Source organism: Triturus cristatus, chromosome 2_1 (genome assembly GCF_964204655.1).
Source record: "Triturus cristatus chromosome 2_1, aTriCri1.1, whole genome shotgun sequence".
Classification (NCBI taxonomy): Eukaryota; Metazoa; Chordata; class Amphibia; order Caudata; family Salamandridae; genus Triturus; species Triturus cristatus.
In genome coordinates this window covers 104,988,828-105,060,916 of record NC_140581.1, presented here as the reverse complement: position 1 = coordinate 105,060,916, position 72,089 = coordinate 104,988,828, and positions in this window count along the sequence as shown.

Sequence of the window (72,089 nt, the reverse complement as noted above, 5' to 3'; positions counted from 1 at the left end):
GATCGATGCAGGCAAATCCTCGTTTTAATTGCTGTTCAGGATTCCAAATTCTAATTTCTCCAGCCTCTTCCTAAAACTCAATCCACTGAAGTTGCACCTATTGGTACTGACTTTACTGAGGTCTGTATTGAAGTCACCAGAGATGAGTATTATAGCATGCTTGTTTTAACATCTATCACTGCTTCCGGATAAAGACTCTTTTGCAAAAAGGAAGCAGGCATGGGCATTAATGAATGGATATAAAAAGGTGAAAGCCCAATCCTATCTTGAATCTCCATGGTCGCTGAAGCATAAACATATTTTTATAAAGGCTCGTTTTGGTGCTTTCCCCGGATTCTGTCTTGTAATGCCTTGGCTTCGAACAGTGGAATTACCGCTGTGTCGCTTATGTAAATTGGAGAAGAGAATAATATTCATTTGCTGTGCCTATGTCCGAAACTTAAAACTGGAAGAAAATCTATACTTAAGCAGCATTTTAACTTACGAGGAATATGGACTTGTAGACAGGCACTGGTATGATGTCTGTGCTCAGACGATATAATACTGAACTCAGCTTTTGTAAAGTTTTTATTAATTTTAAGATCAGAGTTAGACCAGCAAAATCAAATTGAGATGTAATATAGGATGTATATAAAATGTAATCTGTATTATGAAATCGGTATTATGAAGTTTAACATATTTGACAATATGACTGATTGGTTTATCTATTCATGTTTTTAATATTGTTTTGCTGCCGTATGAGTTTTGTTGTTTTAATCAATGCTGCCCTATAAGCCTCTTTCTTTGCTTTATTTTGATGTTTATAAACATTTAGCAGCATCAGTACTGTGCAAGTCAGGCTTGCATCCCTGGGTTCCAATCTGATAGCTCGAAGCCAATTTACTCCCAGAGCTAATTGTTCTTTGGACAAATTGAATTTGGCTTCACGGTATGTCGCTAGTCCCCCTTTGGGGTGTCCATATTTCAAGGATTTTATCTCTAGACAGTAGAGCCCTACGTCACCTACTATATGCAGTGCTTCCAGGCTCCACACTTCCTACATCAAAATACCTTCATAATTCTGCATAAGTTATCTTGCGTCTTCAACCCATGAGTATTCCAGGAGCAGATGTTTAGACAGGATGGCTCTTTAGTTCAAGGCTTTTTTAACCGTTTGCCATTAATGCAATTTTCTTACACGTTCATTCTTATACTATGCACTTCTAGCTTAGGCATGTGTGCACTGAAATTATATTTACAAAGGGGTCAGGTGTGATGATGTCAATGTGCTAGGTCTCTTCAGAGGGATGGAATGTAATGACATCTGGAACTGGGTAAGGGGTGAGCGTTCTATACCTTTCACTGTGTCTCCATATTAAATACATTTGCACAGCCTACAGAAGCTCGTGACGTGCATCTGTACATAGGGCTGTCGTGCCTTTGAGTGGTATGGACAGAATTTCAGCAGAGACTCCTTCCTCTGACACATTAGGTCACACCTCAGCCTGAAGGTGTATTTTCAGTCCAGAAAAGTCAGCAGCTGTAAAAATGTGATTAGCAGCGAGTCTTAGAGCACAAACACCATTTAATATTCGGCCCTAATTAACACTTCTGGTCGAGGAGATGCCTGCAAGGAGATGAGAGCAATGAGGGAATATATCAACAAAGGCACATATTCAAAGGAAAGGCAATGCAGAAAAGCCATAAAGGAACACACTTTAAGCAAGGAAATGTATCCTTTGAGCGTGACTGCTTTTGTCAGCACGGCAGGCCTTTCCAACAGAGGGCGTCTCTCTGAGGATAATCAAAGGGCCCCCCGTGGAGGTACCGGGACACCTCCTCGGCTCTGCCAAGTCCTTAAATACAACATCTCCCGGAGCCATGCGGGCAATTTGAAGAGGCAGACGCCATGTCGCTGTGATTCCGAGTCTCTGAAGACAGGCGCAGTGCACGGTGATCACAGGTGTCTATTCTGCAGAGAGGCGTCGCAGCGGTCTGCAAAGGCCTACTACAAGCCGCGGGAATGTGAGCGCTCTAACTAGATGCGGGTCCTTTTAATGAGTCTGAGAGAGGGACATGGGAAGGAAGGAAGGAAGGAAGGAAGGGAAAGGAAGGGAAGGAAAGGAAGGGCAGGAAGGAAGGGAAAGGAAGGGAAGGAAAGGAAGGGCAGGAAGGAAGGGCAGGAAGGAAGGAAGGAAGGGAAGGAAGGGAAGGAAGGGAAGGGAAGGAAGGGAGGGAGGAAGGAAGGAAGGAAGGAAGGAAGGAAGGGAAAGGAAGGGAAGGAAAGGAAGGGCAGGAAGGAAGGGAAAGGAAGGGAAGGAAAGGAAGGGCAGGAAGGAAGGGCAGGAAGGAAGGAAGGAAGGGAAGGAAGGGAAGGAAGGGAAGGGAAGGAAGGGAGGGAGGAAGGAAGGAAGGAAGGAAGGAAGGAAGGAAGGAAGGAAGGAAGGAAGGAAGGAAGGAAGGAAGGAAGGAAGGAAGGAAGGAAGGAAGGAAGGAAGGAAGGAAGGAAGGAAGGAAGGAAGGAAGGAAGTAAGTAAGTTAGTTAGTTAGTTAGTTAGTTAGTTAGTTAGTTGGGTGGCTGGTGGGTAGGACAGAGGGACTATGTATGACTGGCCTGAGGCCAATGTGGAATCGTGCTGTCCCTGAGGTCATTGAATGTGATCGCTCAGGGCAGCGTTGCTATACTGATCCTGAAGAATCCAGAGGGACAGCCTTCTTCACAGCATCTGTGGAGCAGCCCTACAGGGTGTTAGCTTTGCTGCTATCAAATGGGGGCAGAACAGGGAGATGAGACCTCCCTTCGAGAGGACACTGAAAAGGAATGGTACCACTATTGAAGGGTGGACTTCGTCACCAGGGGACCCAAGCGCTGGGCAGTCTGCTGCTAGGCTAGCATCAAAATAAAGGCAGGCAGATTCACGGACCCAGACTCTAGAACACCTATCGAGTCAGCTAAGGTCCGTGCACAAAACAAGTTTACATTAGAAAGCGCTCCGCATCTATGCTGTGCGCTACCATAAACACAACACATCTTCCTCCCTTAAACAATATAACAAACAAAACAAAAAACACAAACAAAAAAAACTTTAAAAAAACTAAATAAATAATAAATAGACTATGGATGCAACTTCCTTTGGATAAAAGTTACAAAATCTGACAACCATACAGGTTTTTTACGCAAACGTTTGGTTTCATGACAATTAACATCTTTTTGACATACATCAAAATTGATTGGACTACTAGATAATGTGGCTTCATTGTCATCATTCTGACATACATCATAACTACGATCCATATTACTATTGTTGCAATTATTTGTTCCAGAGATCTCCTCAGAAATGTCCTCTAAAACTTGACTACTTGTAGGAGAAGAATGGACCTCTTTATATAATTTCTTGTCACCTCTAAGCACCGCAATTTTGTTCAAATTCCACACTTTACCATTAGAAAGTCTAACGGCATTCCTCAAGACCTCACTAACCTCAAAAGGACCCATAAATTGGCTTTCACCCTTGGAAGCTCTCCACGGTTTTTTAACCTTAACCAACATACCTACTTTTACATTAGATAGTGGATTAGTTCTTTCTTTGAAGTTAAAACTGTGTTTATTAACAATATGTGATTTTTCCAACCTCCTAGTTACTTTATCAAGGTCCACATGGCGTTTAGTGCATGAAATAAGCCACGCAGGATTGACCTTAGTCCTAGGTAGTCTACCTCTCATGATCTCGAATGGAGTACTCTGAGTCATGTCATTGGGAGTTATCCTGTATTTCCACATTGTTTTCATTACTTGATATTCCCACTTGCCATCATTAGCACCAACCATTTGAATGGCCGCTTTAAGTACTCTATTAAATCTTTCTATTATACCATTTCCGGAAGGATTATAAAGTGAAGTGGTACAATGAGTGACTCCAGTTTTACTGAAGTATTCCTTAGCCTTATTAGATAAAAATTGTACACCATTATCGGTGATTACCCGTATAGGTAATCCCTCTTCCTCTAGAAATAGTAAAACCGTGTCAGTATTAATTTTTTCAACAACTTTTACAACAGGCCATTTTGAAAATAAATCAATAGTAGCCACAATGTATTTGTTCAAAGGACCAATGGGACCCATAATATCCATTGCAATAGATTCCCAAGGACCATCAGGAATGTTGTGTCCTTGCATAATCGGTTTCAACGTCTTCAACGATTTGTCAGCATTTGCACAGTGAATGCAATCCCTAACCACACGTTCTACAAAAATGTCTAATCCTGGCTGTTGTGGGGCCGCTAGCGCTGATGGAGGCCCTCGTTACATGCCCCGCAGTTGCAATGATTGACGCCACACTTCGTGTCGGGGTCTCGGCACGTGACTGCCTCCGCAGGCCGCGCCCCTTTATTTTATACAGTGGCGTACGCCACGAACGTGGCGTACGCGTTGCGTAGTGTCCTCATGCGCTCTAGCGTCTAACGCTAGAGCGCTAACTGTAACATCCCTCCCCAACTTGGATAACAAAATAAACAGAAGTCCATAACAGTCACTCACTTGCTTGACAGGCAAAGTCTTTAAGGCGGCTGCTTGGCGTGGGGTTCTCTCTCAGACCATACCTGGCAGTGGCACGAGTGCCGGAGCTGGTTGGGTGGCTATTCGGGGCTTCACCTTCCGTCGGGGCCTGAGGGCTCTGCTCTGGGGCGCTGCTGGCTCCGCTGGACGTCAGTCCTGGTCCCAGCTCTGGGGTTGAGATCTCTTCCTCCCCTCCGTCCAGCCCCCTCTGCCCGCGGTCAGTGGCCTCCGGAATGCGTTTGAACCACGAGATGTTCCTGGTGGTCGACTCCACCCCTCTTTCTGCTGTGACCATTGTACCCCGCCTCTGTGCCACAGTCCAACTACCTGGTTCATACCGGGGTCTGAATTTTCCTCCCGGCCTTCTGTCCTTCACGAGGACGCTGTCCCCTGGTCTGATGTCGCGGTCTCGACTGCCTCTGGCCCGGCTCACTTGTCGGTTGCGGTGTGCTCGTCGTTGAAAGACCTGCTCCGCTTCGAACGGTGGGGGCGCCCACCCAGGGACTGTGGGTAGCCCATCGCGGCGGGGGCCATTGAGCATGAGAGACCACGGGGCTTGTTTGGTGGAACAGTGGGGCGTGCTCCGATATTCTCCCAGGAATCGCTGGATTTCCCTTTCGGGGTCTAGTTGCTCCACGCCGGCTATTCGAATCACTTCATTCAGGGTCCTCATGAATCGTTCTACTTCTCCGTTGGCCTGTGGCCACTGAGGAGTGATTCGCCGATGTCGTACTCCCTGATGCTGAAGGAACTCCCGGAACTCATGACCGTGGAAGGGTGGCCCATTGTCGCTCTTCATCTCCGAGGGGCGCCCGAACATGGCAAATATTTTCTCCAGCGCTGGTCCCACGAACATGAAGGCTGTGGACGGTAGCACTTCCACTATGGGATATTTCGAGAAGTTGTCAATGACCACCAGCGACACTTTTCCGTTTGGGAGGCTTCCGAAGTCTATACTAATCTTGTCCCATGGGTACCTTCCTGGTTCTTCTGTCACGATGGGGGCCGGAGGCTCTGGGCCGCTCGTCACCTGGCACGCAGCGCAGCTTCTTACCACCTCGTCCACCATGCCATCCAGCCCCGGGAACCATATCTTCGCCCTCATCCTGGTCTTCATCTTCTCCGTCCCTTGATGGCCGTCGTGAGCAATGGTCGTGGCTTGATGGCGTAGTGCGGTGGGCATGACGATCCTAGACCCTCGCAGGACGACACCATCGCGGGTCATACTTAGTTCATTCCGCACTCGCCACATCTGCTGCAAGTCCTTCTTGTCCTCGTCTGCCCACGAGTTGGCGGTGTGTAGGAAATCAGCCCATGACCCTTTTTGAAGAGCTCCCCGTGTCCTTGCCAGCATGGCGTCGTGCTCCCCGGCACGTATGATCTCCTGGATTGTCAGTATCCGAGGGCAAGTCAGCGCAGCTAGGAGGTCGATGTGTGCTTCGGTTTCATCTTCCTCTTCTTTCCCGATCGGGGACGTCACCCCACTTTCCGGGTGTCGTGACAGAAAGTCTGCCGGGTTTTTCGCACCTGGCCGGTATGTCACCTCCATCTGGTATTGTTGTAGTCCAATGGCCCACCTCTCGATCCTCGGGGGGGGGTGGGGCGCTGTCCCTTTGAACAGGGGCACCAATGGTTGGTGGTCTGTCACCACAGTAAAAGGGTGCCCGCAGACATAGAGGTGGAAATGCCGGCAACCCCATCGGATGGCTAGTGCTTCGCGTTCAATCTGAGAATACCTCTGTTCAGTTGGGGTGAGTGCCTTGCTGGCGTAGGCCAGGGTGGCCCATGTCCCTGGTTCTTGCTCTTGCGTAAGGACTGCGCCCAGTCCCACCGGACTGGCGTCGACAAGTAGTTCTGTCTTCCTGGTCGGATCAAAGTAGACCAGAGTGGCCTGGTCCAGCAGCGTGGTCTTGATAGCATGGAAGGCATCTTCTTCCTCTTGCCCCCAGCGCCACAGGGTGTCTGTCTTCGTGAGGCGTCTGAGAGGTTCCGCCGTGGTAGCCAAGTTTGGGATGAACCGCCCACAGTACGTGGCCATCCCGAGAAAACTGCGGACTTCCGACGCAGAAGTCGGTGCTGGGGCGTTCTTGATAGCCTGGGATTTTCTTGGGTCCACTTGAATGCCATGGTTGGTAAACGTGTATCCGAAGAACTCGATGCTTTGCTGAAAGAACTGGCACTTCTCCTTGTGCAACGTGACCCCAAACTCTCTCAGCCTCATCAGTGTGGACCGGACCCGTCGGTAGTGTTCATCCACTGTTGTGGCGTGTATCAGTATGTCATCACTGACGTTTAGTACTCCTGGTAGCCCCTGCAAGATGTCTCTGATAGTGTTCTGAAATATTTCGGCCGCCGAAGAGATGCCAAAGTTAAGGCGTCGGTACCTGCGTAGCCCTAGGTGCGTGCTGAAGGTAGTGATATACCTGCTCTCTTCGGCCAGCGTTAGTTGGTGGTACCCCGCGTTGAGGTCCAGTTTGGAGAACCACCGGGCTCCGTTAAGGTCTGCGATTATGTCATCCATTGTGGGCGTGATGTGCCTCTCCCTTTTGATGGCCTTGTTGGGCAGCCTCATGTCGATGCACACTCGAATCTTGCCTGGTTGCCGGGGCTTTTCCGCTATCACCATGGGTGATACCCAGGGGGTGGGTCCGGTTACTGTCTCTATGACACCTTGCTCCTCCAGCCTCCTCAGCTCCTCCTCTACCAGCGGGCGTAGGTGGAAAGGAATCCTCCTGTGTTTTAACGCTGTGGGTGTGACTGAACGGTCAATGTGGAGCTTGACTGGTGGTCGTCGGATGTTCCCCAGACCAGTGAACAGCTCCGGAAACTGGTCCAGCAGGGTAGTCGTCTGGGACTCTTGTACCTTCCGGAGGAATGCGATCAGCCCTAGGTCTTCGGCTGAGTGCCCGCTGAGGAGGGTGTCTGCCTCTTGATTGATCACATGTATGTCAATCGTTATCTCTGCGTCATCCGACTTCACCGGCACCGTCATCTTTCCTGCCAGGGGCAGCGGTGTGTCACTTCCGTAGGCATAAATCTGGGCTTTTGACCGTCGGAGTTCGGGCTTGGGTCGGAGGCGATTGTATTGCTGCACTCCCATCACGGTGACTGACGCCCCTGTGTCGATCACTGCGTTTATCCGGGACCCAGCGACTAGGACGTCGCACCTCGGTTGTGGTCTTCTCGAGCTCTTGAGGGCTCTGGTGAATGAAATCAGGTATGTTTCCCCTTCGTCATCATCGGACTCCATTGCATCTTCCCGCAGGGCCTGCGCTTGCTTGCGCCCTGGGTTGGTGGGGGAGGACAACGACAGCTGGGATAGCTGTCTCACCATGGCCTTCTCTGGCCTCTTTCCCCTCCGGTCCCGTTGCGTGGATCGTTTTCGGCAAACAGACGCAAAGTGGTTCATCACGCCGCAGTTGTCACACGCCTTTCCTTTCGCAGGGCACGTCCTGCCTCCGTGCTCGTCATACCCGCAGTACCCGCACGGGGCTGCAGGCTTCTTTGCCGCCGGTCGGCGGGAAGCTTCACGCGTCTGTACTGCGTCGGCCCGCTCCGTTTTGACTGTTACTCCTGACCCGGCGCCTCGTGTGAGCGCCATCTCCATCTCCTCTGCGCGGGCGTCGGATAGATCATGGGACCGTGCCAGCACTAGAATGTCCGCCATCGGGATGTTCGGTTGGCGGAGAATGAGTGTTCGTAACTTTTTGCTGCGTATGCCGCATATTATCTGTGCTCTGATCTCTTCCTTGGCTCTATCACCGACGAGGTGCGTGTCTGCCAGCACCCTCAGTCGAGCGTGGAATGCATCCACCGACTCCCCTTACTTTTGCCTCGCTTGGCGCAATTTGAAATGTTCAAAATCCGGGTTCAACTGGGGGTCGAAATGCGCATTGAGGGCTCTCACGGCCGCGTCATAGTCGTCCGCGTTCCCTGTGTTGGGGAGATGCTTGAATAGGAGATAAACTTCTTCCCCTGCATAGTGGAGTAGTAGGGACCTTTTCACGGTGCCATCCGTCTCCCTGGTGCCCGCGAAATAGTTGTCGAGTCGGCCAATCCACGTTTGCCAGCGTGGGGCGGCAGTGGCAGGGTCAGCAGCTTCACTGAAGGGCGGCAGAACGCCGGACGCGGGGTGCAGTGGCACTGCCTGGGCGGGGCGCTCATCATCACCCATGGCTCCCTGGGGCACAGCACAGCAGGAGAGACGGGAGCAGGCAGAGGAGGCCGCAGTGGCAAGAGATGCCCACACCCGGGATTGACAGAGGGCGTCAGGGCTCAGCCAGGGCACAGCAGGCAACTGGGGCAGAGGGCTTCAGGGCCCAGCCAGGGCACAGCAGGGAAATAGAGTCACTCAGTTCAGTGGCAGGAATGTTCATCTGCCGAAATGGGCCGTGTTCGGTGCACACGTGCACTCACCGTAGGTCGTGGCAGACTCAGAGGGGCCCAGCTGCACTGCCTGCGTGAGACGGAGCCGGTTTCAGTCGGGCCCGTCAGGATCACGTGCGCGCACGCGGGACTGCCGCGGAGCGCGTCTACCAGCTGGGGCACACGGGGTCGATCTTCGTACTCGTCGCCAGTGTTGTGGGGCCGCTAGCGCTGATGGAGGCCCTCGTTACGTGCCCCGCAGTTGCAATGATTGACGCCACACTTCGTGTCGGGGTCTCGGCGCGTGACTGCCTCCGCAGGCCGTGCCCCTTTATTTTATACAGTGGCGTACGCCACGAACGTGGCGTACGCGTTGCGTAGTGTCCTCATGCGCTCTAGCGTCTAACGCTAGAGCGCTAACTGTAACACTGGCCACCAGAATGTAGTTTTGACGGAATGTTTAGTTCTGATGATGCCGTTGTGGGCCTCATGGCCATGTTTAACGATAATTTCTCTCAACCCTACCGGAGGAACAGCTTTATCACCTCTCCAAATAATAGAATCAGAAAAGGATAATTCTTCTTTCACTTCCCAAAAATGTCTTAACTCGGGAGAAAGGTTCTTCTTAGCTGGCCATCCCTCAATTAAGTATCTTTGGACCTCTTGTAAAACTTTATCTCTGTGATATTCCATTTCCCAGACCTCCACTTTAATGGGAGGAACTCCCTCATCGTAGATTAAAGCGATATGAAAATCATCCCAAGTATTATGAATACACTCGTTCAAGGGTAGAGGGAGTCTGGATAAAAAATCTATTGTGACATTGTCACGACCTGGAACATAAATCATCTTGTATATGAAATCTTGTAACCTCATGGACATGCGAGCAATCCTAGCGGATGCTTTGATCAACCCATCAGTAGTGAGTAAACGTACCAGAGGTTTGTGATCAGATCTAACTTCACATTCTTTTCCCCAGACAAACACTCTAAAATGTTCTAAAGCCCAGACTACGGCTAGCGTTTCTCTTTCTATAGTTGAATATTTCTCTTCTGACGGGGTCAAAGCTCTAGAAGCATATGCTATGGTAGATTCACTGCTGTCCTTTCTCTTCTGGGAAAGAACAGCGCCCAAACCCTTTGAGCTAGCGTCAGTCGTGACAATGCAACGGAGTAAAGGATGAAACTTATTTAATGCGGCAGCATTGCTAAAAGTGGACTTGACATCCATAAACTCTTTCTCGCACTCAGCATCCCATGCAAATTTACACTTGTTCTTTAAAAGCTGTCTAATATTGAACACTCTTCCAGAAAAATTCCTTACATATTTGGAGTAAAATTCTGTCAACCCAAGAAAAGATCGGATGTCGTCTTTAGATTTAGGAGAAGGAGCTAATTGAATGCCTTCTACGAGATCAGGCTTGGGTTTGACACCATCGGCACATAAGGTATGCCCCAAATACGTAACCGAGTTGACCCCAAATTTACATTTGCTGTGTTTCACTGTAAGACCATTCACAGATAACTTGCCCAGAACACCCTCAAGGACTTGGTCATGGGAGGTTTTGTTGTCGCTAAACACAAGTATATCGTCTTGGAAACACATAACATTTTTACAGTCACTAAACATATCGTGCATAATTCGTTGAAACACAGCCGCGGCTGAAGCAAGACCGAAGGGCATTCTCTTAAATTGGAAACAACCAAAAGGCGTGACAAAAGCTGTGTACTTTTTGCTATTTACATCTAAGACAATTTGGTGGTAAGCCGACGATAAATCAATACAAGAGAAAAATTTTGCTCCAGCTACTAAAGACAACATTTCAGAGATTCGGGGAAGTGGGAATTGGTCTACAACAATATTGTTGTTCAGATGACAAAGATCAATACATAACCTGATATTGCCATTGGAACGTCTAGCCACCACAATGGGAGGAATCCATTCAGAGGATTCTATCCTCTCAATAATATTACTGTCAACTAACTTATCAAGTTCTTTTTTGACTTCATCCCTAATTGTGATTGGAATGTTCCTGGCCCTGTAAATCTTTGGACTCGCATTGTCTTTTAAAATAATTTTATGCCTAACATTGATTAATTCTCCTATATTATCGTTGAAAACATTTGGAAATCTGTTCAGCATGGAACTACTACATTGATCAGACTCTCCAATCACCATTACAGGGTTGGGACTATTGGGATTGAGAATGATATCAAGTTTCCCTTGTTCAAACCACCCGAGGACAGACGGCCCTTGTTTGGATATGTATAATTTTGCGGTACATTCGCGATCTTTAAATTTGAATACTAGTACCCTGAAACCAAGAATATCAATTCTTTCACCTGAGTATCCTTGCGAATTAATGTCTCCAGGGTACAACACGGGGCCTAGTTTATCTATAAATTTAGATTTCCATACGTTTTCATTGATTATAGAATAAGGAGAACCTGAGTCCGCATAGATTTCTAGTTGTACTCCACCAATTGTCATATCACAAATAGGTTTTTTCTTTATCACGTTGTTATCGATATTCAAGATAATGGGAGGACCTTCCGTGATATTTAACATATAGGATTTTTCAAATTCTTCTTTGGTTTCAAAGTCATTATCACTAGGTTCTCCATCCTCCACGCATCGTACTATTTTGCTTTTATTTTTCCTGCAAGCTTTGGCAATGTGGCCAACTACACCACAGACAGAACATCTCTGTTTGATTGCTGGGCATCCCTTAAAGTTTGCCAAACGTGAGTTGCTATTGCAACTGTAGCATCTAAATTTGTTGGAGTCTGTAGCATTCTCTTTAATCATATTGTTTTTCTTGTATAGTGGTTTAGTTTTTGTGTTATCAATTTTTGTTACCGTATTGCTCAATTTGCTATTTTCTTCAACCTTAATGTTCACTTGTTTTGCGCTTCTGCAAGACATTTCAGCCTTTCTAACAATAGCAAGAATGTCGTCCAGTTTTGAATCGCCATTGACCCATAACCTATCTTGGATAGAGGTGTCTTTGATATGCATGACGACTTGGTCTCTTATGAAATCTTCCTGTAGGTTCCCAAATTGACAATCCAAGGAAAGAGTTCTTAAAGCGGAAACGTAATTGTCAACAGGTTCATCAGCATTTTGTTTCCTCTAAAAGAATGTGTACCTCAATATGCCAATGCATGCTTTAGGTGAAAAATAACGATCAAAGTCGTTGACCGCAGCTGAAAAAACATTTTGATCAGTACCGCCCGTAGGTCTGGACATTTGGTTGTAAGCCTTAAGACCTTCTGGGCCCACTGAATGTAGGAAAATGCCTTTTTTTCTGCAGGAGACATTTTACCTTTAACATCCAGTGTCTCAATGTAGTTAATGAAATAGGTTTTCCACTCCATGCAAGGATTACCCCCGGCCGGCCAAAAGCACTTGGGTGGCGCTAAATTGTAGTTTTGGGCGTTAGCCATTATTGTCTTTTAAATAGTAAAATTACGTGTGTACTGAATATATATATAAAAAAAACTGTAAAAATGCCTACATAAATAACTTAAATGTCCTCAAAATTTAAACAGGTAACAAATGCGAGGCAAAACAAGTGGAAAATGAGTTGTAAGACTGTAAAAATGAGATATTCAATGTCCCATGCGTTATAATATATTTAAACGGTGAATCTGCCTCTGTAAATAAGAAATACCTTGAAAGAAATCGTGAATCTTGAAGCTTGGTTCCGATTTCCTGTTGCTAGGTGACAGTATGCTTGGTCCGATGCTGAAAAAAAAACAAGATGGTGGCACGTTGCCTTTGTGTGTGCTCACCATAGAGTTTATTGTATAGAGCGTTGCAGGTGCATCCTGTAAGCGTCGTGCGTGCGTGCGTCACTGTGGAGAAACACCGTCCGTAGCAACAGTGGAACTCCGTGCACACGGTGAGTTTCAACTTTGTAAATTCGTCTTAAAATCCATAAAGATGTACCTGAATGAGGTAGACGCTTCTGGAAAAGGAGTCCTGGACAGTATTCTTTCGCCGATGTATGAAATCCGGTTTAAGATCTGAAACCTTCATGCGCGAGTTCGTTTTCCTCAAATTATTATTTCTATTTTTTAAAGCTGATGGTGCTGTCGAAATCCCGCTCGTCGTCAAGTTTGTTAAGTTGAATAACCACAACCGATGAGTCTGTAACATAGATTTATTATGCAAACAGCACCATCTGGATACACGTCTGCCAACAGTTACGACCAAGATAGTAACAGTCTCCCTCGAACCCCACCGGCACGGACCCAGACTCTAGAACACCTATCGAGTCAGCTAAGGTCCGTGCACAAAACAAGTGTACATTTGAAAGCGCTCCGCATCTATGCTGCGCGCTACCATAAACACAACACAGGGTCCCAGCATGAGGTGGATCAATGTTAGAATAATCCATACCTGATGTCCTTTGGTTAGGCAGTAACAGCACTAGGCACTATAGGTCACCATTGATAGGTTTACTCACTCTTGTGTGAGATAAGGAACCATGATGTAGACACAGGCTACTATCCAGTGGTGGTTCCAGCTTCCTCTGCTAAGTTTGAAAGTCCAGGTTAGCAACTCTCGGCTCGCTGGGATCTGGTGGTCCTATCCAGGTCTTCTGCCCCAGACCAGGTGGTGAACATGTCAGGATTGTCCTCAAGAAAGCAGGCTACCCTACTCTTGGAGAACAAGGCCACCCTTCTCTTGGAGAATGAGGCACCCTACTCTTTGAGAACGAGGCACCCTACTCTTTGAGAACGAGGCTACCCTACTCTTGGAGAACGAGGCCACTCTACTCTTTGAGAACGAGGCCACCCTACTCTTTGAGAACGAGGCCACCCTACTCTTATAGAACAAGGCCACCCTACTCTTGTTGAACTAGGAGGAGAACATTAACATCAATAGTGCTCTATACTGCAAACCACAAGAGAAGGTGAGTCACACTGGTGAGGCATGTTCCCTCAAAGAATAAGTGGGTGCTTTGATTACCCAACAGTCACTAAAAGATACAGCCTTGGTTAGAGTTGAAATGAGTGTGCCCTGTTGTATCAGGTGCATGAATCATAGGTAACACATACTTCTGAGTTTTGCTCCCAGTCTGAGTCATTAATACAACTCACTTGTGAGGCAAATATAAAAAAATTGTTCAACCCTGATAACAAAGAAGAGACACCAAGTGGTATTTATTATGGTAATTACAGAGGCAACACATTCAATGCATGCACTTCAGTAAGACTGAGAATGGATCAGCGTGCTAAACGTATGTGTGTATGCGGCTATGCCATAGTACCAGAAAGTTGGCATTGGTTGGCCATTGCTGACGCCCACAGTCAGTCGAAGACACCGACAGCTTAAGAAAGTATCCAGAGTAAAGCGGGTATGTGGTCACATGTTAGAAGGCCAGCTCTGGGAGTAGGTTCTCTGTGTTATGCAAAGTGATTACCCACTGCTTCTACAACCTGGCTTTTTACTGTGTGCCCATGCCATCTACATAATGAGCCACAAGTCAGGTAAATAATGCGTGCCTAAAGTGCTGCACATGCTGTAGAGCTCCATTAGTACCACCTCCATTGATGACGTTTGTTGTCAGAACCTTCATTCAAACTGGTACTAGCCAGCAATGTGTTGAATCAGGGGACATGACCAGCCTACTCACCTGCACCCAGTCATGCCAATATTTTGTATGGCTAAATGTGGGCAAGAACACATATATCAAAACATTCAATGGGCACAAGGTCTCTCGATTTGCACAAACTCTTTCCCAAAATATTTGAGGACTGAAGTTAGACTACAAAACAATCCTCTCCTCAACAATACAGATCAACACGTAGTTTCTCAATTGTTTAAGAAAGCAGATCCCATCTGTGGAGACCTCAGACAGGACACTCCTCCGGCAATGTTGAAGCTGGCAGGGATACCCTGCTGCCCTCTCCTCCTAGATGTGACTCAAGTGATATCTCTGAGGACAGGTGAGGTGTCAGAGGGAGAGCCTAGTGGGATCCTAGGGCTTGCTTGGGCTGTCGCTGACACAAGCCGCATGGCAGGCACAGAGACCTGCCAGGGCAGAAGTTCCTGAATGCGGCATCGGAGGAGCCCTAGGTGAGAGCGATTCTTTCCGCAACACAGCGCCCCAATTTAGCTCGGCTATGGCCTTGCCCTGCTCCTGGACCCTATGGGGGCAGCCTGGCCCATATTAGTACCATGCTGGGGCTGCATGATGTGGTGAATAGATACTGTCAGGTGCGTCCACAGATGGAGAAGCCCCGTAACTGCCCCCTCCTGAGGGCTCAAGTCCCTGGGGCGGCCTGACTCATCAATCCCCTGCACAACCATCAGATGTGTGGACAAAGAACAGTAACTAGGAATACACTTTGAGTGCCTCGCCTCTATAGATACCACTGGGCCCATACGAGGGGCAAACAGAGTTCTTAATCGCACACATGTGCTGCTACGGGAGAGGGGCGCAATAGACTCATGTCAAACCCGTTATATTTTTGCTGCTTTTCAAAATGGCCTTGGCAGACCAGTTGGTCACTGCGCTTCTAATGGCCCCTCCCTTGCTTCTATCTTGTCTCCCACTGATCTTTACAACACTGTCCTACATTTTTGGCCTCAGAGCAACAAGGAAAGGACAATACTGCAGTAAAGAAAGGAATATTACTTTCTGTTCTCAGGCTGGAACCCATTGAAGTAGACTGGCACAACAACCTTATTGAAGCCTGCCATGCTTCGTTTTGCTTCTTGCAATGCTACAACAGGTCTGGCACCAGATCTCCAACAAAACAAGGCCATTAATCCTTAGAGAACTGCCAATCCCACTAGCTCATCATATCTACGACATCGAAATCCCAATTCTAATTCCTCTAACTCGCTGCCTAAGACTATTAATGAGGCCTCCTTTGAATCCCTGAGATCACAGTGTGCCTTGCAAGGTTGTATTCAACCACCTGAAAAATATCTTAACCCTAACAGTGGTTGCCAAGGTCATACCTACCACCTCCCAAACGGCATCAGCCTCCAACATGACGACAACGCCTGTTGCCACCAGTCCCCCCATCGCCCCTTTCCAGATCTGACTTCAATGCTTTGAAGATCAAATATCCCTCACATCTTTCCAAGCATGCAAAGAAAAACCTGAAACATAGGACCTTGAGGGACTTCCCAGAAACCCTCTTTGCAGACCAATACCAATGCCAAAGCAAAGGCTCCCTCAAACCCGACCTCTTCTTCACTCACAAACTGACTTATGGATCAGGTCCTTAAATAATTTTCTCCCATCCTTATCTCTCTCTAGCATCCTCTATGGATGCAAAGTCAAATTCTCTTCCCCCTTTGGCCTCGCAGGCAACCTTTCTATATCCATTTGACAAAAATGGGAAAATCACATTCTAAGCCAACAAAGCAACCACAATCAACTTAATTTTTCTCACCCTCAAGCCATTCGATGATCCTCTACACTCTACCTCGCCATCCATCCATAATACCCCTCACCCCATCTCATCCTCTGCCTGTCAACTCGGAAAGCACTCTCAACCGTGACTCTCCGACAATCCGATAGGCCTCCCACATCCCATAGCTCATTGCCAATATCAGACCATGAACATCCCTCACACAGACCTTCCCTGCTCCATTCCCCTCCAAACTCCCACAAACCGTCATCTCCCAACTCTTTTGCCACGGTCACCCTCTTTTAATCCCCTCAGTAGGCTCATATATCTCCCCCTTTCTCCCTTTCTTCTCTGCCCCTTGCCCTAACATCTCCCAACACCAGATACCAACAACCAGCACCTTCTTCCACCTGTGCCTCAACCTCTCAGAGTCCATCCCTGATAGCCCGCCCCAATCCTCCCACAATTGTTGAACATAACTGTCCTCTGCTCAACATGCTCGTTGCCGCGTTCTAACACCTCTCTCGAAGAAGGGACATCCTCACAGCGGCTTTACTCCAACTAAGGCACTCTCCATTGTCTCGACACTGCTACCCACATCACCCTTTGTGGACGCCCCCACATCTCTCCGGCATGCTGAGAGACAGCCGCCTATCCAGCCCTAAATGGCCTTAATCACCCCTAGATAACTCAGACCCACTCTATATCCTTAAGAGCAACACAGGTTCAAATTCTCCGACCCCTCCTCCAATCTTCCAGCAGGGGGCTGCCCAATCTGCACCATCATCTCTGTCCACACCCATATGTACACACACCATCTCAGAGCACGCTCATCCCCTCTAAACTTGATACAAATCCTAAGTACCCTCCCAGAATAGCAAGTCAGAAAGACAACAGCTTCTCCCTTAACTGCATGCTACATAATTGTCGGTCAGCAGTTCAACAGCACCTACTGATATCAGACTCGATCCAGATTGATAATCTTGTCATCCTGATCCTCACAAAAACGTGGCTAAATGTGCCTTCTAACTACGCTCTAGACCTTCTTTTTCCTCTCAACGACTCCATACTGTTTAGCGACGGGGAAAATAGCCGCGCTGGAGGTGTTGCACTCATTCACCAAAGCTCCCTGAGATACCAAACCCCCCCAACGACTTTTCTTCAGGCTTTCGAATGCATGTGAATGAAACTGTCCACATCCACTACCTACAACATCAGACTGAATGTGATGTGCCACCCTCCTTGTCAAAACAACACCTTCATTGAGGACTACATGTACTTCTTTACTGAGCAACTCACCAGCTCGGGGAACAATATCTTCCTTGGTGACTACAACATCTACTAGGGAGGCGTGAACAACAGCTATGTGGACACTTTTACCTTCTTTCTCAGTGCCAATGATCTTTAACAACACTGCCTTAAAGCCACACCTCATAAAGGTGTGATTCTGGATCAGATCATTTCCAATTCCCCAAAGCAAAGACATCCCAGTCGACTGGTCTGATCACAAGCAGATTCCATTCTCCCTAACTGGCTCCAAACACCAAAACATATAGTCAACCCAAGAAAGAGAAAATATGGTTCAGGGATGCAGCAAACCTTGAAACAGAAGCCATGGCCATCATGGCACTTCCCACCCTAATTTCAATTACACCTCATGTAGACATTAGCAATGCCACTGACAAGTACAACTCCAGCATGGATCCCTTATCGATGAGTGTGCTCCCCTGAAATGGGTTCATGAAATGGGTTCATAAACATCTTTATGAAGAAAGAAAGCTTGTCAGAAAATGCAAGAATGACTAGTGACAAACAGCATCTCATCTGAGTTTGATTAAACTTTGCAAAGCAAGAAAGCATTACAAAGAGCGAATCCTCAGAGCCAAATCCCCCATATCAGAGACCTCATGAATTCAGCAAAGAACAGACTAAAGTGCCTGCTTGAGGTCATTGCACAGTCTACTAACCCCGCCACCATGTTTGGCTCCTAAACCATCCGTGGCCCGTTGCAACAAATTTGTGGATTTCTTTGGAAAAAACATTTTAGTAATAGCCATATCTTGCTGCCTATCAATGACTCCCTTGAAACAGTTGAAACTCTACCATGCAAGGCACTAAAATAATGACCACCCTTCTCTCCAATTTCAAAACAGGACCTACAACGAACAATCTCCAAAGAGAAACCCTCAAACCACCATCTGGACGCCATTCCAGGTTCTATCAGCAAATCTCTTGCCAAACTCCTTCTCCCCACATCGACCACCATGGTGAATGCCGCTCTCAAACAGGACTTCTCCTCAGAACGACTTAAAACGGCAAATCATCCCTCTCTTGAAAAAACAGTCTATTGATCCTGAGAACCTGAACAACTACTGCACCAGTCTCCGCACTCCGCACTCCCATTTTTAGGCTAAGTCATTGAAAGTTGCGTAGTATCCCAACTAGCCTCACACAACAACCTACTAGACACTCTCCAATCAGGTTTCTGACAAGACCACAGCACAGAAACTGCAATCCTTCAAATAGTCGATGACTCCCTCAGAATCCTGGACTCCTCCAACTCCTGTATCGGGGTCCTCCAGGATTTATCTGCTGCATTCGACACTGCCAACCATCTGGACCTTCATATTCTTGAACTTTGCATGGGATGTGTAGGCACTGTCCACAACTGATTCACCTCATACCTATCCAACCGTTCCCAAATTGTGAAAATAGGCAACTCACTCTCAAGACCAGGCAGCGTTCACCAAGGAGTCCCTCAAGGTTTGATCCTCTGCCAAACTCTCTTTAACCTCCACCTAGAACCTCTTTGTGTGATTTTCAGAAAACCTGATATTCTCTTCCACCTCCATTCCAATGACACACAAATATACTTGAAAATCTCTTACCGCAAGATGTTTCCCTGTTTTCAAAAACTCTCTTAAAAATACAGACCTGGATGTCCAACCACCATATGTAACTAAACCCAGCTGGGACAGAATATATTTTGTTCTCACCTCCAAAAGCAAAAATGCCAGTACAAGAATGGATGGCTAACCTTCCTGCCCTGAAGGGCTGCCTCACCATTGTTCAGGGTGCCAAATCACCTTGACAATCATATTAATCTTCAAAGACACATCTCAGCCACGGCCAACATGGCGCAACTCCAACTTAGGCAGCTTTGGAGCATTAGACAATGGATTTCATAATAAGACCTCAAATTAGTGGTGCATTCACTCGTGCTGTATAGACTAGATTATGGAATGCCCTCCTCTCAGGCATTCCCAAAGATCACTGAGGCCCTCCGAGAGCAACACTACATGCGGCAACACGCTTCGTTCTAGGTCTTAAGAAATTTGACCAAATAATTTCCGGCTCTGCTAACCCTCCACTGGCTCCCCATCGAAGTGTGGGCCCAATTCAAGATCGCTTGTATTGCCCACAGAGTGCTGCACTTCTCCTCACCCTCCTATCTAAACGAGAAACTGAAAATCTCTGAAGCAAATAAGTGTTCCAAAAATGCCCAATCCCTGCTACTGTAACTCCTCACCTTCCGTCAAGAACCATACATAAACCAGTCTTTCTCGGGAAGTGCCACTAGAATATGGAACTCTCTGCCTCCATCCCTACATCTAACCACCTGCCTAGTAACCTTCAAAAAGGACCTCAAGCTCCTCCTTTTTGACAGACAACTTGGTTAATTCACTCTCGGCCAGGCTAAAGTATTCTCTCTGATTGCGATCTGACCTGCCTTAGCTAAATTACCCTACCATATAAATTGGTGCTTTAACCGTATATTTCCGCTGCCCAATTGCTGTAACTGTTCTTGTAATTACTCCTGCACACACCCACCTAAGTAATTGTCTGAGTTTGATTACTAAAAAGTAGTAATGTAACCCACTGTAACCCTTATCGCCTGCTTGTGTAACGCGATTTGATGCCTTTGGGCATGTCCGTGCTATATATAATTGTAAATTAAATCCATAAATAGAAGGCATCTTCATGAGTTAGCACAGTGTTCACAAACAATTCATTCAAGCCTCAAGGTTTTGCATGATAAAAATGAGCATATCGCAGCCACAACTTTAAAAACACAAAGACACCATTTTTTGATGTATTGGTGATTATAAGAGAAGCTGAGACTGTAGCTGAGGTATCTAGTAAACCCACAGACAAAAGCAAAGAGCAGCATTTCCAAAGGTACCCAATAAGCATCTTTCCTTGTCTAGTTCACTATATTGAAAAGGATTACTTCTGAGCCAAACAGTTACAGACAAATAAAAAGTGAATATGCAGAAAGATTTTGAAAAAAAGGATACCCACCAACAATAATCTCTGAAGCAATACAAGGAGTCAGCGAAAACACAAAGAAAACAGTTGTGAATTCAGACATGGAAAAACAAAATTGCAGTTTACTTTTGTCCCTGGATTTTTCTATTAACCCCTTAATTACTGAGGGGTTTCCACCCCAGTCCTGAGTCCTTTTTTGGCTATATGGAGTACTGTGCACTTTGGCCTTCATAAATATGTTTCCACAAATGTAGCCATGGCAAATTAGCATCCTTTTTTCCCAACTTGATGAGGATTTAAAATGTACCCAGGGTTTGTGGATTCCCCTCGAGGGTACCTAAAATATAGCCAAAATATAACTACATTTTGAGTTTTTGGGGGGGGAAATGAGGGAAAGTGTTCCACAAAAAAGAGTCTATTTTTTCTTGAAAATTGCATCAACAAAAGGTTTGCTGTGTCAAAATCACCATCATCCCAGCTTTGAGGAACATGCAGAGCGGATCACACATCATTTTTGTTTACCAAAGTTTTGACATTTTCCAAAGATGTAGCCCATTTTTTGTAATTTGTTTGCTTTCAACCTACTTCCAGTTTATGGTGGCAACTGGTGTAAAACCAAGGATGATGCTGGAAATATATACGCTTCTAAAACTTTGACACAATTCTGAATTTAGCCAGCTGTCATTTGTGTTCCTTATGACAAACTGGCTTAAATTTGGAAGGCATACATGCAGAGAAATCGAACTGGAAATAATAAATATTCTACTATTCCATGCTCCCACATATCTCCCGATAGAATCTGTACCTCAATTGTTTGGCTGGGCCAAGTACATGTGACACAATACACCACAGAACTCGATCTTGACTTGAGATGACATATTGTCATGCCTGTGAATACTTCTAGATACTCTCTAAGAATATCCTTTTCCAGCCCACTGCTGTGTTGAACTATTAACACCAGATCCAGACTGTTCAGGTCAAGTATAACACCCAAGTCTTCCTGGTCTCCCCAGCCTAACACTGACAATACCGCTGCGGCCACTGCTTACACTTTGCCTCTCTGTTTTTAAACTTTCAATCTATTTCTTTTGTTCCCACCATCACAATGTCCTCGCCGGTGAATGCTTTGGGAAGGACATTTGTGGGTTGCAAAACACCACCTACGATAGGAACAAACGTCTCCCTCCAAATGTTCTCATTAAAGTTCATAAGGGTGAGCTTGAGTCCGCTGTAACCGTGAAAAGTACACCCCATAACGATGTTGCGCTTGGGTGTTTACCTTTGTTGCTCTCCTACTTTAAGTACCCCTTCATCAACATTCAAAACACACATGTTTCCATTGTCATCCTCAGATTCCTCAGAATCCGTAGTTAAATCCTGCATGAGAAGATAAACTCTCCTCACGCCCCCTTTCTGTCTTCTACACTCCTTCTAAAAGTGTCTAACAATACCATAGCCTAAACACTTTTGGTTCTTTGCAGGACACCTTTTGTCATTCGCTAAATTTCCTCTGTTTCCAGAACTAAAACACCTGCCTTTGAATGTAGAATGATCAAACTGTTCAAAAACTTTCTGTTCTTTCACGACCATCTTTGGTTCATATTTTAACGAATTCTTAGACTTTTTCTTCACCTGTACATTTATCACCACTCCCTTTTCATTTTCCTCACCAGTTTGGTCCACTTTCTGTGGAATGACTGCTTTGGCACGCCTGCTGGTCAGTTCTGCTTTCTTTACTACAACCACTACCTCCTGCAGCAACGATTCCCTTATAGTTCACAATTTAGCTTGAATGTTAGGATTAGCACAACACATGACAATTTGGTCACGTATCAACACAACGTCTTCCACTGATTCCTCTGTTTCTTGTTCCTATGGGAGAATCTGTAACGATCTACAGATACTCCCACTGTAGGATTGAAGTATGCATCTAAGTCTTCTAATGCATGTTTGTACACATTTCTTTGCCCCTGAATTCTAACTTATTTTTTTATGAGATTGTACATTTTTAAACCACCACCACCTAAGCAATGTTATAACATCGTTTTCAGTCATTTAGGTGTCAATTCCTCAACTTTTTCAAAAGTAAAAATAGAATTTTCAAAATACTATTTCCTCTCATTCTATTTTCCCACAAGCTCCCCTTTTCCTGCTAGGAATGCGTGTGGATGTGACACATTCCACACGTTGCCCAAAGCCATAGTAACACGCAACTAAGACTAGAGTAAAGATAATTAAGTTCTTTGTGACTTGTAATACAATTATAATTGCATTTTGATTTTTAAGTGTAAAAATGAGTCAAAGCGTGCCTATCGCTGTTTCAATGAATCAATGACAGGAATAAAAAAATAAAAAGCGTGCCTGTCGCTGTTTCTATAAATTAATAACAAGCATAGAATATTGTAAATGCAGAGATGAAGTGTCTTAAAACATGTTTAATGACTCGAAATTCCAAAGTACAGGCAGAACGTGCCTGTCACTGTGGAAACAAGGTGTTTTGGGCAGGTTTTGTACTTCAATAGCGTGCTTATTGCTGTATGAACTGGAACTACGCTGGTACATCCATGCGATACATTGCAAACAGCGAGTAGACATTACAAGATGGCCGCTCCTGCAGCCCCTTTTAACTTCGTGAGATTAGGTTTCATTCGCTAAAAGGTAGCTTAAGAAGGTACAACGATCTGAAATCGTTAGATCCTTCTTTGGCATTTCCCCATGCTGCGCTAGGCTCTCTGTTGTTATATGAATTGCTGAACATTGTTACATGTACGTTGGATGAGTTGGCCATCATTGATCATTGAGATAAGAAGTTCCAATAAATGTGTAAAACTTTTCTTGTCTGACTTTGTGGATGGCGATAATGCACAGCAAGTTTAATAATCTTATCTATCTATCTATCTATCTATCTATCTATCTATCTATCTATCTATCTATCTATCTATCTATCTATCTATCTATCTATCTATCTATCTATCTATCTATCTATCTATCTATTTTAGAAACAATGTTCATGGCATTTGTTTGTGACGGCATAGGCTTGATATGGGGAGATAGAGTTCATATAGACGTCTCCAAATGGTACATTTCAAGCAATAGTGATAACCATCTGTTGATTTCTTTCATTGTACATTCAACAAAAAGCAGGATCGAGATTCCATAAAATGAATTGAGGATGCACTGTCCAGTCTCTGGCATTTATTTTTGAATTTTCTCACAAATTAACATAGTTTATTATGATACATATTAGGGCAACACGAATCCCAGCGATCATTTGACATCTACACGAAACCTTGCTTGTCATTATGACAATCTTGTTGCTTGTATTGAACATGTTTCCCTTTGTTTTTTTTTGCTTACAGCCAATGAATCTAATGACTTGATAGATTTACTGTAGTAATGCTATTAAGTTAGGAATATTTTCATATAAAAGATTTATTGTTCGCAGCACTGTACCAGTGGACTGCTCCAAGCAAATCTCCTGGAGAGACTAACTTCCGTTAGAACTTGGAACATACTGCAAAGCAACAGGCTTCTTACAGCATTTCAATGAATACAGGTAATGCATGCAACAGCACTAAAAGAGTTACAACCATTATAAAGAGAATGGAACACATCCCTTTCTTTAATATAACAAACTTGAGAAATCTCCAAACATAATCAAATTAAGAAAACTCTAAACATAATCCCTCATCCTCACAGGAGGATTGCCAATCCTACTACCAAGTTTAACTCTGGATGCCACAGACTCTGTCACTGATTTATTGACATTACTTCCCAAACTCTCATTAAGCACATCATTACCTTGACAAACACCTCTGGAAAACGTTTATTCTGACTATATTCTGGTTCTCATCAGCAAGACTCTTACAGTCCTCTTTTGTCACTTCACCTCCACACTTGACAACTCTCCTTACATTAAACACATTGCAGTCTTGGGTCATTACACTATTCATATGAAGTTTCACCACTCTTAGTGCATGATCAAATTTTGAAGTGCCCTTTACATTTGAAACCAGGTCTGAGTATCCTCACCAAATCCCCCACTGCAAAGGAAGACACTTTCACCTTCCACTTGGCATCGTACACTTCTTTAATTTTTTCCTGTTTCTCCCTTACACTCAATGAGGTAAGGTACGCCTTAACATCAGTTTCAGGGATTTCTTTCTTTAACAAAGGAGTTTGTGTACTGGAGGAAAGTTATCACGATACACCAAATAAGTTGGGTTCTTCCAGTGAGCTTTTTTGGTGACACAACCTGGCGTCAGTCCTTCACAATGTACCAGGAGCAACTGACCACCTTGGACTTCCCTTAGCCTTACAATCTATCAAGGAACCTCAAACATGGAATACATGCAAATGGAGTAGAACTTATGATAATGTACTTACATCATAACAGTTTGCATATTAAATCTATTGATTAACTAAATTAATTTGAATAAAAAAATCTCTGTATGACGGCAGTGCTCTGTGGTACTATCTTGTTGGCAAATAGTTCTGCAATAGTGGAGGGCAATCAGGGAAGATTTAAAAAGTCTGCTGATCAATACATCTCAGGCCGAATGTGCAGTCAAAGCTGAAGATTGCAGCTGAAGATGGAAATTTGCCATGTTCTAGAAGATGGTCGTGGGTGGTCATCTCTGTATTTCAGGAAGCCACCTCCAAACACTAAAAAATGCCCACACAGGGTCATATATGCCTGCACATCTAAGGGACTCTAGGGGCTCACAATGGCAATGGACCATCTCATGGCAGGCCTTTCACGGGTCTAAGGCTCACATGGATGATGGGCACCTCTCACTGTGTCACTTATCGACTTAGTGGTACATAGCTCAAGGGCTCAGAATGATGTTCGGCCACCTCACAGGGTTACACTTTGGCCTCACATTACAGAACGCAGGGATTCAAGCTGACGACTAGCATGCCCTTGTCTGAGTGTTCCTTGAGTGTCGCTCAATTTGAAAGCCAAACACTGTCCATAACTCTCCGCTTGCTTGTAATGCTTCATCCAGCTCCTGCTCTTTAGTGTGCCTGCAGTTATTGGGTGTAACTCATAAATGGCACCCTTGGTCTGGGCCACTCTGCTTGCATTTTAGACTTCTGAACAGGGGACATCAGCATCTCTTCATGTTTCAGCTCTACAGACTCTAGACAAACTGATTCCAGAATTCCTTTAGTTCATAGTTCTCTCCATTGTTGAGTCACCAGGACACATCATCTTCAGAATTTCAATTATATCAATTGCTTGCAGTGGTTTGTATTACGTTTAAGAATGTTATAAAGAATGTTATGTTTGTAACAATCACTCGTGCATGGAGTGCGTTGTGGTGCTGAGTTTGATGTACAATGACAGTTGCAGATCGGACTTCAGACCAGCGACGTGCTTCATGCTGTGGGTGAGGATACTAAGGAATAAAGAACTTCTAATGAAACTGCGAATTCTGAAGTGATAATTATACTTACCACATTTGGCGACGATTCAGGAATTTCCTCACCCAGCGCCGACGAATCCCACGCAGTCGGCTCATCTCGTAACAGCCCTGGAACTGGGTGTGGTACCACAAGGCTGACGGTTCGTGGATGCGGAGCCATAGAGACGACAAAGCTGGGACCACGACGATCCATGGTGAGCACCCAGACATACTTTGTGCCCGTTGTTGCTGAGGGAGTTCAAGGGACTTTGTTTGGCTACAGGCGAGAAAGGTCAAGGAGGGCCGTGCACGCTCCGGCTTGAGCGTCTCGTGCAGGCGCTAGCGTCACGCTTCCATGCAAGCTACGGCTGAATTGCCTCGCGCAGGCTCGCAGTACGAACCTGACAGGCTTCTGTAGGCGCCCATGCGCAGACAATCAGTAGGATTGCTTGGCAAGGATTATAATGCACACAGACGGGCGTGGAGGAAGGTCGCGGCTCGTACTGTCTCATTGAGCATCGACGTGCTGGGAAGTAACAGCTGATAATGTGGATCAGCTGTCAGTGAGGTAACGCTGTCAGGGAAGCAACGTTTGAGCACATGTGAAAGGCCAAGCTATTGGGAAATTTAATAAGTAAGGCACTTTGATTTGTTTTGTTTTCTGGCAATTATCATTGGATTTCTGTGTTAGTGCTGACATTTTGTGGGGGTTAAGAAGAATTATTTGTGGCACGTGGATTATTATCTAGTGGAATTATTTTGCAATAAGTAAAAAAAAAAAGTCAACCCCGCATCAGATCACGCAACCACCTCCATTTCCGGGGAAACCTGGGAAACCTACAATGTTGTGGTCTAAATGGTTTAGGCTATTTGAAAGTCATCTAGTAGCCATTGACCATTGATGCAACAGCACCTGTACGTAAGTTTGCACTGTTGTTTGGAATTTCAGTTCCATCAATTTTTTTACAGTGCTTTTCAGTATCTGCTGTAATATCAAGTTCCAAGTCGGTTAGGGTCAGTTAGGGATTCAGTTTGTATGGCTTCCATACATTTTACAGTTTTGCCTTATGGGTCAGTGTTCAAAACTCACCAAGCCAAGGTTGCCAGTTTTATATGTACTGTAGATGCTTCTTATAATCCTTAATATCTTTAGATTTTCATCCTGTGTATCTACAGTTGAGATCATGACACTACAAAGGTTATGGGTTTCCATAAAGTACCACTTTAGAACTCCAGCAATCTTAATGCATGACCACAATCCTCTAAAGACAAAGGACATTTCAGAACTTTCCATCATGGGTAAGTACTAGCATAGGTGAATGGTACTGTATAAGGTACTGTTAATATTATTTTTATAGGAGCTTTAACAGAATCATGTTAACCTTGTTTGTAGTACATTCCCAGAACAATCAAATATTTGTAGACAGCTAGTACTGTGCAAAATGCTGTGCAGAGAGGGCAGGGTAAGCCCATTTAGTAAGTATATAACCATATAGGGAATTTGAAGTTCAATTATGTAAATGTAGACTGAATTGTAATGAAGTAATGAATACTATATAAGTTATTGCCTTTCCACCATAGCAAACTTAGGCCCAATACATCACATCCAGCATGCATAGCGTGAAAATAACCATAACTGGTGTGAACCAAGCAGCAGACGAGGTGTATTTTGCCTCTATCTGTCCCTTTACCCTTTCTATCATTCATGTTTATCTCTTAATCCCATGGTCAATTGTGGCAGTAGTCACAAGTGAGTGTAAGAGGGGTGGAAGCATATTGTTCCTGTTGAACCAAAGATGGCACAATACATGTTAGCGCATATTATTGCCTGATAGTGATAGTGCCTCAAGGCATTCATCTCAGAGAGTCACATGCTGATGTGGAAACACCCAATAAAATCATATATGGGTCTGTGCAGGCTCTGCAGACAGGTCCCAACCCGACCTATACTATTGGGGGGCATGGAATGATCTCTCTGCCTGCCAAAAGTCTCAACCAGTCCCAGAGAATCTCCATGCCCCTAGCATCTGACCGACAGTGAAAAAAGGCCGTCATTCAACTAGGAAGAGATGCGTTTTTTGACTTGGTACTTAGGATTTGAGCGTCCGCGCATATGCATTTGTGAAAAGAAGTTGCCGTCAACGAGGAAGAGGGAGCCCCGGGACGCCGCACCGCAGGTAAAGCATTTTATCTTATTTTTAACATAGTTTAACTTATTTTAAAATGATGGCGGGCGGGAGGCGGGCGGCGGGCGGCGGGCAGCTCTGCTTCACCCTGCGTGTGCGTAGCGCTGCCTGCTACACCTACTTCGTAAACCGCGAAGCGGAGCACTACGGCCGGGTTTATTTGAGAGCTGGGGACTAAAATGTAGTCGAGTCGAGAAAAGCTATGGTGGGCACCGGAATAAAAAGTGTATTGTTTTGTGTCGGGATTATATGCACGCCAACTATCCACCAGTCCCATGGCCTCGAGGAAATCAGGTAGCCAGCGAGAGGCGGGCCCCAGATCACGAGAGGAGTGACGATCTAACCCACCTAAACCTACGGAATTAAAGTCACCCCCTTAACACTCACAAACCCTCTGTTAGTGAGAGAAGGGTAGTGCGGAGATCCTGGTATGTGGTAGTCTGAAGGTCTGGTGGGATATAGACAGACAACAGTGTAAGAGCCTGTCCCTCCCAGGACCCAGAGATGCCAACGTATTGACCCCTATCATCATCCCATGCGGAGTCTATGGTAAGAGGGAATGTGTTCTTTTCCATGATGCCCACCCCTCGTAAATCCTGCATGTGCTACTAGTTTGTAACCTCCCCTGCTCAACGCTCTACAGGAGTGGCCCAGTAGGTGTGTCTCCTGAAGAAGCACGACATCGGGGGCCTGTTTCCGTATGTACTGAAGGACGATGCTCCATTTGACCTTATCTCCCAGCCCATTAACGTTCCAGCTCAATATCCTGATACTTTTCTCCCACTGTGTGTGCATTGATAGTGTAAAGAGTCCCTAGATCGTGTATCTCGCCTGTAGTAGTGACCGTCGATGAGACAACCAACAATAAACAAAAACATCCCCTCCCAACAACCCCCACCCCGCTGCCCTGAACACTGGGCCTAGAACTGCCCATCAAAAACTTGCAGAGTGCCTGTCGCCCTCGTGAGGAACTAAAAGTAGAAGAAAGAGGGGGGGGAAGAGTGCCCCGCTACCTTGACCCCAATCAAGTCAAATGTATATCCCCTTATATGCAAATAAGTGAAGTCCAAAAAAGGTCCACCACCACTAAGTATCAGAAGCAAGGAATTTGCACATTTTTGAAAAACAGATATCTGAGGAAATCCAGAAAGGAGTGACTTGCATGGTTCTCACCAGGAGTTTTTTTAATCCAGAATCCCCTTCAAACCTCAAACTTTGGCTAAAAAACACATTTTTTGCTCACATATCTGTGATGGAAAGTTCTGGAATCTGCAGAGAGCAACACACCTCATTCCACTCAGCATTCCTCCAAGTCTCCTGGTAAAAAGTGATACTTGTGTAGGTAGGCCTAGTGCCTGCACAGGACACAGTCCAAAAAGCAATATGAACACATCACATTTTCCACTCGAAACTGACCCTTTTTTGGAAAGTGGGTAGCTGTGAGTTTTGTGCTCTTATTCTGCTGCACCTATAGAAACCTAGCAAACCTGTGCATTGTAATATACAGTGGGCTTTCTGCTTCCCCAGAAGCAAGTTGGGGACACACCTCCTGGCTGCGCCTGGGGGCGGGGGGAAATGACCAGTTTGTCCCTTTTGGGGTGGTGCTTGGCCAATGCCAGAGTGCAACACCCGCACCACTTTCATTTGCCCTAAAGGCAAAATCCCTGGTGTCAGTTAAATTTTCTATCCCACAGGGTTAAGTTTTGGGCAACCTCCCCAATTGGGACAAGCCTTCTCTCTGCCCCAGGGGTGCAGAAAGACATTATTGACCCCACTGTAGCAGCGGTATGTCTCGATGCCAGGGTAAGCTGTCAATGCTTTTGTTTGTTTTGGTGCCATTTTGAAATCTCTGGTGTCTAGTGGGGTTTCCGCACCCGGGAGGTGGGTGGCAAATTGGAGTGTGTTGGAGCTGGCCCCCTCTGCAGGGTCATCCCAAAACGTTTGCCATTTGGCTGACTTCGTTTTTGCTGGCCTTATGACTCTGTGCACTTTACCGTTGCTAACTAATGCTAAAGTGCTTGTGCTCTCCCCTCTAAACATAGTAATATTGGTGCCCAATTAGTATATTTAGTTTACTTATAATTCCCTAGCAAAGTGGTACTACATACACCCAGGGACTGGTAATTAAATGCCACTACCGGGCCTGCAGCACTTTTTGTGCAACCCACTGAAAGAGCACCTTAAAAGATGTCCCTGGTCTGCCACTGCAGCGTGAAGGCCGTTTTAAACTGCTGTATTGACTAGGCATTCAAGACCCCTTGCCAAGCATTAAACTTCCCTTCTGTTACATATGCATTATCCCTAAGGTAGGCATTAGGTAGCCGATAGGGCAGGGTGCTATGTGGGTAAAAGGTTGGATATGTACTTTTAAGTTTTATTTGTCTTGGTAGTGAAAAACTCCTAAATTCATTTTTCGCTACTGTGATGCCTAACCCTCTCATACGATAATATTAGGTGTCCTTAATACATTTAATAAGCTGTCCAGTTGGGAGCTGATGGCTATGTGATGTTTGGTGTCCATGAAACTCTAATGACAAAACCCTCTTTAATGGCAAAGTCCAATTTTCTTATTACAATTTTAAAAAGGCCACTTTTAGAATGTTTGCATTTTCCTGCCCTTAGTCCTTTGGTACCTATCTTGGATCACATGACTGGCTGCAGCTGACAGTTAGACTTTGTGAAAGCTACTTTGGAGCCAGCAAAGCTACTGTCTAGAAGCTTCTCCTACCTTCCAGTATCAGGGCACCAGTGTAGAAAAGAAGGACCTCCGACACCAACTCTTCAGCACACTTCTGGACCTTTAGATACTCTGCCAGAAAGAAGGACTGTTGTGCTGCTACAAGGACTGCTACTCTGCTGGACTGCTGCTCTAAAGGAGCTGCAGACCTGCTGTCTGCTGCTGTCCTGCCTAGTGAAGAACTGGATCTGCAACTTCATCTTGAAAACAGGACTCCAGAGTAAATCAAACTGCTAGTGTGCTAGCCTCCTGATCTGAGCCTCAGGGAGATAAAAGGCTCCTCAACCAGTCCCTGAACCCAGCTGCAGTGAGTTCCTGACCCCAAAGTGGTGCCTCTCAGGCCCTGGACCCTTGTTGTGGCTCACAACCTCTTGAAATCAAGCCTTTGGGCTCTTCGCAATGACAAACAGGGCTGTTCACATGAGAACAGGGCAAACCACACTCAAATTCAACGTGAGCTGCCACAGCTCATCTCTTTACCCAGCAAACATCGATTGCCCGCAGAGGACCACCACTGAAAAGCTCCAACCTGCATTAACGCGACACCTGGCATGCCCTTCGCACCTTGCTGACTACCGCCTGCATCGATCTCCTTGTTTCCTGCAACCCTCTTCAACGGCACCAGGACTCACAAGGTAAAACTTTGGAGGGACAAATCTGAGACTGTATCCAACATGTGCTCCGCCATGGTTGGCCTGAACTTTTGACTTTGACCAGGTCCAGTGCTGCTAGATAGCCGTGGTTGTCGCTTTCTGCATTTAGGTGCTATTTTTCAATTTATTCTTCAAAAATTCAAAGCCCCGGTTCTACCAATTAGATTTTTATCTCTTTTGGTTTTGTTATATTTATTAAGTTAAGCTCCCTTTTTGGTAACTGATGTGGGATCTTTTTGTGTGTTTTTTTTACTGTTTTACTGAAGTGTTTCACAAATACTTTACACATTGCCTCTAAGTTAAGCCTGACCCCTGTGTGCCAAGCTACCAGGGGCTTGAGCATAGGTTAATTTAGGGTTTGCTTGTGCCTCACCCTGACAAGGATTGTGGTTGCTGCTTGACCAGGGCTCACACCCCAGTCAACCAGTAACCCTATTTTTTTCTGGGTGAATAACCTATCAACCCCCAACGAGCCGACCGAAAGTCCCCCCTCCGGGTCCATGAGGGGCGCTTCCCCCAAAAATATTGAATGAATTTAGTTCCCTCTGTCTAGTGGGCTTTCTGCCCTGTGGGGGGCATGTCAGAGGTAACTACCCTATCTGCCTCCCAGGGGAGCACAAAAACTGTTGTCCCATTTAGTTGGAATGAAGAAATGGCCATGCCCATGATATGCAGCACCCAGCCCTATATTAAAAAAAACAACTTTCCTGGTGTTTAGTGGGATAAGTTAAGGGTTAATTACCCCATCTGCCCCCCAGAGGCAGCAGAAAAAAAGTTTTCACATTTACTTGAGGTAAGGGTACAGCTTTTTCCATGCTGGGATGCCCCCAACCCTGTATAAAAAAAATTATCTTTCACCGGTGACTAGTGGGCTGTCTGCCCCCTTGGGAGGCAGATTGGGGATAATTACCCCATCTGCCCACCAGGGGGTGGCAGAAAGACCGTTGCCCGATTTAGTTGGGTTGAGAGAATAGCCATGCCTATGGTGGGAAGACTCCACCCCGATATTTAATTTAAAAATCATTCCCTGGCATCAAGTGGGCTTCCCGACCCCCCAACCCGGTATATTGGGGTTAATTACTCAATCTGACCCCCCAGGAGAAGCAGAAACACTGTTGCCCCCATTTACTGGGGTTGGGGGTATGGCTATTCCCAAGCTGGGCCGCCCCTTCTCCTACATTTAAAAAAACCAAAAACATTCCATGGTATCTAGTAGGCTTTCTTCCCTCCCAGTAGGGGCACATCAAGGTAATTACCCCTTCCACTCCCAAGGGGTCAGAAAGACTGTTTCCCTTTCAGTTGGGGTGGGGTAATAGTCATGCCCATGGTGAGCAGCCCACACCACTCTAATTAAAAAAAAAAACCTTCCCTGGCATCTAATGGGCTTTCTGCTCCCCTCTCCGGGTGGGAAGTGAAGAACCAGAACCTTTTGGACCTGGCGGCGCAGGGTACGCCCTCTGTCTCCGGGGTTCACCTGCTTTGCTACACAGAGACACGGGACACTCTGTCGGCGTTAGAAGATTGGATTTATTTAGCTGCAGTTATCCTAGAAGTACACAAAGTAGGTTCTCAGGAGACTGCCACTTCACTCTGTGGCGCATCAGATTAAATAGCATACAATACATAATTATTAACAAGACATACGCCCCAAGCATAGAAGAAAAGAGCCAATAGGGTAAGTGGAAAACAAAGCGGAGCCAGTAGAAAAGGTTCGAAAATAGAAATATCAGATGACTCGAAGAGACCTCTCCTCCAACTGTGTTTGTCATCCCACCCTCGAACTAATTTATTTACAGATTACAACTAACTTGCAAGTGGCGAGATACGTTTGTGTGTATTGGAGGACAGTCATGACACAAGAGAATGCTAGCAGGAGACAGTGAAGGCCAGTCGATAAGATATGATCGGGAAAGAATAGTGTGAGCCTACAGATAGTTGAAACAGGGATTAGGAAAGCCAGACAAGGATTAGTGTACTCAGCTAGTCCAAACACCAGCTTCACAAATAAAGGCCGAGGACGTATTTTGACACCAAGCTACGGGAAAAGCAGAATAGACTTCGTTCGCCGTGCTGCCTGAGTGATGGCAAAACAAAATGGCGGCGGGTCACAAAATGGCAGGTCCACATCAATAGCCATGAGATCATCAAGCTGTTGCTGTAACATCATCCTTATGTTTTCTGTTACTTGAGGTTTGGGTTTTGGGATGCACATAGTAGCACAAAGATCACAGATAGCGGGACCACAGTGCATACAAAGGCAACAAGAAAATACAATAGTCAAGATTATTCCAAGGAATGTCAATGCTTTCCAACCCCATTTGGACAGTAGTCTCCAAAACCATTCCGTTAAAGACCAATCTCCTTCGTCCTGATGAATAGACTCAGAGATTATGTGCAACTTGGAGAGGGCTTGGTATACTGTCGGAGCGTCATTAGGAATGAAAATACAACAGCTTGACCCGATCAATTTACACACTCCACCACGATCGGCAAGAATAAAGTCTAAGGCAACTCGATTTTGCAAGGTCATAAGACGATAGTTCCGCCGTGATATTACTCAAGGCTCCTACAGTGATGTCTATTGTAGTCTCTACGACACGGACCAATTGCCTTATATTTCTGCTGGTGGCCATTGGACCCCAGAAGGGAAGAAAACCTTTAAGGAAATCTCCTCCCTCTTGTCCCGCGGTGTCTTTTGAGTCTATGATTCCTCGGCTGAGACGGGTTCGGTGATAATTGGCAGAAGCAGTGTAAGTAGGAGGAAGAAGGAAAGCTATGTAGCAGGTACCAGAGAAACCTGTTGGTAACCAGGTATAAGCTCTATCATAGCAAATGAAATAGGTGCCTTGAGACGGTTCTAAAGGAGGCGAGTTTTGAGAGGAATAAATGTACGTGTAGGAGCAATTACTCTTTAGTGTAGTGTCAGAAGAGCGATCGTTTATTTTTAAACAGAAATTACCTTGATGCGGTATAGTCCAGATTGGTGAGGAGTTCTCTTTTCCCATTTTATTATTGAGACTCGACATATATTGGGTGACGTTCCAATTGGTGTATGCTTTCCTTTCGTCGATGGAAATCTTGCTGTTCTCCATGATTTTAGCCATAACTACCATACCCTTAATCAAGGAACTATGACTAAAATCCGGATAATTAATTTGTGAAGCAACGGACCGTCTAAATTTGCTTGGATATGCATTGGAGAAAATGACAAAGAATGCCCAAGCAGAACCCTCATAAGAGAAAGGAAGAACTAGATATGGTATTCCTTTCTCTGTAGTATGTAGCATAAGACCACATACCCAACAATCAGTTGTGTTAAAAACTAATTGATGCTGGTTCAATAGTTGGACAAAGGAATTGTTGTGATACTCAGTTCTTCTGACAAGTTCATGTGAAGGGAAAGTATGAAAGAGGTGTGGAGAGATAGTAGAAGAAGGCGAAGAGGAAGAAGGGGAGGTATTTCTTGGCTGCAAAAAATAAACTATCCAACCAATAGTCGCCAAAACAATACATAATGATATTAAAACACATAGAGTTATACTGTAACAACTGTACATTATTTTACAAGATTCTTTCTTCATTTCATTTCTTCTCTCTTTATTACTTGGTGTAGTTTCCATTTTCACTAGTGGATGCTCACGGCAATCTTCCTCAATCACTGAAGTCACGATGCTCTACCGTCCTATGACACTGAGGATCCTGCAGACCTATTGTTACTTCTCACGTCGTGACCTAGACTCCTACCGTGACCCTGCAACCTAAACAGAACACTACACAAGGGAGAAGAAAGTTTTAATTGCTCTTTTGTCTGGGCCTGAGGTGATAACGTTCTTTCCCTAGAACACTCTGGTCTCGAAACAATGTTCTTGGTTCAGTCGTATTCAAGCGACGATGCGATGGAATTGCTTCTTGTAAAATGTGTCGTCCTCTTTTTCAGACAATGTCCCATTCAAGTGTGCATCGCTAAAGGGTACAAATCGTGGAACTGTTTCGCCTTCACAGTCACCAACCCCTCTACGAACCCACTGATCAAAAGGCAAAGGCAAGGGTACTTTCTTGCAATGCACACCGTGAATCCAATTTTTCTTTCCTTCAACTTTAACTGCTGTCCTTGTCGTTAGTAGGACCATTCGGGGCTCCCGCCATCTGGGTTCCAAATTCTTCTTCTTCTGAAAGTTTCGGGTACAGACCCAGTCACCTGGTCAGATGGAATGACCTGGATCTGTGGAAGCCTCCGGCAAAGCACTCTGAACCTGTCGATGAAGGACATGCAATTTAGTTGTAAGGTCATGCAGATCGTCAATCAACATTGGATAGGGCAAGTCGGAAAACTTTTTAGGACGAGGTATTCCCCATACGTTGGCCGGACGGCCAAACACCACTTCGTAAGGGCTAAGTCCCAGACGAGAGTGTACTGCAGTTCTGGTGGATAGCAGAGCTAACGGTAAAGCATCAGGCCAATTAAGTCCCGTACTTGCTTGAATCTTCGCTAATTTCAACTTCAAGGTACCATTGTAACATTCTACTAAATCCGCTGACTGAGGATGATTTGCCGCGTGGAACTTTTGCTTGATTCCAAGACCTGCACAAACTTTCTGCATGACTTGGCAAACAAATTCGCTCCCATTGTCACTCCAGACAATGCGCGGCAATCCAAACCTGGGAAAGAACTCTTTTAGAAGGATTTTAGCTGTGGATAAAGCTGTGTTATCTTTCAAAGGGTATGCTTCTATCCACCTCGAAGAGGCACATACTACCACCAAAACATACTTGAGGTTGTTGCATCGATCCATGTTACTGTAATTGATTTGCAACACTTCAAATGGGTATGTCGGAGGAGCAAAGTGACCTGCTGGAGTGGAGGTTCCCTTTCCTGGATTGTACATCAGACAAACAATACAATGCTTTACTACGTTGTCTGCACATTTTGGGATGTTCTAATTTTGCCAAACTGGGGCCAAAAGTTTACAAATGCCTTTTGTGCTTAAGTGAGCTGGACCATGAGCCATAGTAACCACTGGGAGTACATAAGCATCTGGTAACAACCAACGTTGATGTTCGGATAATTCTACCCAACAACCCATCTTATCTAACATTCCCGTACTTTCTCTCCACTTGCTCAACTCTCTTTCTGAAGCCTCTTTCTGTATCGCTTTCACGCTTTCCACTGTATTCTCACACATTCCTCTCTCCCTGACCCAATTCGCAGGACCTGCCATATACATTTGACTCGTTGAATCCCTCGCTGTTTTCTTTGCTGTTTCATCAGCAAATGCATTTCCCCGTCCAACATCATCTGTAATCTTCTTGTGTGCACTACACTTCACTATCGCTATTTGGATGGGTAAAGCAAGTGACTCAAGGAGATCAGTCACTAACTGGCCATGCTGTATCTTAGTGCCATGTGAAGTTAACAAACCCCTCTCTCTCCAGAGACGCCCAAAATTGAACGCGACACCAAAGGCATATTGACTGTCAGTGTACACGTTCACTCTTTTCCCTTTGGATAATACACAAGCTCTCGTCAGTGCTATCAACTCTGCTGCTTGCGCTGAATTGTGTCTAATGCGTGCAGTTTCCACAATCGTATGTAAGGTGGTTACAGCATAAGCTGAAACCGTATCTTCATTGGGCATCTTGAAACAAGAACCATCTACCCATAGAGTCCCATCCGGATTCTCTAGCGGTGTGTCTCTCAGGTCAATTCTCCCTTTTGTCTCTTCCTCAGTACGGAAGAAACAATCATGCTGATCCTTAACACTCTCCTCATTTGGAAGGGGCAACAAAGTAGCAGGGTATTACATCGTTTGATGTGTACGTGACTAGCCAACAGCGTCAACTCGTAACCAGTTAGACGTGCACTCGTAAGATGCTGTGTCTTCGTTCTATTTAGTAAGGTATCCACTGCATGTGGCACCATGACAATGAGAGTGTTGTCTAACACCATTCCAGCAGACTGTCTGATAGAAATTGCTGCGGCTGCTGTGGCTTTGAGACAACTGGGCAATGCTTTAGCTACGGGATCTAATGTAGCCGAAAAATAGGCACATGGCCGCTGTCTATCTCCAAATTGCTGTGTCAAGACTGATAATGCACAACCTTCTCTCTCGTGAACATACAGCGTAAAAGGTTTAGTGTAATCTGGGGTACCCAGTACAGGAGCAGAACACAGAGCAGTGCGTAAATCAGTGAAACTCCTTTGGCACTCATCTGTCCAAGGAAAGGGCTGATGCGTATCTTTTAAAGTGAGTGCCAACAAAGGTTTGGCAATCAAAGAGAAGTTAGGGATCCACTGTCTACAATAGGAAGTGATACCCAGAAAGGCACGTACTTCCCTTTGTGTGGATGGTACAGACATTCGTGCAATTGCCTGAATTCGTTCTGGTGTCAATCGTCGTCCCTCCTTTGATAGGAGATGACCCAAGTAGGTAACCTCTCGACAAACATATTGCAGTTTGGAGGGTGAAACCTTGTGATTCAGCTTAAATAAGTGACGTAGCAGTGCAACAGTGACATCTTTGCAGATATCTTCTAAATCGGCAGCGACTAACAAGTCGACCATATATTGGATAAGAGCAGCACCAGACGGCAAGTGAAAAGTATCCAAATGACATTCCAAAGCTTGGCTGTAAATGGAGGGACTTTCGCAGTACCCTTGGGGTGCGCGCTTAAATCAGAAGCTTCGGCCTCCAAGGGAGAAACCAAAAATGTCCCTACTCTCTTCTGCAATGGGAATACTGAAGAAGGCATTCTTTAGCTCAATAACAGAAAACCAAGTCGCTGTGGAAGGTATCATAGTCAACAAGGCAGTGATATCTGGAACAACAGGAAATTGTGAAATCACAATTGTGTTTACTTCTCGCAGATCAATCACAAACCGGTACACAGGAGGCTGAGAAGGATCAGTACGTTTAAGAACAGGAAGAATAGGACTATTGCATGTGTTACCTCTCGTTTCTTCAACCACATCCTTCCGAATTAAGTCATGAATGATTTCCAAAAGCGATTTTTCACCTTCAGCAGAGATTCTATATTGTGGGATACGTGGTAGTTCAACATTGGGCTTGAGAGTGACAACATAAGGCGGTATCTCAAGACAACCCACATCGTTCGGACCCGTGGCCCAAAGTGCTGTTGGAAGAGAAAGCAACTCAGAAGGAAACTGATCTTTAGACAGATACATTGGGGTGATCAACTTCTGACCTAGAGTAAGATGTACGCCTGAAGGAGAACAATATATTGTAGCATGCATTCTTTTCAATAGGTCTAGACCCAACAGATTCTCACCACAACCATTCGTCAACAGAAGTGGAGCTTCCAAATCATAAGGACCAACTGAAATAGGCAGAGGACAAGAAACTGGATTGCGAACAGGGGCGCCAGAAAATCCTACAGAAACATTCGTTAAGCCAGACAAGGGTGCCCCAGGGAGTTTAGAATGAATAATAGAACTTCTCATTGCTCCAGTATCTAGAAGAAATGGCTCTGATACACCCATTGTAGTGACGTTGACATAAGGACCATTTTGATCTACTGGGATTGCCACAACTCCCTTACTTTGTCTATGGCTGTCCTAGCTAGCATGAAGACTTTCATTCTCGCCTTCAACATAATGGTCTTCATTATAATACTGAGTAGATCTCACATTCTGCTGATCAAAGTAGTTCATAGAATTGGGAGAAGGAAGGGCACGCTGTTCTTGAGTTGACATACCTCGACCTCTACCTCTGTTTGCTGACTGTAGGCCAGCACGACCTCGTGGAGCAGATAACGCTCCATTGCGCTGCAATAAAACTGGACAACTGCTCATAAAATGACCTTCCTCCCTACAATAGGCACATTGATTAGGACCTAACAAAGGTCGCGGAATGTATGTCTCAGGTTTCTGATACAATCTCTGAAACTGCGGTGGCTGCTGAGTCTGAGGCTGAACATAACGTGGAGGATAAGCTTGCTGCAAGAGAACCTTCGTTTTTAAATCTTTCGTCTTTTTCTCTTGCTTTTCTTTTTCTTCTTTATCCCTATTCTCGTAATATTGTGCGGTAGCCAATATCTGGGCAGAAGAAGAAACAGCCCAAGAACTTTCTGAATCCTTTAATTTGTGTGACAGCTCGGGAAGCAAATTGAATACAAATTTGTCCACGAATAATCGCTGTCCACCCTCGGTAGCCATGTCCTGACCACTGTGATCGATAAATGTCTCTTCGAAACGAGTAAAGAAATCAGAGACACTTTCATCTTTCTTTTGTTTGCATGCTGCTAGCTTATCCCAATTCACTCTCAATGCAGGCATCATAGTTTTCATCAATGTAATGATTCTGCCAGGAAGCTCTGAGATCAAAGCGTCAGGCTTTGGGCCACCCACTTGATCTCTATCTGTATCAGCTCTAACATCCCAAGTAGCACCCAGTTCCTGTGCGTGATCCTCTCTACGAATCTTAGCCCATATTGTCTGTGGGACTACATTACCCATTAGCATATCAATATCTGCTAGATTCATAATACAAGCATCGATTGTCTGCGATAATTCTTTGTAATACCCTGCAGGGTTCTTACGAGGATCTGGTAGAGTCTGCTTAAGGGCCAAAACTTCAGATCTCTTCCATGGCACATGTACCCATATGCGTTGAAAGTGAGCAGGAATAGCTGGATTAGCACCTGCTGCCGCAACTTCCTCCTTCCATACTGGAGGAACCTCTCTCATAGGATAATTTTTCGACGTCAGTTTAACCGACGGATCAGAATCAAGAAAAATCTGAGAGAACAATAAGGTTCTATAAGAGATGAGTGTCCTTACAGCTTCCTCGACTTTAGAACCTACAATAAGTCCTTTTTCAAAATCGGCTTGAACATCTAACAAATCTTGTGAGATCGGACTCGAACTCACATCTTACCATTCTTTAATTAGAATATCGCACATTACATTAAAAACATACCTTTGCGTAGGCGCATTCCGTTGCAAAAAGGTAGGCATAATATCAGACACACTATATTGTGGACCCTTCTTGATCCATCTTCGTGCAAGAGAATCTAGCTTCTCTCGTTCCTCAAAATCTGGAAACTGACTGCGAGATTGTCTTCGAGCAAAAGCCGGAGACACATTAAAAGCTCCAAAGAAAGGAGATAAAATACTAGTGACAGAATCTGTGAGACGCTTACGCATAGACGGTGAATTGGACATCAGAACTGAAGACAGAGTATTAGGAGAACTAACAGGAGAAGGACTAGAAATTACAGGAGGAGCAGAAGGCAAAGGAGAGCTAAGATCAGGAGATAAAGGCAAAGAAGTTGAGACTAATGGTAAAACCGGCAAGGGTGGTAATACTGGAAGAGGCAAATGCTGAAGAGCCGGAACCGGCGGAGGTACCACTAGCAGCTGAGCAGGCTGTAACGGCTGAGGTACATTGGCATTTTGCGCATAGGGCGGAGGCAACCTCAATAAATGGGACATTAAGGGATCTTCTTCGATATCTTTCTTATTATCAGAGGGAGAAACAGGCAACACCGGATAGCATTTATCTATCGCCATACGATGTTGTCTTTCTAAAATTTCGGTCGCATTGTCAATTTCATCATTCTTGAACTGTTGGGCAGCCTGTATAATTGTCATACCCTGTGCTTTCCTATCTCGTTTTGCTTGTTTAATTTCTTTTTGTTTGGCTTCCTTACGCCAATGGCGGAAAGAGTCAAACATTGCCGGCCGGGCTTTTCTTTTGAACAGAACTGCTTCCAAATTATTTAGCACATCAGGGTCAAAACTACAGTTTTCTGGCCATTTAAGAACACCATCTTTCTTCGTGTATCGAGTCCATGTCTCGTTAAAGGCAATGGGGCCGATACCATGTTTCGAATAGAGCTCATATGTGGGAGTTCCAACCGAAGGAATCGGACAAGAGTCCTCAAGTCGGAAGTCCCTATTACAACCAAGACAACAAATTCTTCCAAACTTAGTCTGACCAGGCATTTCGCAATGTCTCTGGACTGTTCACAAACTTCAAGGGAGTAAAACTCAGTTTACGCAGTACAAATGCACTTACCCTCGGCTTTAGTCTTTGCCATGACTAAATCTAAGACACCTAAGGACATCAAACAAAGAACCGTAATTGTGGGCGCAACCCACGAAAATACTTAACTTAACTAAGGACGTCTTCTTCCACCAACAGAGGCCCGTCTATCGTCTCGCTTTACCATACATCACCAAAGGAATGGGCCAAAGCAGGGCGGCAGTCAGGGCAGCGGTCGCCAGTAGCCGTCAGGAAAGAGTAACCGCGCTGAAAAAGACCTTCGGACCACTTTCGACATACAGGGGTCGCTTAGCGTGGTTCGCGAACCCTCCGGAATTTTCTTGCGAGGTTCCTCACGACCTTCGAGCAGAACCGGTACCACTGAAGCCGCCCCACATTGGGCGCCAATTGAAGAACCACAACCTTTTGGACCTGGCGGCGCAGGGTACGCCCTCTGTCTCCAGGGTTCACCTGCTTCGCTACACAGAGACACGGGACACTCTGTCGGCGTTAGAAGATTGGATTTATTTAGCTGCAGCTAGTACAGTTATCCTAGAAGTACACAAAGTAGGTTCTCAGGAGACTGCCACTTCACTCTGTGGCGCATCAGTTTAAATAGCATACAATACATAATTATTAACAAGACATACGCCCCAAGCATAGAAGAAAAGAGCCAATAGGGTAAGTGGAAAACAAAGCGGAGCCAGTAGAAAAGGTTCGAAAATAGAAATATCAGATGACTCGAAGAGACCTCTCCTCCAACTGTGTTTGTCATCCCACCCTCGAACTAATTTATTAACAGATTTCAACTAACTTGCAGGTGGCGAGATACGTTTGTGTGTATTGGAGGACAGTCATGACACAAGAGAATGCTAGCAGGAGACAGTGAAGGCCAGTCGATAAGATATGATCGGGAAAGAATAGTGTGAGCCTACAGATAGTTGAAACAGGGATTAGGAAAGCCAGACAAGGATTAGTGTACTCGGCTAGTCCAAACACCAGCTTCACAAATAATGGCCGAGGACGTATTTTCACACCAAGCTACGGGAAAAGCAGAATAGACTTCGTTCGCCGTGCTGCCTAAGTGATGGCAACACAAAATGGCGGCGGGTCACAAAATGGCTGGTCTATTCGATCGTGATCGAAAATCGAATTTCCTCAGAAGATAGGTCCCCCCAGGGAGAGCAGAAAGATTGATGCCCCATTTGCTTGGGGTGGTGGCATTACCATGTCCGTACTGGGTGGCCCCCACCCCTATATTTGTATAGATAAGAAATCCCTGGTGTTCAGTGTGCTATCTCCCCTGAGGGGAGCACAAAAATGCATTTGGGCTGGGGGCATGGTCATGCCCTCTGGGCAGCCCCCACCCCTATATTTTTTATAAAAAAAACAGATGTCTGTGATGTCTTGTATGCTCTTTTGCCCCCTCTTCCTTCCCCCAGGGTGGCAGATCAGGGGCACTTCGGCTCCTAGTGGGTCAGTAAAACTGACAATAATAAAGGGAGTGGTTCGGGGAGCACAACCTGTTGCCTAGGAGGCTGCTCCCCCTATCCCTATTGTCTAGTGGGTGATCGCTTTCCTGCGGTGATCCCCAAGCAGGGATTCACTCGGCAGAGGTGCCATTGGAAAGGGGAGAATCTCCCTTTTCCAATAATACCTCTCCTCAGAGAATCAGCGCTCGGGGCTGACATATGACCCAGAACAGTTATTCAGTGAGAGAAAAACAAGCCCGTCAGCTTGTTTTGCTTTCACTTTCAGCAGTGATGATGTCTGCCCACTCTGAGCGCTCATTGTCATTACAAATAAAAACAAGCATTGGCATAACCAATAGGTCTCGCATTTGTGATCTTTTAAGTGTATAGCCAGAGCTATATGTCGGGCTCTTCGGTTCCGTGTCCTCGGGGCTGTGTCGATGCTCAATGGGGGCCCACCTCTGAATTGACCCAAGTCTGGACCATGTAAACATATGCAGACTTTTGGGGCAATTGAGCGGGGGAAGGAAAGGGTGGGAACTGCGGGAAGGGAGACCTGTGTTGGAAACAAGGAAACACCATGAGAATTGAACTATAACCCTTTCCTCTCTTACTCAATTCCCTGACCCCCTCAATCTCCCTTTCCTACCTGCAAAGAAAAAGAACGATGTCCCAACACACTTCAGAGGAGAGAAGAGGAAAACGCCTACAGAGCGCGGCTCCGATACCCTGGTCCAGCTTGGATATTCCTTATTTGTTTCTTCCTCTTTTCTATCACTCCTGTGTGGTTACCAAGAAAGAAACACAACACATACAAAAAGAAGGCAAGGAAGACACTGAGGACAAACACGATAACAGGGTACCGTATCAGGTAAGATCATGTCTGGTGCTGAAACAGAGAAGCAAATCTTTAGCCATCACGTTCCTTCTCACAGTTGTGCACTCCATATCCCATAATGCCATGCGGTTCCCTGCAATCCAGGCGCTCTGACGTATTCGTACGATATAAGCTATGGTAACTCCACAGGAGCGTAATGCACAAAATTGTCTTGCACTATGCCTCAGTATCCTTACACAATGTATATTTATACAGTCTCGTTATGCCTGCTGAGATCAGGGGCCGCACTCACACATCCTCACAATCTGGTGGTCTCTATGAAAATCGCGGGCGCGTTTTCTCACCCTGCATGAAACCGAGCGCGGTTTCTCCAACAGGGTCAGTAGCAGCCCAAGCGCCTCTATTTGCGCCTACACTCCCCTGCAATGTGACCTCGCTAGACGCGGTCGCAGCCAACAGTGGAGTCACTGGAAACCAGGGATACTATCCCGGTTTAACAATAAGACAGCGGTCTGAACGTTGTGTCCATTGACACTCTTACCGCAACTGGAGCAAAGAAAAGAAGCGTCCTGCTTCTCCATGGAGTAGGTCAAATAATCGACAGCGCAGTCCGGAGTGCAGGGTCTTTTATTTCCTGCTTCCGGAACCGCCGCTGTCTCACGCGCGACGTGCCGCGCGATGCCTGGTGGGTAGGGTAGTCCCGGTCTATCTTGCGTATCGCTGCTTCCGGGTAGAGGAGCAGCTAGCGCGATTGCCGGTTTCGATTACCTGACAGAACATCCCGCTCACCGGGAGCGCAAGCTGCTATCAGGCTTTTCGGGGTGCAAACGATGAAACCGGGCAACCAACCTGGGAGCATGCACCGCCTCCCTCGGTTCCCAGGAGTTCTCCTCAGGGCCATACCCCTTCCAGGCTACTAAGTACCACAACTTCCCTCTTACTCTCTTGGCATCCAATATGCCCTGTACCACATACTCGAGATCCCCCTGTACTAACACAGGAGCTGGATGTTTCTGCTTCTTACCATGAACCGGTTTCAGAAGAGACACATGAAACACTGGATGTATGCGCAGATGGGAAGGGAGCTTCAGCCTAACTGCCACAGGGTTTATGTGTTTAACCACCTGGTATGGGCCTATGTACTTCGGGCTAAACACGCTGTGTTTTTTTAATCTGATGTGTCTTGTGGACAACCAGACCCAATCACCACTCCCATACGTAGGACCGGGTCTACGCTTCTTATCGGCCTGTGTCTTGTATCTCTCTTTGGCCTTCATCAGGTTGTCGTGTGTTGCCAAAAGTGTTTTGCGCATCAGCTGAAGCCTTGTGTGTACCTCAGGTAGGCGAGTTTGGGAGCTAGGAAGGATCAATGGTGTTAATCTAGGGTGGAACCCATAGGTGCTATAGAATGGAGTGTACGGTGTGGAGGAATGTTTGGCGCTGTTGTACGCAATTTCTGCTGCCCACAACCAGTCCACCCACTCGTCAGTATTGGTTTTGACATAACACCGAAGGAACTGCTTCAGAGTTTGGTTGAGCCTTTCGGTTTGGCCGTCCGTTTGTGGGTGGAAGCTAGTGGAAAGAGAGGTGGTCATCTGCAACTCCGAGCACCAAGTTTTCCAGAAGCCTGCCGTGAATTGGGGCCCTCGGTCCGAGACGATATCCTTGGGAAGGCCATGGAGTCGAACAATGTGGACTAACAACAGTTTCGCCAGTTGGCTGGCTGTGGGTGCTTGTCTGCATGCTATGAAGTGGCCCATCTTGGTCAAATAGTCTACAACCACTATGATAGCGGTGTTTCCTTGATCCACCGGTAAACCCACAATAAGTCCACAGAAATACGTTCCCAGGGTATGGTGGGTGTGGGCATGATCTGCAGAAGTCCTTGTGCTTGTTGGTGATCCGCCTTTGATTGAGCACACCTGGTACACTCTCATACCCATGTCAACACGTCAAGACGAACCGTTGGCCACCAGAATTGATGCAATACCTTCTCCAGTGTCTTAGTGCCTCCTAGATGTCCTGCACACGGTAAGTCGTGACACCATGAAAATACAGTTTTGCGTAGTTTTAGGGTAGGGAGCAGCAATTGTTGTCCCTTAATGGGGAGACCTTGTCGTATTCGCCATTCTGGATGCGCTTTAAGCCAGCTTCTCCATGTGAAGGTTTGTATCCCAAGTCGAGCTTCCCGCAAAAATCCTTCGGTTTGCATGGAACATACCACTTTGGCAGGTTCGATGATGGAGCCCTTGGTTGGACTAACGTCAGGCGGGGCGGCTTCTTGTCTTGTCAGTGCATCTGCCTTTTTGTTCTGGGCTCCTGGCCGGAAGGTAACGATAAAGTGATATTCGGCGAAGAAGAGCATCCACCGGAGCTGACGGGGAGTGAGATGACGTGCCGCCTTCATAAACTGGAGGTTTCAATGGTCGGAATACACTGTGATCTGATGGATTGCTCCCATTAACCAGTGCCTCCATTCAAGAAAGGCGTCTCTGATTACCAACAGCTCCTTCTCTGCTATTGTATAGTTCTGTTCCGCTGCATTTAGTTTCCGAGACATATATGCTATGGGATGTAGATAGCCCGTAGTTTCATGCCGTTGCGAGAGCACTGCTCCTATTGCTGCCTCGGACGCATCGGCTTCTACGATGAACGGTAGGGCTGGATTGGCGTGTGTCAGAACTGGGGTTGTTATAAAAGCGTTCTTGAGACGGTCGAAGGCTTTCTGGGTGTCTTCAGTCCATAAGAACGTAGTCTTTTTCCGGGTTAACTTAGTCAATGGAGTCACTATTTCTGAGAACTGCCTGATAAACCGGCGATAGAAAGTTGCGAAACGCAGGAGGCTCTGGATTTCCTTAACGTTGTGAGGACAAGGCCATTCGATGATGGCCTTCACTTTCCTTTCCGCCATGACTTGGCCAGATGGGGTAAGCATAACCCCAAGGAATTCCACGGAATTTGCACTTCGTAATCTTGCAAAACAACCGATGTTTCCTTAAGGCTTGTAAGACCAAGCGCACGTGACCCACGTGTTCTTCTTCTGTGGCCGAGTAAATAAGGATATCGTCTATATAGACCACAACCAAGAGGTCTAGATATTGTCTCAGGACCTCATTGAGAAAAAACTGAAAACGCCACTGGGGCATTACATAACCCAAAGGGCATCACTAGATATTCAGCCCGTACCGTGTCTTGAACGCGGTCTTCCATTCATCCCCCTCCTTTATTCGGACCAAGTGGTAGGCACCCCTCAAGTCTAATTTAGTGTAGATGCCTGCTGCTCGCACTTGTTCCAAAAGCACTGGAATCAGGGGGAGCGGATAATGGTTCTTGATAGTAATTTCGTTCAATGCCCTGTAGTCAATGCAACATCTCAGATCCCCGTTGGCCTTGGGTATAAAAAAAAAGGGGAGAGGCCGCTGGTGATCTAGAGGGTTGTATAAAACCCAGCTCTCGGTGTTTATCCAAATACTCACCTAGATATGTTGTTTCTGCTACCGTATGCGCGTATATCTTCCCACATGGTACTGCCGATCCCGGGACCAGGTCTATGCGACAATCGTAGTCTCTGTGGGGTGGTAACTCTTCTGCCTTAATATCGCAAAATACATCGGCATAAGGCTCATAATACGGCCGTCTTTCTCGGCTGCGGTGGCTATATGTTGACTGGTGGCTAAGAGTCTCGATGGCCGTGACAGCGTTGGGGTGCAATGGTTTCTGCAATACTCAGAATCGAAACTCAACATCTTTTGAGCCCACCTTACCATTGGGTTGTGCTTCTGGAGCCAAGGCAGACCTTCGCTCCAGTCCCCACTCCATACTGTGGGGCGTGTATTATACAGAAAGATAACTTCTCTCGATGATAGTCCTCATAGAGCAGCTCGTACTCCGGAGTGTTGTGCGTGATGGGTCCGGTTTCCAATTCTTTTTTTTTTTTTTAAAACCTTTATTTACACACCAAATATTCACAGTCATGGGCCTACAACCACCTGGGCCGGCCGCTAACATAGAAAAAAAGGAGGAAAACAATAGTAGAGCAATCATGAGAGCAGGGGCGAACAGCACGCGTCACGGCTGCAGCCGCCCACAACTGAACCCAGCACTACAGAAAGGTTTCTTATTAACTGTTTTATAAATAAAAACAACAAAAGGAAACTTAGACCAGGCAGAAGAACTCCATTAGCAGGGACTTGCTCTCTCATGAGCGGGGGACAACAGCGAAAATGCAGCCGATTACACAGTTACTCGCGTTAAGAAGGGCGGGGGGGGCAGGGAAAAGATCGGTCATCAATCTTGCAAAACGAAAGGGGAAGAAGATCAGGAACATCAAAGTCAAGGGGACATCGTTACTAGGCCTGGGCGAAAATTTCGTTCCGTTCGCGGAAATTGCGATAATTTGACATTTTCGCGTTCCGCGGAGAGCGCGAAAATGTCAAAAATTCTGGTTTCCGCAGCTTGGCGATAATTTGTTTCTTGCTCGCGCTATCAAATAATACATTCTCGCGCGCGCGCGATCGCCTTACCTGAATCCCTGCGTTCGCCGACAAGTTTTCTTGATCCGGTCGCGTTCTCCATGAGATGTTGTATTGTTTTTGGCAATTTGCGCTGTCTCGCGACAGTTCGCGCCCGCAGTGACATCATGCGTCGCGCGATCACGTCTTTCTTCTCGCGATCATGCACCGCGAGAAAAATCAAAACAAGATGGCCGCGCCCGCAAGCAACCACATGGGTAAGTTGGCGACCCGCAACCATGCAGAAAATCTCGCGAACATGCCGGAAAAAAACTTCCGCATCTTCGCGATATTTCCGCTTGTTTGCGATAATTTTAAACATTTTCGCGATAATTTGCGAAAGTTAATTTCGCAAATTCCGCCTACCCCTAATCGTTACGTCTGGTGCGACCACCAAGGGGGGGGTGCATATATCCCCACGGTAGGAATTCCAGGGACCCCACATCTTACTCCATTTCTTAGGTTTGCCTCTGGCCACGTAAACCGTCTTCTCTCGGAACATGCACCAATCCATATTCTCTTTCCACTTCGTAACTGTGGGAGGCCTACCGGAACCCCAGAGCTGTGCAATGTCTCTTTTAGCGATCATGTTGCCTAGAGTCACCCAGCGTTCTTGTGCCACATCGCAGTCAGTCGGTTCCCACACATTCAACACACATCGCCGAGCCTCAGGGAGCAGAGCCACACCCGTAACCTCCTCCATCACTGCATGCACACCAGTCCAGAAACGTTGCACCTTCGGACACTCCCACAGAATGTGAAGAAAAGTACCAAGCAGGCCACAACCACGTCGACATAAACCATCACTTGTATAACCCATGTGAAGCAAGCGGGGACCGGTGACATAGACCCTATGTAATATCTTTAACTGCACAAATCGAAGGTATGGCAACTTCCCTCGGTGAGGCTATGGCCGCGACCCAGTCCTCATCATCCAATTCTAGGCCATCGGCGACCCAGACCTCTCGCAAATGTGTGAGGAGGTCCGCTCGAGTGTTGATCAGTTTTTTATAGATCAGGGAAATAGTACTATCCGGTAGGTAACCATCAAGTAAACGATCTTCCAACGGGGAGGCTTCAGGGATAGCTACCGGATTAGGGAAAGCGGAAAGTAGAGCATGGCGCATCTGCGCATAGCGAAAGAACTCCCTATCGCTCAGCTTGTATTCCGTCTGAAGAGCTTCAAACGTTTTAAAAGCGCCCTTCATCCAGAGATCCCCCACACGACTAATTCCAATCAAATCCCACTTCTCAAAGCCCTTGGTGCGCCATAAACCACCCAACGCATCAGACGCATACAGTGGAGTCGCACGAGACAGACGACCCGTCCATCCCGTAGCAGCGGTGGCGCAGTGCCAGGCACGTACTGCATTTTTCATAGGACCTGTCAATTTAGTGCCTCCCTTCGTAGAATAAAGCGCCCTATTGAAATCTCTGCCCGGCAACAGTAGCTTATCCATCTCGTACGCGGGGATCACCGCCGGGCCATATGTCCCATGGTTCACCGCCACCAACTGGGACGCCCAATAATACCTTCTAATATCAGGAAGAGCTATGCCACCGTCATACCACGGAAGGGTCAATTTAGCGAGAGCAATTCGCGGTCTCCCTTCCCAAACTAGTTGCCTCTGTAGGCTCTCTACCTCACTAAAATATCGGGCGGGCACCACGTCCAGCGTATTTTGCAAAGCATACAAAAAGCGTGGAAGAGACATCATTTTGAATAAGGCTGCCCGGCCAAGCGGCGATAGCGGGAGCTTCCGCCAACGAGCAACATCGGCCCGCAGCCGCTGGAGCGGGAGCAGCAGATTCAGAGCATAACGGACCGCCGGATCCAGGGACACGTGGATACCTAGGTATTTAAATCCAGAATGTGAAATCTGAATCGGACGGGAGAAAAGGGGGGTCGCCAACCAGCACGTAGATACAGGATTTCACCCAATTGATGACAAGCCCTGAATTGCGACCGAAGGAGTTTAATACATCAAATAACACTATCAACGATTTCCGCGGGGAGGTGAGATAGAGCAAAATATCATCTGCGTAGAGTGACACACGATCTTCAAACGTCGGTGTCCACCGAATACCCGTCATGGAGGGTTCCCACCGGAGCCACGCCGCCAGGGGCTCCAATGTGAGAGCAAAAAGAAGCGGGGACAGGGGGCAACCCTGCCGCGTGCCCCTCCCAAGCAAAAAGGGGGTAGAAACTCTACCATTCACCACCACCTGCGCCAGCGGTTCCACGTATAACAACTTCATCCATCCGATGAATCCAGGTCCAAAACCAAACTTAGCCAGCGCCGCCCAGAGATACGACCACTCCAACGTGTCGAACGCCATCGTGGCGTCCAAGGACGCCAAAATGGCGGGCTCTTGAATCGAATCAACTCTCGTGAGGACTCCGTGGAGGCGCCGCAGGTTCAGCGCGGTGTTGCGGTGCGGAATAAAACCAGACTGGTCCGGATGTACCAGGTCACCTATTACTTTAATCAAACGATTGAGGGGACTTTAGCGAGAATCTTAGGTTCAGCGTTTAGGAGTGAGATAGGCCTATAAGACGCACAGCAATCACGCGGCTTGCCCTCCTTATGGATCACCACAATAGTCGCTAGACGTTGATCACGCGGAAGGGAGCCGGCCTCTCGGGATGCAATAAACATCTCGCGGAGATAAGGTGCCAGCCTATCTGGACGAAGCTTGTAAAGCTCGATCGGAAGGCCGTTAGGGCCGAGGGCCTTTCCTGAACGGACCGAGCGAATCGCCGATGCTATCTCATCGTTCGTCAACGCCGCATCCAACAATTCTTTATCATCGACAGAGAGGCACGGCAATGCAATATCTCGTAGCAGTTGACGAGAGTCATCTTCTGGCCTCTCCAAGACCGGAGAGTAGACGTCACGCAAATGGTCCGCAAAACAGCTCACAATCTCCCCCGGACCCGTAACACTCACACCATCAGCACGCACAATCACCGGGACCACACGACTCGCTCGCTCTCTCCTCTCCAGCCAGGCAATCAACTTTCCAGCCTTGTCACCAACATCATACAAGCGCCCCTGTTGTTCCCGACTAGCGAGCTTGGCCGCATCCGTAACCAACGCCCTATAATCCGATTGTTTAAGGCAAAGGGCATGGAGTTTATCCCGTGTGACCCCCCGCCCGAGATCCTCTTCCAAGTCAGTTATGTCAGACTCCAGGCGTACCACCTCCTCCGTTTTACGTCTCTTAGCAAGGGAGATCAAGGATAGGGCCTGCCCACGGATGACCACCTTGAAAGCCTCCCACAATGTTACGGCCGATGAGACTGAACCCTGATTTTCCACAAAATAACGGTCAAGAGACTTAACCAAAAGGGCACGAGTTGTGGGGTCATGCAAATACCAGGGATTAATCGGTGTCACCCTCCCCCCTGCCCCCAAGACCACATCTTAATGTAGCAGGACCGGGGAATGATCAGAGATGCCACGAGCCAGATGTCTGACCTCCCCGATCATTTGAGCTTGGGCGGCCGGCATCAGCACATAGTCCAATCTAGTGGACGCCAGAGTGAAATGTAAATTGGGCGAGCCCCGGATGCATCGATCTCCAACAGTCCACAAGCCCCATAGTGTCGATAAAGCCACCCAGCCAAGAGTGCGCCCCGGGGAGGTCTCTGGGAGGGTGCCGATCCTCTCTACCCGATACCACAGAATTGAAGTCACCACCTACCAGCAGGAGGCCCTCCGGGAGCCCAAGCAGCAACCCTCCCAAGTCCGCAAAGGTGGTGGTTTGCAACCCAGGGGGGACATAAACTGAAACTAAACACAGAGTCTGTCCTTCCCACCGGCCAACCAACACCACGTAACGCCCCCGGTCGTCGTGCATTACCTCATCAATTTCCAGCGGGAGAGAGGATCGAACCAAAATGCCCACACCTCTGGAGCCGGTAGTAAAACCAGAGTGGGCCACCAAACGGTAGCCCCTTCTATTCATAGCATGGCATGAGTGTCCCACCAAATGCGTCTCCTGCAACAGAACTACATCAGGAGAGAGACGTTTCAGATATTGTAGCACCACTCCTCGCTTCAATCGGTCCCCCAAACCATTGACATTCCATGTTAAAATGCGCAATCCCCTACCCCCCATGTCCACCACAACGGTCACCCCACCCACATTGAGAGCAAAAAACAGCACATTGGTTGCCTGGTATAAAACAAACGCCACACAAAAACAACTCCCCTACCGCCACCCCCTCAACTCCCCTTACACACCCCCCCACCCTGCACCCCTGCACAAGACCATTCAGCCACCCCAACTCGCAGTGTGCCTGTCGCCCCAACATAAACCTACTCTACGGAAAGAAAGAAAACCCCCCGAGGAGGAAGAATCTCACCAGATACCCCGCAGCCTCCCAATGATGAAGGAAGGGTGATACAATCCTAACGAAGAAAAAACAATACATCAAACCCAAATCGGAGGTGAACACAAAATTGTCTAGAAATCACCAGTCATTCATTCACACTTGATCCGCTGATCCACCACCCTCATCCTCGGCCCACTCCTCCCCGCCGCGCAGTCGGTGCAAGGTGTCAAGCCAGTCCTCAACCGCCTCGGGCCGGTCGAAAAAATAAGACCGTTCCTCCAGTTCAGTACGTAGCTTGGCCGGGAAAAGCATAGAGTATTTCAAGCCCAAGTCCCTCAGCCGCCACTTGACAGTCATAAATCCCATTCGCTGTTTTTGTACCGATTGTGTAAAATCAGGATAGAAACTGATGTCCACATTTTCATACTTCGTCGGGCCATTCACACGGGAGGCCTGCAGGATTGCGTCACGGTCCCTGAAGTTGAAGATCCTGGCAATGATAGGTCGCGGTGGGGCCCCAGGCCTCGGCCGGCCCCCCGGAACTCTGTGTGCCCGCTCCACCGTAAAGAATTTGCTGAGGCCTCTCGGCGCTAGTTTGTTCAGGATCAGATCCTCCACAAAGAGATCGACCGGCCCATCCTCCGACTTCTCCGGCACACCGATGATGCGCACGTTATTCCGCCGGACCCTGCTTTCAAAATCCGCCAGTCTCTTAACAGAGAGGTCGCTGAGGGCCCGAGCACTGCGGATCTCCGTCTGCAGTTCTGAGACATCCGTCTTGAGGCCCGATGTCGTGAGATCGAGTGATTTGACCTTTTCACTGGTTTTCGACAGGTCTGCCCTACGTAAGTTGACATCGATCAACACGGTGTCCAGCTTGTGGGCCAGCGAGTCGAATTGCTGGCCGAACGAAGCCTTCATGGCGTCGATGGCACCCATGACATCTTGCAGTGTCAATTCCGTCGAGGGTGACGGGCCCTCCTTGGCCGCATCCGAAAGCCCACTCGAACCGGGAGATCCCTTCTGCTGGGCATAGCAGTCCATGTTGTTCGTTTGCACGTAGCCACCTCTCCGGGTAGCTCTAGACTTTTGCTTGTCACCGTCCAGCCGGGCCGCCATTACACAGCAGGGAGAGCAGATCCAGTATACCTGTTAGGCGTAGCGATCACCCTGGGGAGTCCACCTGAGTGATGGACAGCCCCCTTTGTCGATGCCACTCGACAGCCACAGATAGGTCCAAACGTAGAGAGACTGCGAGCGCCCGCCACCAGACTCGCAGAGGAAAGTCTAAAAAACGAAAGTGAAACCAGGGGAGGACGGGCCCGCCCAAGACCCTGGAACCGTTGTTGTTCGATTGAAGCTCGGGGACAATGCCAACCCGAGTCTGGGGTGCCACCGCGGGGCAGGCCTCTTTCTGGAGGACAGAATAAGTCGAGTTCCCAAAGTCCGATTTAAGTTCCGAAAACGGGAATCACCTCAGCTTCGGTTCACCCGTAAAATTCCTTCAAAATAACAGGATTATAGCCAGGATAGACGTGGGAGGCTGCGAGGGTCTCGGGAGCCCTGTGCCTACGCGTCCATCTCGGTTGCGCGCTAGGCTCCTCCTCCCGGTTTCCAATTCTTGACCGTCCACTGCGTACACTTTCTCCGGAATGGATCTAGGAACAAGTTGCACTCCCAGACGTTGCGCCTCTTTTTTGTCCATGAAGCAGCTGGTGGCTCCTGAGTCCACCTTTGCCTGAATGTGCTTGTTTTAATTTCCTATCTTGATTGTCAAAGATATGAAGTGATCTGTTTTAGCGAATACACAGGCATCCACGGAAGGGATGGTACATTCGCTTGAGGACTTCCCTTCCTTCTTCCTCAAGCCCTGCTGTTTCCCTCCTCCTTTTCGGTGGTGAGGGCAGCTGTTTGCCCTATCCTGCCCCTACCATACTTGGGTTTTACCGGACATTCCCGGAGAAAATGCCCCTGTTTCCCACAATAGAGATACAATCCTTGCTTGCGGCGATGGTCCCTTTCGCTTAGCGTTAGCGATGCTCTTACCGTTCCGATGTCCATCGGTTCGGGCTGGGTAGCCGTCTTTTCAGGAAAGGAGGCCTGGTCACCGTATGTGGCGCTTCTCTCTTTCTTTTTGTGTTCTCCTCGATGTTTTCTTAGTCGGTGGTCCAGCCGGAGCGTGAGGTCGATAAGGGCGGTACACGTGCGAGGCTGAGGATCGATTTGGGCTAACACGTCCTTGAGCTCCTCCGTGAGCCCTTGATAGAATATAGCCGATTGCTTCGATTCTGGCCAGTCGGTTTCTGCGACTAGTCTTCGGAAGCTATTCAAGTAGCTAACCAAATTGGAGGATCCTTGGCGTAGTTCCAACAGGTCCCTATCTACTGAGAACGTTTCGCTCTTCTATCGAACGTCTTTTTGAAGTTTTCACGGAACTCATCCCAATCATAGCTTTGGGTCGTCTCTCCGTACTGTGGGAACTGCCCATTGTGCTGCCTCTCCACCCAAGTACGAGATCAAAAACGCCACTCTTGCTTGATTGGTACTGAACATCTTTGGCTTGCAATTAAAGTGAAGGAGGACCTGGTTAAGGAACACCTGCACCTTCTTAATGTCTCCATAAAACCTCTCTGGAGGTGCTAACTGGATTTGTGCTGGCATCTCCACCACCACAGACGGTGGTTGTGGAGAACCACCAACGTCGAAGGGGTTTCTCTGAAGTCTATCTACTCGGGAATGGAGGGCTGCTGTCTCCTGACGTGACGCGGCCAGTTCCGCTTGGACAAGCGCTAAGGCCGCGACTACGTCCTCTAAGATGGCCATGCCTAACTCAACACAACCAAGAGGAGACCGATTCGTGGGCCGATTATTCTGTCGGGCTCTCTGGTTCCGTGTCCTCGGGGCTGTGTCGATGCTCAATGGGGGCCCACCTCTGAATCGACCCAAGTCTGGACCATGTAAACATACGCAGACTTTTGGGGCAATTGAGCAGGGGAAGGAAAGGGTGGGAACTGCGGGGAGGGACACCTGTGTGGGAAGCAAGGAAACACCATGAGAATCGAACTATAACCCTTTCCTCTCTTACTCAATTCCCTGACCCCCTCAATCTCCCTTTCCTACCTGCAAAGAAAAAGAACGATGTCCCAACACACTTCAGAGGAGATAAGAGGAAAACGCCTACAGATCGCGGCTCCGATACCCTGGTCCAGCTTGACACTGGACACTGAGGACAAACACGATAACAGGGTACCGTATCAGGTAAGATCATGTCTGGTGCTGAAACAGAGAAGCAAATCGTTAGCCATCACGTTCCTTCTCACAGTTGTGCACTCCATATCCCATAATGCCATGCGGTTCCCTGCAATCCAGGCACTCTGACGTATTCGTACGATATAAGCTATGGTAACTCCACACAAGCATAATGCCCAAAATTGTCTTGCACTATGCCTCAGTATCCTTACACAATGTATATTTATACAGTCTCGTTATGCCTGCTGAGATCAGGGGCCACACTCACACATCCTCACAATCTGGCGGTCTCTATGAAAATCGCGGGCGCGTTTTCTCACCCTGCATGAAATCGAGCGCGGTTTCTCCAACAGGGTCAGTAGCAGCCCAAGCGCCTCTATGTGCGCCTACACTCCCCTGCAATGTGACCTCGCTAGACGCGGTCGCAGCCAACAGGGGAGTCACTGGAAACCGGGGATACTATCCCGGTTTAACAATAAGACAGCGGTCTGAACGTTGTGTCCATAGACACTCTTATCGCAACTGGAGCAAAGAAAAGAAGCGTCCTGCTTCTCCATGGAGTAGGTCAAATAATCGGCAGCGCGGTCCAGAGTGCAGGGTCCTTTATTTCCAGCTTCCGGAACCGCCGTTGTCTCACGCGCGGCGTGCCGCGCGTTGCCTGGTGGGTAGGGTAGTCCCGGTATATCTCGCGTATCGCTGCTTCCGGGTAGAGGAGCAGCTAGCGCGATTGCCGGTTTCGATTACCTGACACTATTGGCTTTGCCAATGTTTTAAGCTATGTGGGAGAGCATTAATGCCGCTGTGCAACATGCTGAAAAGCTCTAATAAAAAAGTGTTATAAGGATTTTTGCTACCTTAAATAAAACCAAGAAGACATTATGTACAACTGAACAACCCTATTAAAACAAGGTAAAATTAGCTTCTCAAGTGCACAATAGCAAGGCAGGGTGGCTGAGAGGTGAATGAGGGAACCAACCCTGGGTATGTAGTATATTTGATTTTGCTATGCTCGTAGGAAATAAGGCAATTACCAGGTCTGATTTGCTTTCAGGGATATCCATTAAACTTTTTTGTTGTGCCACTATCCCATTGATCTATGTTAAAGCTAAACAACAAACAGGACTTTTTCAAATGTAATTGCACACTGGAAAATATGATGTACACAAAGGCATCGAAACAATGTAAACTGGCTCACTAAATTAATGATGCATGGCGATCTATTTATTTTTTATTTTTTTTGTTTGAAAAGCTTTATTCAAGAATATGTTAATACAGAGATATTAGCAAAAGCATAAGAAATATGCAAATAGAAGTAGATAAACATTAACCAGCTAATATCATATGGAAATGAACAAAGCATTTTATACATTTTGTAACGAAGACAGGGAAAAGAGGGAGGGAAAGGGGGTAAATAAAGAAATAAAAAGGAGAAAAATAAAAAGGGAAAAATGGTAACAATATAATATGAAAATATATAACTATGCTGTTAAAAGAAGTGCTGTATGCAAAACAATAATCAAAGTGCCACGTAGAAGAATCAACTATGACAATCAAATAAATAAATCCTGTACTCTAATATAGGAGAAGAGAATGTAATCTCCTCAAGGTGGTTCAAAATTTTCCGCAGCAATACTTGATAGATTCTTCCGAACCATCCGATCTAAGTATAAGGTAAGAGGTAACCAGAAGAGATCCCTATTCTGTGTGGGATTACAGGAGGAGGCAAAAGCAGTGTCTAACCTGTGAAAATGACAAAGAGAATTCCACCAACAACGTATAGAAAGCTTTGTGAGGGATTTCCAATTGGAGGCGATGTGTTGAAAGGCAAGAGCAAGCATCAGGTCAAAGAGACCACGAGAGTGCAGAGGAAGATCTAAAGAATCAGATAAACTACCAAGGAAGAGCACAGAAATAGAATACTGAGAGGGAAGGGTGAAGATACAAGACATGTATCGCCAAACAACACTCCAGAATTGAGAAACAGAAGGACATAAGAATAGAAGATGAAAAAGATCAGCATTAGGGGAGGAGCATGTCCAACAATTAGACTCCGAAGAGGAAGAAAAACGAGCTAGAGAAAGGGGAGAAAAATATAGTCTGTGATACGAATAGAATAAAGATTGAGTGAGAGAGGCAGAACGAGAAATTTTCAAAGATCTGGACCAAAGTTTATCCCATAGAGCAACGGACCAAACACAACCCAAGTCCGCCTCCCAAGAGAGTTCCAGTTTGGACTTAAGACGATCTGGATCAGGAGATGAAAAGAATTTATAAATGAGAGAGGCTTTCGGAAGGGTAGAAAGAATTTTGAGAAGAGGAGGTTGGGAAACAGAAGAAGGGGAAGAGGGAAGAGAATAAAAAAGATGAAGAATAAGTGCCATCAGAGTAACAAACTTCTGAAAAAAGGAACGAGGACAACGAAAGGACATCCAAAATTGGGGAAAGGAAAAGGGAGACATACCGTCAAAGAGCTGGTTCACCCATATGATACCCTTAGACCTCCAAGACTTCCAAAAAATGGGTCTATTATTTATAAGGATGAGCGAGTTGTACCAAATGGTAGAGGACAAAAAAGATTCACGACTAATAGGTGCAGGAATGAAAAGAGGTTTTAAAAGAGAAGAGGTGTGTTTAAATAAAGGAAATGATGTATGTGGAGCCTTGGCAGAGAAGCGCATGATTTCTTCAAAAGAAAAGGGCAGTAACAGAGTTTGTTCAATGTGAAGCCAAAGAGGAGCGAGGGGAGAAGGAACCGACGCAAGCCATCTAGACGCCTGATGGAGAGAAAAGGATTTATGGTAAAGATGAAAGTCTGGGAAGTTAACACTACCATTAGACTTAGGCTTACGAAGGAGTGCTAAAGAAATTCTAGATTTCTTGTTATGCCAAAAAAACCTTGACAAACAAGAAACAATGCGTTTAAAATAAATTGCGGGGATATGAACAGGTAACATGGAAAAAATGTAGATTAAAATGGGGTCTATCATCATTTTAATTGAGTCCAATCGCCCCCACCAAGAGAGAATGAGAGGATTCCAAGAAGAGAATAATTGTTCAATATGAGACAAAATCGCAGACATATTAAGGGTAATAGAAGAGGAAATGGAATTGGAAAACCATATTCCTAAGTACTTCATTTTCGAACTACTCCAAGCGAATCCAGTAGCGGAAAAATCATGAGGGACGCAAAACTTTGTAAGAAGGAGAATTTCAGTTTTATCTGAATTAATTTTGTATCCCGAAACCTGTGAGAAAGAATCAAACTCAGACAGGAGAGGGGGAATAGATATTTCTGGAGCCGAAATGAATAGAAGGATATCATCTGCATATGCAGAGAGTTTCAATTGGCTATTACCATAAGGAAATCCTAAGATGGAAGCATTATTACGGATATAGGTCAAAAAAGGTTCAAGAGCGAGAACAAAAAGAAGAGGAGATAAGGGGCAACCTTGACGAACACCACGTTGAAGGAGAAAATATGAGGAAGCCCGTCCATTTACTAAAACAGAAGCCTTAGGCGCAGAATACAACAAAGAAATAAGAGAGATAAGGTAAGGACCGAAACCATGCCAATGCAGGGAGGCAAATAAAAAGGACCAGTCAACCCTATCAAAGGCTTTCTCTGCGTCCACGGAAATAGCCGCTAAGGGAATAGAAAGAGATGAGACCTTATTTAAAACATTAAGAAAAAGGCGAGAATTGTCAGAGGCAAGCTGGCCCTTGACAAAACCACATTGCTCCTTACCAATGAGGTGGGGCATGAGGGGATCTAAGCGTAAAGCCAGTACTTTAGCAACAACTTATAGTCCACATTAACTAAAGAAATCGGGCGATAGTTCTTGCAAAATTTTGGGTCGCGACCATCCTTAGGAATGAGACAAATAGAGGCTTCTTGAAATGTACCCTCTGCCCTACCCATCAAAGAAAACGATTGAAAGAGATATAGGAGTATGGGAAGTAAAAGATCAGAAAAATGCAAGTAGAATTCAACTGAGAAACCATCAGGACCTGGAGTTTCACCTTTGGTGAGAGTATTCAAAGCAACAGATAACTCATGTAAAGAGAGATCGACTTCCAAATCTGGAAAATTAAGATGAGAAATCAATGGTTTAGGAAGTTTGTCAAAGTAAGCTTGGATAAGAGAGGGAGTTGGAGAAGATTCAGGTGTGTAAAGAGTACGATAAAATAGCTGAAACTGGTGTAGAATATCCTGAGCCTTAAATAGTAAAGTGTTGTCAGAAGAATAAATAGAATCAATAAAAGATCGTTCCTTGCGTGACTTAAGATAATTAGCTAGAATCTTCCCAGCCTTATTGCGTCCTCCATAGAAACGAGCACTACTACGAAGGAGGATCGAAGAAGCATTGTCCGTAGTGATCTTATTGAATTCTAACTTGGCACGAATAAGATCCGAAGAAACGAAATTATTAGGGGAAGAGTAAAATTTATGCTCCAAAGATTTAATATGAGCTAGTAGGTTTCTCTGTTTCTGAAGAAAGTGTTTCTTCTTCTTTGAAACAAAACCAATCACAAATCCATGCGCCGTAGCTTTAAAAGAGTCCCAAAGAAGATGGGGAGAGATATTAGAAACATCGTTTAACAGGAAGAAATCGGCAGCAAAAGAGCGAAAAGAAGAGGAGAAAAGAGGATCGGTAAGAAGAGAATTGTTAAACCTCCAGCGAGAAGGCTTGGGATGCGGAGGAAGGAGCTCAAGATCCGTTACAACAGGGGCATGATCCGAGATAAGTATAGGTTCAATAGAAGAAGAAAGTAGGTTTTGCAGTAAGGAAGAAGAAAGAAAAATATAATCAAGGCAAGAAAAAGAAGAATGAGGGGGAGAAAAAAAAGAATAGTCAAGGGTGTCAGGGTGTGAAAGTCTCCAAGAATCAGTGAGATGTGCTTGAGAAATAGTATCTAGAAATTGTTTGTGAGGTTTGTGAGGTATGAACCGAACCGTTGACTTACGATCAAGAAAGGGATCCACAATCTGGTTACAATCACCACCTAAAATATAGAGGTAATCTGTATGTTGAATACATTTTTTCGTAATTGAAGGCCAGAAAAGTAAATCGGGTTGCGTAGGACCATAAACGTTAAACACAGTTAGAGGAATAGAATTAATTAATAACTTAGCTAATATCCATCTACCGTCAGAATCTGTTTCTTGTAACAAAACCTTACACTTTAACCTTTTGTGACATAAAATAACAACACCATTCTTCTTAGCAATAGAAGGAGAGAACAAAACCGTACCCACCCATCCACGCTTTAATTTAAGAGACTCAGCCTCAGAGAGGTGGGTCTCTTGTAGGAGGGCTATATCTGGGTTATATGAAGCTAGATGGGAAAGAACCCTCTGACGTTTAATAGGATTGATAAAACCTTTTACATTCCAGGAGATTACTCTGAATTTAAAAACTGGAAAACATTAACAGAAACCATAACTACAGCAGTAAATAGAAAGAAAGACCATGACAAAAAATGGAAGAAAATAGAAGTAGGAGAGGAAAACTGAGTCAAAGGAAAAAGATAGAATAATAACATGAGCAGATGGAGAGAGAAATTAAATAATAAATGGAGCAAAGGGGAAAGGAAAAGGGGGAAAGGTAAAAAGAGAAGAAAACAAGAAGAGACAGTACAAATCCAAAAAGGACGACTGAAAATAACATACCTGAGGGGGATATGAAGAGGATATTGGGGAAATGGAGAGACGCAAAAAGATTGACCGCACGGAGCCAGGAGACCAGACCGCACCAGGACGAAACAAGAAGAGGACAACCATAAAAGAGGAAGGAGACCATACCAATCAATCTGGGTAAGAAAAATAATATATAAGAAACGCATAGAATGGAGGGAAATACATAAAAAGATACATAAGAATGGAAATGCAATTCATCAAACAGGTGAAAGTAATAGAAAGAGCGGAATAAAGAAAGGACTTTTAAAGAAAGACAAACAGTAGGAGTAGAAAAGGATAGTGAAAAGAACCATAATAGATATTGCTAAAATTAAACAAAAAGCAAGCCAACAGTATAATAAAACAAGGCATTGTAAAAACATTATCTGAGAGAACCTGCAAGAAAGAGGAAAGTTAAACATTCAAACAGAAGCAGAAGTAGAAGTATCCATGCCGGTGTTGGATTGAATAAGAATAAAATTTTTCAGTTCTGCAGGATCTGGAAAGGTCCAAGTTCGATTCTGATGTGTGACTTTGAAAATGCAAGGATGGAACAAACCGCATCTGGCACCAAGAGAGCGAAGAGGAGCGCGAAGGTTCAAAAATTCTTTCCGTCTTGCTGCAGTAGCATTAGAAACATCCTGAGTAAGAAAGACTCTCTGGCCCAACCAAGAAACCTGGCGTTTGGATCTGGCTGCAGAAATGACTAGAAGTAGGTCCGTGAATTTCAGAAAAAGAATGATGACTCCTCGAGGTTTAGTCGAGGCTGATGTACGAGGACCAAGTCTGTGAGCCCTTTGGATGCTGAGAGAGGTAGTAGCTGGCATATCCAAAAGCTTCAGGAGGAAAGAGGAGAAGAACGAGACGGGGTCATCACCTTCCAAAGATTCCGGCAAACCATAAACGCGCAAGTTATTCCTCCTATTCCTGTTTTCTAAATCCTCGGTGTGTTGCTAGAGGGCAAGAATCAATCAATCAATCAATCATGGAATTTATATTGCGCACTACTTACCCGGAAGGGTCTCAAGGCGCTTGGGGGAGGGGGTCTGCTACTGCTCGAACAGCCAGGTCTTGAGCTGTTTCCTGAAGGCGAGGTGGTCCTGCGTCAACCTCAGGTGGACGGGCAGGGAGTTCCATGTCTTGGCCGCCAGGTAGGAGAAGGATCTTCCTCCGGCGGTGGCTCTCTGGACGCGAGGGACAACGGCGAGGGCGAGATTTGCGGATCCTAGCTGGCGGGTGGGCGTGTAGAAGGTCAGGCGGTCGTTGAGGTACCTTGGGCCCAGGTCGTGGAGGGATTTGTGTGCGTGGGTGAGGAGTCTGAACGTGATCCTCTTGTTGACCGGGAGCCAGTGCAGGCCTCTCAGGTGGCTCGAGATGTGACTGCGTCGTGGGACATCCAGGATGAGTCGGGCGGAGGCGTTCTGGATACGCTGAAGTCTCTTCTGAAGCTTGGCTGTTGTACCGGCGTAGAGGGTGTTTCCGTAGTCTAGTCTGCTGGTGACGAGGGCCTGGGTGACCGTCTTCCTGGTCTCGGTCGGGATCCATCGGAAGATCTTGCGGAGCATTCGGAGGGTGTGGAAGCAAGATGAGGAGACGGCGTTGACTTGTCTGGTCATCGATAGGGAGGAGTCCAGGATGACGCCCAAGTTGCGTGCGTGGTCCGTTGGCTTGGGTGCGGTGCCTAGGGCCGGGGGCCACCAGGAGTCATCCCATGCGGAGGGCGACGGTCCCAGGATGAGGACTTCCGTCTTGTCCGTGTTCAATTTCAGGCGGCTGATGTTCATCCATTCGGCGATGTCTCTCATCCCTCCGTGTAGGCTGGCTTTGGCGGTGTCGGGGTCTTTGGTGAGTGAGAGAATCAGCTGGGTGTCATCGGCGTAGGAAATGATGTTGAGGTTGTGTTGGCGTGCGATTGAAGCGAGGGGTTTCATGTAGATGTTGAAGAGAGTGGGGCTGAGCGACGATCCTTGCGGGACTCCGCAGATGACTTTGGTTGCCTCAGAGCGGAACGGAGGGAGGCGTTCTCTCTGAGTTCTGCCGGAGAGGTATGAGATGATCCAGTCCAGAGCCTTCCCTTGGAGGCCGGTGTCGTTGAGGCGTTGGACTAGGGTGCGGTGGCAGACAGTGTCAAATGCTGCGGAGAGGTCTAGGAGGATGAGTGCCGCTGTTTCACCGTTGTCGAGCAGGACTCGGATGTCGTCGGTGGCTGCGATGAGGGCGGTCTCGGTGCTGTGGTTGGCTCTGAATCCGGACTGCGATGGGTCGAGGGATCCGTTCGTCTCGAGGAAGGCGGCCAGTTGCTTGTTGACGACCTTCTCGATGACTTTGGCGGGGTAAGGCAGGAGCGAGATGGGGCGGAAGTTCTTGAGGTCGGTCGGGTCCGCTGTTGGTTTCTTCAGCAGGGCGCTGAGCTCGGCATGCTTCCAGCTCTCCGGGAAGGTTGCTGTGTCGAAGGAGGTGTTGGTGGGGTGCGATGGTAGAGGCGGCCTTGTTGAAGACATGGTGGGGGCACGGGTCGGTCGGGGATCCGGAGTGGATGGTGTTCATCATGTTGTTGTTGTAAGCTTGTAAAGCGCACAGCTGCCCACCAACGGGGGCGTCCCGGCGCTGTGGACCGCTGGGGAACCCGTCCTGGCTATCCCTGTGAGATGGTCCCTTTCTGGGTATCTCCAAGGTGAAACCAGGCATCCCCGGCGTCTGTGGGGGGCCGTTGTAGAGATGAGGCAAGCTTAATGCCCAGAGTTGCCGAGTGTGTTCCTGGTTAGAGTAGGTACCGAGGCGAGAATTATCAAGTCCATTTTGACCCTGGTCCACGACCCTGCCGCGTCGGGAATTGAACCCTGGTCCATGGCCGATTCTCTGCTTACGGGTCTGCCGCCTCTACCTAGTGAGCCACACCTCTCCACATGCGTGTCGTTTCTTCGGGGGTCACCTCGGTCCATGTTTGGAGGATGGCGGTGGGGTGCGTAGGTTCGACCGATGGGTGCGGGGGTGGAGCGCCGAAACTGTTGTGGATGTCGGCGATCTTGCGGTGGAAGTATGAGGCGAGGTAATCGCAGAGGTCCTGCGAGGGAGTGATGTCGTTGTTGCCGGTGCTGGGGTTGGAGAACTCCTTGATGATGTTGAAGAGCTCCTTGCTGTCATGGACGTTCTTGTCCAGTCGTTCCTTCAGAGATTTCTTCTTGGTGGTGCGGATGGGCTGGTGATGTCTGCGGGTGGCGAGTTTGAGGGTGGTCATGTTGTCGGCGGTTTTGTCGAGGAGCCAGGCCTTCTCGAGGGTGCGGCAGGCCTTCTTGGAGTCATTGAGTTCGTCGGTGAACGAGGGGGCCTTCTTGCTTCTGGGCCTGGTGAGTGGGTTCCTCAGTGGGGCGAGGTCGTCGGCACAGGAGGTCAGCCACTGCGTAAGGTCGAGGGCTGCTGTGTCAGGGTCCGTTGTCCTGACAGGTGGGTTCTGGCTGAGGGAGGTGGCGAGCTGGTCGACGGTGATCTTGCTCCAGTTTCTGTGGGGAACCTGCTCCGGGTGGTGGTGGACCGTGTTCTTTTTGTAGCTGAAGTGGACGCAGCTGTGGTCAGTCCAGTGAAGTCCGGTGGAGTGGCTGAATGTGATGTGCTTGCTGGATGAGAAGAGGGGGTCGAGCGTGTGGCCGGCGTAGTGGGTGGGGGTGTTGACCAGTTGCTTGAGTCCGAGGTTGGCGAGGTTGTCCAGCAGGGCGATGGTGTTGCGGTCGTTGTTGTTCTCCAGGTGGAAGTTGAGGTCCCCGAGGAGGATGTAGTCGGTGGAGGGGAGGGCGTGAGGGCTGATGAAGTCCGTGATGTCCTCGCAGAACTGTGCGCGTGGTCCCGGGGGTCTGTAGATGAGGGTGCCTCTAAGGGTAGTCTTGGGGTCGGTGTGGATCTGGAAGTGCAGGTATTCGGCGGCGTTTAATGCGTCGATGGAGTCAGTCGAGATGCGAATGGTGCTTTTGTGAACGATGGCGATGCCCCCTCCGGTCTGGTTGATGCGATCCTTCCTGATGATCTTGTAGCCGTCCGGGATGGCTATGGCGATGTTGGGGGCTGAGGAGGCGTTCATCCAGGTTTCAGTGAGGAAGGCGACGTCTGGAGATGCGGTGTCGAGGAGGTTCCAGAGTTCCACGGCGTGTCTGTGGACGGAGCGGGTGTTGATCAGGATGCACTTGAGGTGGTTGCTGTTGTCCGTCTTGATGGGTGCGGTGCCGGTTCGGAGGCAGGAGAAGTTGCAGGATTGGCAGGCGAAGGGTCCATGGGTGCGTCGCGGGAATGCTTGGTAGCACCCGGGGGCTCGGGCGGTGTTGAGTGCGATGAGGGTGGCGGCATCGTAGGTCCTGCAGGGGGGTTGGCGGACGCGGGGGCCAGGGGGTCTGGCGCTGGGCGCGGTCCAGGCGCGGAGGGGCGCAGACGGGCTTACCTTTGGCGCACCTTCGGCGCTCATTCGGCGCTCCCGCTGCGCGGTCGCTGAGGGGGCGTCATAAGTAAGGAGCTGGAGGGGGGGTCAGCTGGGAGGCGGGAGGCGGTAGACCAATGGGCACAGAGTGGGGGCGGGGTCAGGGGTCAGCGGCGGGAAAGGAAGAAGCGGAACCGGGGCAGCATCGGGGTAGAAGGCGCGAGTGAGGCGGCACCTACCGAGTCAGCAGGTCAGCGGCGGCGGTGAGGCAGAGTAAGCAGAGGACCGGGGGAGCAAGCGTGAGGCAGCAGGAGCAGTCGCAAAGATACAGGCAGCAGGAGGCGTCCGTAATCAGCAGGCAGCAGCAGGAGGTGAGGAGCGACCAGCCGTGGGGGCACAGGGGGTCACACTGACCAGCCCGCCTCGGTCCCCTTAAGTAAGGAGCCGGGAGGTGGGGTTAGCTGGGAGGCGGGAGGCGGTAGACCAGTGGGCACAGAGTGGGGGCGGGGTAAGGGGTCAGCGGCGGGAAAGGAAGAAGCGGAACCGGGGCAGCGGCGGGGGAGAAGGTGCGAGTGAGGGGGCACCTACCGAGTCAGCAGGTCAGCGGCGGCGGTGAGGCAGAGTAAGCAGAGGACCGGGGGAGCAAGCGTGTGGCAGCAGGAGCAGTCGCGAAGATACAGGCAGCAGGAGGCATCCGTAATCAGCAGGCAGCAGCAGGAGGTGAGGAGCGACCAGCCGTGGGGGCACAGGGGGTCTTTTCTAGTGAGGAAATACGTTGAGAATGGACTGGGATCTCAGAAACCTGCTGCTCCATGGAAGACACTCTGTCTTCCATAGCTGACCATTTCATTTCAAAAAGCTGCATCTTATTATTGGTTTCCTCAACGAACAGACGCAAAGCCCGTATTTCCTCCAGAAGTAACTCCATGGAGATAGGAGATGGCGGCTTATCCAGAGGGGGAGAATCTTGTTTCAAGCGCTTGGATGACGCAGTGGAAGGGGAGGACTTACTTGAAGATGGCTGCGCAAGGAGAGACGATTAGGGGCTGCTGTCGCCATTTGATCTGTTATAGAGGAAGAGTTCGCTGTTGAAGAGGAGGAAGAATGAGCTGTAGAAGGAGTCTTGGAGGGTACAAAAACAAACTTCGGGTTGCGTAGTTTGCCCATAGATATCCTCCACACAATTCCTCACAATTATTGCGCCTTAATGGAACGTGCAGTATTATCACGAAGGACTTAATGGGCACGTATCAAAGTCACTCAGAGTCACCTGGTGCCTGCCGCCTCAATCACTCCCAATGCTGCGACGAAAAGCCGAAACCACCAGAAGAGCTGATGCAGAAAGGCATACAACGTCAAACGGCACTTCCCCAGAATGCGACCACCAGAAATTATCAGGCTGTAGAATGTAGACTGGGTAAAGAGATAAACATTGCCCAATAGCAGGTTTGGACTCCTTATGAGACTTGACCGCAAGAAGTTAAAAAAAAAAAAATTATGCACAGGCTCAGCGGCATTACACAACTACTATAATGAGAGGATACATGTAACAGAGGTTGCCTCCTTGCGTTATCATGGTATTAATATTCCATCTTGGACCAGTTCTTAAAAGCACCAAGAGCCTGGAGAAGATTCAGTGAGGCATGAGCAGCAATGTGAGGAAGTCAAGTATGCGCATATAACATCGTGTAGACATCGCGCAACACACAAAATGGCGGCCGCTGTGAGGCACTTACGAAACGGGACGAAAATGAAGCATTTTGAGGCAACTGAAAGTTCGTTATAAGCTCACCAGGCGCTCGTCACATTCCAAATGCAGGAACCGGCAAAGAATGAGGCGAAAAGGCACAAAAAACTACCACGAGCCAAAAAAAGTCCCTCCCGGTGCGGCGGAGCTCCGGACTTAGGCGGCCATCTTGATCGGCGTCCAAGCCACGCCCCCATGGCGATCTATTTTAATACATGCCACCTCCCTTACGCGTAAACGATGTAAGAGCATCCTAAAAGAACATAAAATGAGAGTCACAATACACTAAGAACTATATGTTGCGACAGCATGACCTTTCGGTTTCCTACAACATGTCAACAGGCAAAAAGAACACACGTGTGTGTTCTCACCACAATGTGATTCTTCTTTCAGTCAGACTGAAAGGAGTTGCAGTGCAGACTGAATGAATAGCCATCAGCAGACTAGCTATTTCACTGAACCTCTGCTTTGATTCTGCCACAGCCTCATTTGTGGTGTGGAGGGGTGTAGCGGGTTGATGCCTGTGCATCACAACCAAACTATTGGAAGGTTGAAAGGTTTTGTAGACAAACTACTCGGGAGTCAGTTCTGGAGGCTCCAGCATTCCTGTGCATGAATCATGTAGTAAGGGAAACAAGATCAGCGTCACCCAGTAGTTGATATAATGTCCATTATAATTCTCACGCGGCAAACAGGATATAATACGGCAGGAGTGTTAGAAACAACGTGGCCAACAGACTGAAGAGTAATCAGTCGGCAAGATGTTCGCGTTCAGACGCGGGTGATATTCAACCAAAAGGTTAGCCTATAGCGAAATGCCATGTCATAGTGAGGCGTGGCTGGAGACGTCCCATGGCCCGTACTCCTAGGCTACACTTCACACAAATGGTTCCACTACCCCAAATATAAAATCGAAAGCGTGGTATGTTCGCAAGATGAACAAATTAATATTAAACTTCAGATTACAGCAGGACTACCACACTGTTAGCAGCTGCACTCAATGACTAAGACGTTGAATACCAACAAAACTGCATTTTTTGTCACAGAATCCAAAAATGCTCTCATGAGAAAGTGTGAGCCCGTGTCATGTATTCGAACTTCGTAGGAGCACAAGATTCACAATTTATGCAAAAGTAAATCTAAAATGTGTGTGCTATCTGTTTGGAAGGCAAAGGTCCCATATGAATTGTGTGTGTGTCTGATTGGAATTTAATATTCACATAACTTGGGCTACCTCTAGTTTCCTCCATTTTCATATGTCTACTCCAAATCAACCTCCAGAGACATCTCCTTTAAAAGACTGGAGCAGGCCGGTGGAAGTGGAAGAATAGCAGTAGCACCTCAAGAAGCATCTCCATGAAGCCTACCTACACTTTATGTTCCAGCCTTAGCGGTGGCTGGAGTTACAACCGCCAACTAAATCGGCGAATATGGAGGGTTTATTCATTTAAGACCCGACCTGGTCCAAGGATGCGCCTAAGGACAAAAGCATTAGGCCAGAGAGGTCCCTGACACTTACAATGGGTCCAGACAGTAGTGTGGGCAGTGGGTGTCATAAGCAGCAAGTTTGGCCCTCCATCTAACCACTCTAGGGCTATGCACCAAAACCCTCTTCCCAACTCCCACAAAAGCGGCAAAATATTTTCAACAACTGTGCTTTTCCCTAATGGTGGAAGAAACACTGCATTCATTCAAAAGAAATCCAGACACAATCTAGGTTATCTCATCAAGAGAAATTCAATTGAAAGCTTTGGTTTCCATGGCAGGGAAGCAAGGACCGACTTTTTAAGCACCAGGAAATTACTACACAGCCAAAGAGCATCTCCTGCCAACAAAACTGAGATGCCCACATGGAGCGATCAAGAACGGCATTGCACTCCAATGCAAGCAATATTGAAACAGAAGCACAAGCCAAACATCTTTCAAGGTGACACTTAAGTATTGACATTATGGCGCCTCTAGTGCAAACGGCATTGTAAAACGTCAAGAGAGGTCAGACTGACCACAGTTGTTCTTTCCCCTTTTGCCCAATGAAAGAATAGTGCCCATAGCAATGCACCTGTGTACCTCACTGAGGTGGCCCTTGGTGATTGTAAACCACCCTTTCCTGGGCCACCGTTCACCTACTGGCAAGTAGGAGTAACAATATAAGAGAAGGCTGACAGGAAACAGTGCCGATATCATTCTCCTGCCACTGAAAAGCAAATAATGAGGGCCCCCACAAGGCATCTCTGAATCTCGTTGCACTGCACCCCGGTAAAGGAAAGGCACAGCGCTTTGTTTTATGTAAATAAATGTATTAACATGTAGGAATGCAAGTCATTAAAGTTCATGAAAAGATACATGCCCTCTCGCTTGTGAATTTTGCGTAAAATCATTTCGTTTCCATGCCATCACTGTCGGCTCCTGGAGCACAGATTTAGTGAAAAAGAAACTGCCACTGCAAATACGGGTGACTCCGGTAGCGACTTCATCGTTTTGGGAAACAAGAAAAAAACATTAAAGAAGGAAAGACAGAGAGAGGCAACGAAAGAGCGTGGGAGACAAAAAGTTGGTAAGGAGAGAGTGGGATGGGGAACGAGAGATGGTGAGATAAGAAAAGAAGCAATAGTGGAAGGAAAACATGGTGGAAGGAAGGAACGGAAATGGGACGAAAGAAGAACAGAAGAAAGAAGGGAAGAAAGAAAGGATGTTTGGAAAGAAGAAATAGATAATGCAAGAAAGGATGGGAGAAACAAGGCAGGAAGAAAGGATATAATGAACAAAGGAAGGAGAAAACGAAGGAATGAGGAATGGAGAAAGGAGGAAGCTAAAAGTAAAGACGTGAGTTAGTGTGGAAGGGGTACAAAGTAAGACAAGTGGAAAAGTGAAAGTAGGCTGTGAGCGCGAAAGTGAAAGTGAAAGTGATCGCGGCTGTACACATTGCAAAGCTGCCGGCAGGGGGCGTGCACGCTCGCATGAACGCAAGCGCTAGGCCAGCCAGCAGCACTTTGAAAACTCACCTACAAAAGTCTCTCCGAGCAGCGCATGCGCGCTGACTCAGCAAGACCTAAAAACACTCAGGCTACTCGGGACGCTCTTCACGAGCAGCCGGAGGTGCAGAAAAAACAGGAAACTGTAGTAGACTCCTTCCACAAACAACTGGAGTCTTCTGTTGTAAACGCGCTTCAGCTTTATTGGCAGATAGAAAACCTGTGTCTGATGTAGCCAGACACCAACAGCTTCTTCCACGTGCACCCAACCGCCTCAGAACCTCACTATGTCACAAGGCCCCTCCCTTACATAAACACATTCCATCCCTGTGTTGGGCTGAAGGATGCATTTATGGGGTTTGTTGGTCATTGCTGTTCTCTAAACAGGTTCATATATATGCTTTTGGAATTTTCAACAAAACCATGAAAAATGGTGTTATATACCCTTTGATGCTAGCTGCAGGTGCTCATCTGTAGAATACATTTAGAATTATAGATTGAGAAAAAGAACCCAAGCCAATACTACAGGCAGAATTTGAACATTTAGCAAAGTTAATTTGTGCTTATGCAGCACCTTATGCAGCTTCAGACAACTGCTTGGGAATGCTAACTGAAAAGACTAATATGAATACTGCATGTGCTCAATATGGCTTACCCAGATGCCAGTTGTAAAATGCTGATTGGGGTCCCTGCTCTCCTGTCCTGAATCCCAGTGTGTTCTTCTAAAGCATAAACAAAGCAGAGGCTCATTAAGTGTTTTTTGCAGCTAATGAATGTTCACATTCAATATTTAACTGCTAGTTGCAATTATTTTCAGTAACATACTTTTTATGTTTACATATTTTCATTATATTTTTCATGAATAAAAACAAGAGAAAGGCACATGATGTCAGATAATGCTGAGCCAGTCAAACGTGTATGCAAGGGCTCTCAATCACTCTAAGTAGCTGTTTTTAAGAGCACCCACCACAAGAAACACATGCTTAGGAATGTTCTCTCACTCAGAGATCAACATGTAACTAGATATGTTCTGGATCTGTAAATAGTGGTGGAGCTGTTGCTCTAGAGTATTCTGGAAGGGTAAGTGAACATGTCACATCAGTAGGTAAGGACAGTGGAGGGGAAGACGTAAGGTGCAGGGCAGCCAACAAAACCATGGCAGTTCGGGCTGGACTGGTAACCATGAGAAGCAGGGTCAAGACTGATTTGCATATGGACAGGTCCAAACTGAGGTGCCATAGTGGGCAAAAAATGATGGATTGGGATGCCGCCCTAGCGATTGCCAGTGGCTGAGACTGGTTCAAGCATTCCATCCATCACCTTGTTGTTTTTGCAGTCTTAAAAGTA